The following is a 72,089-nucleotide window of genomic DNA, read 5'->3' as shown; positions in this document are numbered from 1 at the left end:
TTGGCCTTAGCCCAGACCAAGCAGTTTCTAAAGCTTCACTACTCGTTCATCCTGCTTCATTTGAGCCTGTCATCCATCTCCAACCTCACTGCACATCTCCCTCTGTAGCTCTCTTGGATCTATTTTGGACCTTGTCACTCTCATGCCCATAGTATCAAGCAAGACCTTTACATCCACTATTTCCATCACTGTCAAATCTTCGGGCCTGATGTACAAGGATATTTTGCGGTCACAAAGCTTCCATTTTGTAAAATAACTGGTTTTGTGACTACAAAATACTATTTTACTATTTACAAAAGATATTTTGTGAGTCTTAAAAATCTTTTTGACTCATAGAACGTCTATTGCAACCCTGTGAGAATCTCAGACATGAAGAAACGTGAATGGGGCGTCCCTCTCCTTTTTGTGATTTGTTATGCAATGTATTATTAATGGTCTATTATCACATTTATGGTCATAAACCATTGATCAGATACCAAAGCCTCAAAGGATGTGGTATTTGTTTCACAAAGGTGAATTGTGTTGGCGGCCTAGTTGGACCACTGCCACCTCCTCCTGATATTTTCATAAAAGAAGACATCTACTTTAAGGATCAGGGCTGCTAGAAAAACATTTTCAATTTGGGAATGAAAACACAGGGGTAGGGTCCTGCTGTCCTTTGCAAGCCTCCATCCTTCTGTTTGTAGCCAATATCAGAAGGTCAGAAACCGTGACCTGCCTAATTACTATTCAACAGACAGGGTGTTCTGTGACCTCCTGGATATTTTGCAACATGACCAATGAGTACATATGTTGCTTTGTAAAATCAGGGCATGTTCGCAAAAACTCAGTGCACAATTTGTGACCACGTTTTGTGAATGGAGTTATAGTACACCAGGCTCTTTATTAATACATGTTACAGGACATACATGACATTCATATTATGTAACATTGAAATACAACAACTTGTCAAGTCCTGTTTTATGCCTTTTACATTTTAAAATCTCCACTGGTCTCACATAACTGAGGATGGACCAAGCCACATAAATTCTTTCATTAAAATACAGGGGCAATAGGCTGCAATCCTTAGAGTGAATCAACAGGAGTCGGAAGGCAGAGACGATGCCACATTTCATTCATTATCTCAGCTCTTTCCCCTCACCTTTGTACTAATACCACTGCCTGATCAATGTTGCACCACACATCTGAGCTTCCCTTCTGTGTAATAAAACCATCGCTGATTCATTTTCTGGGTTCAGCAGGTGACCCACTGAACAGTACTAACCCACGCAAGCAGTTTAGGTACTAATTACACTTGTGGCACAATCAGATCCTTAAAAGACCAGTAGTAAGTAGATTCTGTCATATTTCCTTCGGGTATCCCCTTCCTTATTTTCTTTCCTGCTCCCTCTGGAAGATGCTTAGAAATGTTTAAGTTGTCCCCTTATCTCCGTATTTTATACTATGTGTAACATAATTGAAAACCATGCCCGAATTTCTACCCACCTTCCTACCTACATCTATGTCCGAGGAACACTCAAACTACACCTTTGTCTCCTCTGCTTAAATGTAAACTGAGCATTTCCTACAATTCCTTCTTTTACCATCCAATCCCTTAATTTTGTTACAGCTTTCCACGTGCTGCATGCATTCACATGATAAGGTGTCTTCACCTACAATTTGAACACTTTTGTCTTAAATGAGACTATTCACCTTGATAAGAGCCAAAACGGTACTTTCCTTCTCTAGCTGTGCTTTGTCTGTTGCTCCAGTCACAAACTAAGTACTGTGCCATAGAGAGTACTTATTTGGGAGGATGGCGCCAGCTCCTGGATCCCACTCACTACAGGTGAAGAATGACATTCAGCTTACCCCAGGTCACTAATGTGCCAATGATAAGCATCAAACTGCTCCTTCAGATTCCACATCATGTGTTTATCTATCATATCACGTCACTCTGGTTAGAATTCTTAGTATGTATCCACAAGTCTTAATTCTCAGTAGTACTTATGCCTCCTAACCAGTAATCCTAGCGGATTGTCAATGTCCTTGCCTAGTCTTGTTTCAAATCCTTCTCCACTGTAAATCCACAAATGCTCTTCAGTTCTCCCAATATTGCCTCTGTCATTTACACTCCCTTCTCTTTTTACTAATGTATCCCTTTCCTTGGATGTCCTTATTCTCTTCCCTGCTTATTTCACACTGCCCAATTGGTCCAGCATGCCTGCCTGGTTCTCTTCCTATACCCTTGTCCTACCTCCCTATTCCTGGTCCTTCAGTTAGCATCTGAAGATGCTCATACGTACCAATCCTAATCCCCATGCGATATCGTACCTTAAAATGGTGCTATAGATGAGGAGCATTTATACAGTTTAGAGTTTTTGTCTTGGACCCGAATGTCTTTTAAAAAAGCATCCATCTGCAATTAAGATCCTCTTTACCCCACTCACGTGCATATTGTGAGGAACAGGCTATATCTATTTTGTGATTAACAACATTGTTTGGGGAGGGTGTTGCAATGTGCACCACCATGATTCCAAAAACATAGAGCTACTAAAGAAAGCAGTCAAATAGGCAGTTGAAACCATGAAATCAAAGACACTGTGGTACTGCCTTGATTATGTTTTACAGAGCCTCACATGCTAGATTGTGGAGATCAAATCATACAAAACAGCCTGTCGTGCACCAGGCCTGATTTACATAAATGGGAAGTTGTCTATCTTTAAAGACCTGAGATGTACCTTCAGAAACATCACTGCTGCCATGAGCTGAACAGAAGAGAAAAAGAGCCCCGCTATATAATCACTGTACATAGGCCTTTCGCCAGGCACTCACTTCTGAGTCTTGCTCACTGTGTTCTACATGGTAGGGCCAAAATGTCAGGGCTGGGGCACTTTCCTTTGATAGATGACATTTCTTTTGATTTTACACACTTTCAGCCTGATTTAGATCTTGGCGATATTACCACCAATCTGCCACCATGGCAGGTTCAAAAACACTGTCAAGTCAAGACAGTTTTCCACCAGCCGTATTTAGATGAATTGCGGCTGAACTGCCAACTGTCATGACTGAGTACTGAGCCGTCAGGCCGGTGGGCTCCCGCTGACCGTATTTAGATGTATGGTTCTGCAGGCGTTGGGCTGGCGGTGGATTGCTGATGGCAGGAGACAATTGCAAAGCAATTGGGCATTGTACTATGGCAGTGGTTATCGCATAGAGGTAAGTGACACACACACACTGTGCCTTTGCTGTATGTGTCCACCTGCACAACACACAACATGAACACTATAATCCATTGCCATTCCATCACAACACAACATCTACATGCTGAAAACGCACATTGCCATACATCCATGACACAACATACACACACCATGGATACTATACACAAATACAGCACAACCACAACAACCAACACAATTATACACTCATCTACACAAACACATTCACACAAAGCACAATTACATACATCACAACAACGTCCAACACACAACAACAACATACACCTGCGTGTTACAGGTACAGGTTCACTTGCAATGTCAACATGTAGACATGGTGACAAGTGTGAAGTCATTGTTATTGTGATGCCAGCATTCATTTGGCAATGAATATTGACACCACAACAATTGAGTATGTGTGCGATGTGTCTTGCACCACAGTGTGCCCATCAATCTATGGTACAAATGTGTTTCCGACATATGCATGTCAGAGGTATTTTAAGAAAAAACCTCTGGGATGTATATTGCGGCAGAGGTCCAAGCTCAAGTGCAGTGCCCACACAAAGTACAAAGTTTATGCAGAATCCCTACCTCCAAGTTCGGTGATGGTGGGGTTGTGTGTCATCCGTGGTCCAGTGCAGCAGCGATGGTAGGTGATGTCCAGTCAGGTCCTATCCAAAATGGAAGAGGAAGCATGGAAAAAGGTATGTTTTGTGCCCTTCAATTCGCCAATTCATGCATCTACATCACACTGCCACAGTTGGCTTAGCAGGAAGGCACATCATAATCTGCTCAGCTGGAAAGATGGCTGGAGTCCCACTGCCAGCCCCTATCTCCAATCCCAGCATCGACGTGGCTGAAAATTCCTGGTGGACTCGGCGGGACTCAGGTGCTTTTTCATCTATGTAACCTTCAACATCTAAATCAAAAAACTGATGGCTGGATTATTACTGCCAAGATCTAAATCAGGCCCTAGTTTCCTAGATATTCTTTTTTTAATTCTGCTGTAATTCTTCCCAGGACTGTTCACATTTCCCATTACTCTACTATTGGTTGTTGAAAGGTCACTTGTAAGCACTGCCCTCCGTTTTGATCTTCATTGGATTTAATCCCAAAGACCAAACAAGGAGACCCCTATCTTGCATAAAGAGCTGAACTCACATGGACAGCAGATGCAAGGTTTATTTGGTAACCACAATATGAAGAACACCTCTACGTCTAGACTGCAAGAGGAGCTCTTCTCAAAACAGGTAGAGTTACAGGCAGCTGTAGCAATGTGCATTTGGGTCAATGAGCCAGAATGCCTTGGGTACCACAGATTCCTTGCCTGCACAAACCACTTCTTTTAAAGCCTACAGTAGCACTTCTTGGTACCATATTATGTTGCCTTGCAAATCCCAGAACGTAGTCTGATCTAACTGATAATACACTGTCTCTCGTCCATCAATCTTCCATCATCAAAAATGCCATTGATATTACTGAATAAACTCTTCAGATTGTGATAAAATTATTCTATAGCCCCTATTCCTCCCCTTTGGGTCTTGTAACTCCTGGAGCTACAGGTGATATTAAAGTAGTTGCGCTGAATAGTAGGTGAGCAGGTGCCATGTCTTGATTTTTTGTGTAGACACAATTACATGCTCATGGGTCACCCTTATTTATTTGTGCATCAGACATAAATGTCTCAAATCATTCAATTAAACTACAACGCTCCTTATTACAGTCCAGCGTCACAGCTCATGTATATCATAAAATCTAAATTCCACACTCAAGTCTTCATTCCCAAAAAAGGAAAATTACTGATACAGGGGACACACATTAGCTGTCTTGATGACTGTTGGGAAAACTGATCCAATGTAGCCACACCATTGCAGTCAATCGACTAGAAGAGTCCTGCATAAAATGCATAACTCTGTTTAAGGAAACCATATCAGACTTCACCCTCTATGGCACTTGTGGCCACCTGACACTGATGGACAATGAGGTATAATTACCCTCAAGGGTATTTCTTTCTTATGATTCGATTTCTACAGCATTGGATATTTTGTCCCATATTTGAACCATGAAGAGCACTGTAAGACAAAGATGTCTTTCCATTTTTTTACTAAATGGCATTTCCTCTTGTGTTAAGCATCTCTTTGAAAATCCAAATTATTTTCCCATGTGACCAAAATGTTTTCTCCTTTCTCTATACTACTACATTGTATTTGAATTCCCTTGGGATAACAATACGATATGGTAACAATTATAGTTGTTTTTATAGGTGTGGGGTTACCCCTTTAGCCACAAGAAAGACATTGTTTTGGAATATACAACCGACCCCATCAAAAAAGTTAATTGTGTTTGTGGGCATCGTTGCTTCACACATATTTTCACCACATTCCAGCCAGTCATGAAGCCAGAAATTGTTTTTAGAAAAAAATCGGAGGTGACTTTTAAACGTGTCATTATACCAATCTAAAAGTATTTCAAAAGCACGTTCGAAAAAATGTAACTTGCATTTGGTGAAGAGGAATGTCTGATGTAGATTCTAGATATCTTGAACATAATGTTACCTCACTACGAATGCGAGACAGGTTGTTACATTTTGAGCATCAAGTATTCTGATTATTGTGTTTATGAGGTACCTACCACTGACTAGGGAAATCATGTAACAGAAAATGGCAATATGTTTGTAGAAGAACAGCCCGTTCTGCTCACATTACTCAGATGTAAGCCAGAACAAGTATTTGCACTGCTGTGGAGTCTCATAGTGCAACAGTGTATTAACTAAAGAAAGTATAGAAAAGCTGAGTTCTGGAAGTGTGGGAAACTGGCACTTTGTTGCAGTAACCCACACACACACATTTTGCCTGGTTTCTGATACAACTTGCTGGAGTGCACTGGGATCCTGCTAAACAGGATTAGCAGGATCCCAGTGCACTAAAAATTGCAAAGGTAATTGGCATCACCTTTAGCTGCCACTATAAGTCCCTGGTACTTAGGTACCCAGGGGATGGGGTACAAAGGATAGGCCCCTGAGGGCAGCAGCACTGATTTTTCCACCCTATAAGGCCATGCATCCCGATGCAACCAGCACTGCCATTGCAGGCTGGGTGTACTGGTGCAATCCTAAAATTCAAACTCAACATGGCACACTGTCCATGTGCCCTGTCTACTACAAACTGCATGCAATATAGATAAGTTCCCCCTGTGGCAGGCCTTCCAGCTCTAAGGCAGGGTGCACTGTACTGTATGTGAGGGCATAGCTGCATGGACAATGTGCCCTCACTGTGTCCTTGCCAAACCTGGGACATAGTGAGTGACCAGAGAAGCCATTTTTTAAATGCATGTGCTGTACACTGGTCAGTACGAGTTTCACAGCTACATGATGCCACTCTGAACCCTAGGCTGTTTGGTATCAAACAACTCAAAATGATAAATCCAAACTGCTACCAGTGTTGAATTTATTTATAAAATGTACCCAGGGGTCACCTTAGAGATGCCCGCTGCAAAAGCTAACTACCCTGGGATGGTTTCTAGCCGGTCCCATCCAGCCTGCCACCTCCAGAAACAAATCTGCACCCCTGGGGTGAGGGCCTCTGCCCTCTGGGATGTAGAACAAAGCCTTTCCTGGGTGCACTTGCCTGTTGGTGAGATTCATAGGGCTTACTGCCTTTGAAACTCGACCTTCAGGCCAGCTGCTACCAGCAGATGGCCTCCCTCATTGCAAACCCCAACTTTTGGTGAGAGCAGTGGTGGAAAGCACACAAAGGACAGGAGGAGGTACCCTACCTAGCATGCACCACACCTAAGTTGTTACATGCGTGGTGGACTCTCCATTTCATTTTCCTCCATCTTGAATGGAAGCAAAATAGCCAATCAGGTGTAGGTAAGTGACATCTGCCCACAGGAGGTGGTCACTAGTTGGGTGTAGCCACCCTAAGGTAGATGATCCATTAATTACTACCAGATTTCCCCTAAATCGCCCACTAAATACAGTATTTAGTGGGCATTCCTAGACCAAGAAATCAGATTCAATTAACAGAATAAGCCTAGCACCAAGAGGATCCATGGCACGAGAACTGAGGACCTGCTGCAACAAAGAAAAGGCACCAAACCCTGCCTGCTGCACCCAGGACACAAAAATTGCCGCTGAGGAGCTGCTGGATAACTGGAAACACTGTAAGAAACCCCAGAGGACCTCCAGTCTTTGCAAATTGTCTTAGGACTCCCTCCAGAGTGGAGGTGCCACTCTAAGTCCACAAGGCACCAACAAGCCAGTGAGGTCACTTCACTCCCGGATGGTATGATAACTCCAGAACTGGATGTCACAGCTGGACCAAACTTCACACCAATCACTGTGAGGACAAACCCAGTCAGTTTCCTAAGTGTAGTGGCACCGCATCCCCTAGTGGCTGAACCATACCAATACTCTTAGTATTGGTCACTTAACTTTGGACACCAAGAAAAACAGTCTGCCCGGACTGTAAAAGGACCAGAAGGAAGCCCCAGTCAAGGGTCTTTAGAAACAACCCAGACTTCCAGCCAGAGTGCCCCGTTGCAATCAACCCTCAAACCGACCTACCTCCTGCTTCTGAGGGCATATTTGGGCACAGCTCCTGGCTCACCAACTCGTTCTGCACCCGGCAGTCCTGTGCCCTAAACCGAGGATCCAGCTGTGTTCTAATGGTCCCCCATCCCCTTGGACTTCGACACTCCAAGGGGACACCCAAGATTCACCTTTAACCTTACCTGTGTAGTGTTTTTCCAAGTGGTCCCCCGCAGTAGCCATGCACCAGCTCCAGAGACCTTTCCCTGCTGCTCCCGCCGGAACCAGGAGCTGCCCAAACATCTCCAGCTGGCACAGCATGCCCACCGATGGCCTCGACCAACCTGCAAAAGAAGAACTTGGTAAACCAACTGTATGATTTTATATGTATTTTTAAAGGTGGTCCTCTTTTGATTCCTAGGGTGCATAAATACGCACAAATAGATTTTTTTAAATTAAACCTCAAAAATTCATATTTCGAAAAGTACTTAACCAATTTTGATGATCTTGGTCTTAAAAAATACATAGAAATGTGAAGTATTCTTATAAATTGGTCTCGAGGTATTTCGTTGAGTGTGTGAGTTGCAAAATTGATGCTGTGCGTACAACAAATGCTTTGCACTTCTTCAAGATTGGCCTAACGGCTCGACCAAGCTACCTTAGAAATTAGAGCATTGATGATCTAGTTTTACACCTGTAAACCAATGTGTGGTTGCCTGGACCCCCTGCACAGTGTGCCTAGCTTTGAACACTACATAGAGGGCCAGCCTCCTACATGAAAGAGGCGAAGAAGTGAAACATGGACTGACATATTTTCATAGGTGTTACTATTTCACCCTTTTGTCCAACAGTGCCCAACACCATAAGCTAACTGCATTCAAAGGGCATGGTAACTGGAGAAAATAGAATGATCCTAAACAGTATAGGAATACAGCCAAGGTAATGTGCAGTGGATATGAAAGGTTTTGGCAGCACAGAGAGTCAAACAGAATAGAAAATAAAAAGATAAGAGGTAGAAAAAAGATGGAAGAATGAAGTCCAAAAATGAAGAAACAGTGAATGTCAAGAAAGTTAGGAAACATGCAAAAATTGTCATAACTGAGGGAAGAGAAAGACTACGGGCATATAAGGAAATAAACCTAACCATGTACCACTCAATATATTGTGTTCCAGTCTGAAGTTTTCTATCCTCCTCCAAAAGTACAAGATCGGTGAAGGAGCATAAAGTCCAACGGTTTCAGGAACATTAGGCCAAGGTGGATGGAGCCTCATTGCTAATACCAGCTACCACAAAAAACTAAACAAAGCTGAGGATTTGAGCGCAGGTCTTACATTTACTGTCTGTTTTGTTTTCAATGTTTAATGCACGAAGCTTCAGAAAATGTTGAGCTTTCACCATCCTTCTACATGCAGTGTGATATATATGCAGGAGGATGCAGGTCTATTCACCTTTTGGATTAGGATAAGGAGCAATAAAGGGTGGACCTTGGAACAAAAAGTAGAGATGGATTTCAATCCCTGCCATTTCTGCATGACTGAACAGTTACTGGCAGTTTACCTGCTGCTCTCCTTTGTGAGCCTCCTTCAGCAGGGTAAAGCCCAGCCTCCGAGAGCTGCAGAAAAAGTGATTTCATTACAAGACTGGAGTCTACAATTATGCATAATATCTTTTTAATGCTACTCCTGTAGCACCACCCTTAAAGAGTTATTACAACTTAACAATGTGACAATTTAGAACTAGAACTCAACAATCCAAAAACAGTCCCCAACTAGAATGTTCCTCCTTTCAGTAGCTGCTCCTGAACAAATAAATTGAACTTTTGATTATACTGAATGTGGATAAAGGATAAGGAATGAGAGTCTATGAGAGAGGGTGCTTCTAATTTACCAAAGCAGGGAGAGTGATGATTAACAGCTTTCGGTTTATTGAGCGTGATAGTTTTGTTTGCTTTATGTGGGGTAATCCGTCAATCAGTATTTGTGAAGTGCGGCTACTCACCCCTGAGGGTCTCAAGGCACTGGGGTAGGCAAACAATATAGATTCAGTTGGTCCAAAACATTAGAGTGAATGGCAAAATGTAAAGGAAGTCTTAAAAGTGATTTTTGATGGAGTGCAGGCCTTTTGTGCGAGGAGGGCTTTCTGGAGCCCTTAGGACCAAATGCACGTAGTAACATGGAGTGAATTCAAGGCTGGAGAGCTGAGTCCATGTACTAACAGCTTAAGAAGGTGTAAGCGCTTGCAGTTGAACGACTTAGGGCATACAGATTTACTGCTTGGGTCAGTGATTACTTTCTCATTGAGGGATGCAAATCATGCCACTGACCCAGGTATCAGAGGAATTAGTAGACATTTTGAAATGGGGAGATCTATGTAACAAAAAACTGCTGATGTACTACTGCTTAGTCAATTAAAAGAAAGTTGGTTAGCAATGAAAAAAAATGGCACATGAAAGGAAATTGGCAATAGGCGAAGCAGACAGAGATTGACAGATTAATTATGTGAGAAAGAAAATACAAGTTTGTGAGCAATGTGGCATGGGATAAAGGAAATAGTGTGTAAGATATTTCAGATGGAAAAATTTGTTTAAATTATAAGGAAACTGGTTCAATAGGAGATTAAGGTTACAGTTCGCGAGGCTATTGAATCAGTAATGAAAAGAAACAGGAAATACCCAGGATCAGGGGAGGAATATTGGTCTTTAACAGACGAGGAAGTAGGAAACAGAAATAGTAAAAAAACAGGTAAAAAGACTTAGGAAAATGAAGCATTTAGAAAAATGTCCAATAAGTAAAACAAGAAAGGATGGCTTAAACTCCATCACTAAGAATGGTGTCCATAGCCGTACAAAGACTAAAGGAGTCCCTAGTTGCACCCAAGATAATTCAGATGAGGATTTTAGTAACGTGAAAGGAGAAATTAGACAAAATGTGAGTAAGGTGAGTGATGAATGTTTACTAGATTTACAACAGGATAATGATTTCAACGAGGAGTTGGAAGGTAAGTAATTTAGAAACTACTTCTAAGGCGGTAATAGAAAATCCTTTAGAATAGGAATTATTTTCTAGTTATGATTTAAGCCATGAAAGAAATACTGATTGGTGGCCAATGGAGCATGTTGGAAGTTTATTAAACAATGGATTAGAGAACCTTTAGAAAAGGATGTGTAAAGTGTACTAAGAGCAGAACGTTCTAGACCTGTGACAGAGGATAAGGTCTGTAATACACCTTTTTGGGATCCAGAAATGATACCATTCATGTTTAAAAAGGGAAAAGTTCCATGTAAGGGCCTTAAAAGGTAATTGAAACAGTGCCACGACAGACTATTAGGTGTGTTGTGCCCCCTGGCAGGGATTATGGATATGGTAGAGGAGGCTCATTTAAATGATGAGCTGGTAGATTTGAAATTATTAAAAGGATGGAGTCAAGGAGCAATAGTTTTCCTGGGTTATGCAAATGCACGATTGTTGGCAGAAAGAAGAAAGACTATCTTGATGAGAATAAGTCCAAAGTTAGGGAAAATAGCAGAAAAAGCTACAAGCGAAAATGCCTAGAGGCTGCTTGTTGGAGAAGAATTGGTAAAGGTTTAGGAAAGTACATTTCAACGGCTTTGTACAAAGCACAATTGAACATAAGAAGCGTGTTTGGAGGTGTTTTGGATGGGTCAGCAGACGATGACTAGCTGTTGGCTGAGGAGTTCAGAGGTCCCAGTATAATTACCAAAACAGAGGCCTTGGACGAGGATTCCCGAGCGCAGCAGATCTTCCCTCAAAGAGGAAGAACTGGGGAGAAGCCAAGGTAGCCGTGGATGAGGTCAGTCCTCTTCAGGATTCCATGTTGAATTCAGAGATTACTACTGTTTTTTCGTCAGTAAAAGTAAGTTTATGACTAAGGATTTTTTAAGTGCATGGGAGAGAACAGCAAGAGATCCATGGGTGTTAAAAACTGTCCAATAGTCCACAATAGAGTTTATGGAGTAACCAGAGGAAGCAAGGGAACCAAAAGAATTACATTTGTCAAAAGAACAAAAAATATAGTGGATGAAGAAATAAATTCAATGTTAAGAAAGGTTGCGATACGACCAGTAGAGGAGAATGCCAAAGGGTTTGCAAGCACACTCTTTCTAGTGGAGAAGAAGGACAAAGGATGTATACCTGTGAAACATTTAAGAGAATTGAACAAATTCTTGGTGTACAGGCATTTCAAGATGGAAGGCATCCTTCTTTTAATGGATATGCTATTGGCGAAATATAGGTTGGATGAAATTGGACCTGAGGGACACATATTTCACAGTGAGGATGGAGGACAAAAGTCAAAAGTATTCGCAGTTGGAGATGGAGAAATCAGTTGTAACAGATTCTGAGCCTACCTTTTGGCCTATCTTCCGTACCTTGGTGCTTAACTGACGGTAATGCGAACAGAGATAGCTAATTTGAGAGTGAGGGGATTACAACCTATTGTTTATTTAGATAACATATTGATAATGTCAGAAGATATGGAGGAGCTGAAAATGCAGTTAAGGGAGGTGAAGAAAAGAGTGTTTAGGATTCCTGATCAACAAGGAGAAATTGATAATGATACCTTCTCAGAAGTTAGAGGTTTTAGGATTCCAAATTGGTACGATCGAAGTAATGTTGCTTTAGCCATGAAGGGAAGTGAATATTTTAAGGAAGGAGGTGATTCCTGTGTTGTGGAAGGTAAATTTGAAACTAAGGCCCATATTTAAGTGGCCCTTGAGCCATTCTAACACCACATTAGTTTCATTTTTAGGACGTTAATGTGGCATTAAAAGGCCAAAAGCACTGCACCATAATTACAAAGCGGTGCAATGCATGCATTCCATTGGTTTTAATTGGCCTCTGGGTGCTTTGCAGGATTTGCGCCACAACTTGTGACACTAATCCTGTAAAGAGTCGTATTAGCATTAGAAATTGTGACACTAGTACCCCTAACTACTGCCATGGTGCGCCATATTTTAAATACACGGCACGCATGGTGGTGTTAGGGGGACGCTAAGGGGCACAAGTAAAGTGAACCTGCAATAGGTGCAGCACCAGTTTTCATAAATCTGCCCCTAAGAGACTGGGCAACAATGATGCGATTGCTTACATCCTCAATTTCTTCTATAGCCCTTGCTTTTTCGGACATTGCAGAGAGTAAAGCAGAGGCGCTGAGGAAAGGACTGTTGTATAGAGACAAAATAACGTTAAATCAGGAGGGGTAAGAGGAGTTATGTTGGTGGTTGCACTATCTGGAACCATGGAATGGTGGGGCAATTTTTGGATGTGCTACTATTTTCTCCTGGAAACAGATGCCAGCATGAAAGGGTGGGATGCTCAGCTGGGAGAGCAAGAGACTGGTGGAACATGGTCAGGTCTGGAGAGGAAGAGGCACATAAATTGCTTGAATTCGACTGCTGGTTTGTATACATTAAAGAAATTTAAGGAAATGTTCCAGGGTCACAATACACTGATGAGAATGGACAATGTGTCTGCAGTGACATATATAAATCGCTTAGGGGGCAACAGGTCCCATTGTCCATCAGATGTTGCCAGGGAGTTGTGGATTTTTTGTTCAGAACACAAGATAAATTTGAGAGCGGAGTACTTGCCAGGACAAATGAATTTTTTAGCATCCTGGAATTCAAGTAATGCACAGGATTATATCTATTGGAAGCTGGATCAAGGATGTTTCAGGAGAATAGATATGACTTGGGGTCCATTAGAGGTAGAACATTTTGCAAGCAGGTTGACTTTTCAAATACACAGATATTACAGGTGGTTACCAGATCCAGGGGCATCTGCTGTGGATGTGTTTCTACAGGATTGGTCAAGGATACGAGCATATGCTTTTCCATGCTTTGCAATGATTCAGATGGTAATTCTAAAAGTGAGAAGAAAGAAATGTTTCCTCATATTGGTGACTCCTTTTTGGGTGTCATGGGCATGGTTTCCAATGGTAATGCAATTGACTTGCGGAATAACTTCCCTCTATTTTTCTGATCTCATTTTTGCTGGTTTTAGGACTCGGCGCACTTTACCACTGCTGACCAGTGCTAAAGTGCTTGTGCTCTCTCCCCTAAACATAGTAATATTGGCTCCTACCAAATTGCCATATTTAGTTTACCTATAAGTATATAGTAAAGTGCACTCTATGCGCCCAGGGCCTGTAAATTAAATACTACCAGTGGGCCTGCAGCACTGATTATGCCACCCACATAAGTAGTTGCTTAACCATGTCTCAGGCCTGCCATTGCAAGGCCTGAGTGTGTGGTTTCACTGCCACTTCACTGGGCATTTGAAACTACTTGCCAAGCTTTAAACTCTCCTTTTATTTCATATACATCACCCCTAAGATAGTTCCTAGGTAGTCCACAGGGCAGGAGCTATGTAAGTAAAAGGCAGGACATGTACTTCTAAGTTTTACATGTCCTGTTAGTGAAAAACAGAGAAAGTCGTTTTTCACTACTGTCAAGCCAGCTCCTCTCATAGGCCAGCATTGCCAATTCCCTTATATACGTTTAAGAGGTAACTTCTGATCTCGAAGGAGTGGCATTGTTATGTTTGGTATGTTTGGAGTGGTAGTGAGAAATCCTGCTTACTGGTGAAGTTGGATTTAACATTACTGTTTTAGAAATGCCACTTTTAGAAAGTAGGCATTTTTCTGCACTTACTGCTCTCTGTGCCTTATAGTCTCCAATCGATATCTGGTCTGTGGTGGTTGGCAGCTCCCTTTGTGCATTTCATCCAGACAGTCATAAACACAAAGGACTGATAACCCCCCACAGACCTCCTAGCAGACAGAACTGCTTGAAAGGGGAACTGGTGCACTTCAAAACCATTCTTTGAAGTTTCCTACAATTCAAAGGCACATTTGGGTATATATACTGGGTCTGTGACTCCCTAAAATCAGACACTTCTGGAACTACAACTGGACACTGTCAGAAGGAATGCCTTGCTGCCCAAAGGACTCATCTGGACTGCTTTTCTGGAAGGACTGCTCTCCTGCTCATTGACCTGCTGCTCCCTGACTCTGCTGGAAAGACTTTGTGTTCCCCCGCAAATTATCTCCTAGGGCTTGGACTGACCTTGCCTCCTGTTGAGAAGTCTCAGGGCCATCAATGACTTCACCTGAGAAAGAAAATCCATTGTGCCTGAAAAATCAATGCAACGCCTGCAAAATTGACACAACACCTGAAGAATCATCGCAGCACCTGGATTGCACCTGAAAAATTGTAGCAGCTCCTGCTGAATCCATACAGTGTCTGTCTCATCATTGCAGCAAGTTTGGATTGTCCACGCATCATCCTTGGGAATAAAATTTTCCCTGCACCGAAGGAAGGAACCAAGGCTGAGCGACCAAAAATCGATGCATCACCTTGCCTGCGAGGAAAGAATTGATGCATCGCCTCCGCAGCACCAGAAAAAATCAATGCATCAATTTGCATTCTGACGCATCACCTCCTCTGCTGCCCTCCCAGTTTTTATTTTTGACGCGTCCCAGGTACTTTGTGCTGAAGAGACACATTCATTGATTCCTGTGGATTAAGATCTACTTTAATCTAAAAACAGTGACATCTTGACTTGTGCATATTGGATTTTTGTTGCTTTGGTCTTATTTTATGCAGATAAATATTACCTATTTTTCTAAACAGGTGTGGAGTACTTTTTGTGGTGTTTTCACTGTGTTACTGCATGAGTTATTGCCCAAATACTTCTACACATTGCCTTCTAAGATAAGCCTGCCTACTCTGTGCCAAGCTAGCGGAGGGTGAGCACAGGATAATTTGATGTTGTGTTGTGACATACCCTGATTAGGATTGTGTTGTGATCCATACTTGGACAGGGTGCATACATTTGCCAACTAGAGACACAATTTTAACAAGAGCGATACATTGAACCTTCTTTTTTGGAAACTGTCAAAAGATCAGCAGATTTCCAATGACTTTCACAAAAGGCTGTTAGGTTGCTCAAGGAATCTTGGGCATCAGGCACTCGACGGAGGTATAGGAGAATTTGGAAGATTTGGGTTTGTTGGTACATGGAAAGGAATCTGGATCCCATGGAAGCTCCTGTTGTATAGATAGTGAATTATTTAGTAGAACACTTTGAGAGAGATGTTAGTTATCGAACAATGAATTGTTATAGACAGTAGGAAGTAATGTAATGAAATGCATGACCATGAAGAGTATGAGACTAAAGAGACATCCTAAAGCTAGATATCATGTTGTATCAGATTCCAACTTGTTGTTGAGATTATTGGAGCCTTGGCCAGCTAATAGGTATTTGGATTTGAAAAACTTACAATCATATTAGCCACATTGTTAAGCTTAATATCTTGTAAAAGCGTTTCTGATGTTAAGGTATTGGAGCTTATGACATGGATGAAGTATCTACTTCCATTTTTTATCGAAAATTTGAAGATATCAGTAAGCTATGTGTGATGGATTGTTTGAAAGTGCATGAGAACAGAGTTCAAGAATACAGGCGAGATGATGCTTTTATCATATGTTAAACCCTATGGAGCAGTGACTAGTGCTACAAGCAGGTGTAAATGTAGGAACATTCAAAGCAGAATAATTGAGGAGCACTGTGGCAAGTGACGTTTATTGGTCCGAAGTAAGATTAGAAGGAATATTGAGACAGCTGATTAGTCTAATGTGAGTACATTTGCAAAGCATTACTTTGGAACAATAGAGCATATGTCAACTGTGGTGCCGAAGGGCCTTCAACATGTGCAATGGTAGCCTCTGGTCTTGTAACAAAATGGCGATTCTCAAATTAGTTTGAGTAGAGATTCCAGATTGAATCAAAGATATGGAGGCTAACATTATCCCTCCCACTTTACCCTAAGGGGGAGGGTGTTTTCAGTAGAAAAAAGAAATTATGATGCGTTAGGTAAAAGAAATATAACCAAGGTTGCACAGTGGTATTTCAGATTTTATAACAATTGTGTTTCTTTTCAGATGTTCAGACTTAGAGAAGCGAGAGAAGATGCTTATGGAAGCTTATTGGAGTAGATAATGACGACAAAAATATTACAGTTTCACACTCATTTAAAAGAGTAGGGACATTCTAGTTGAGGACTATATATGGATTGTTAAATCCTGTAAAATCTTGATTCTCTACTCATAATAATCTGAGAATTGCCATTCTTGCACTTCAGGAACTCTGAAAGTCAAATGTGAAGGCATGGTAGTCAAATGGAATGGACATGTATATGTGAATTTGTGCATCTATAGGTGTATTTCTATGTGTGTGTGTGTGTGCGTCTGTGCGAGTGTGTGTGTGTGTGTGTACGCAAAGTAGGGCGTAATATTAGAATTTTAAAACTATCATTATCTGGCTGAAGAGGGTAAGAATATCAGACATCATGAGGCAAAAAAAGGATCACGATAAATTAGAACCTGTAGATGAGACATTCAACTGGGAGAAAGTAATCTAAAGTAATCTACTCGCTGCCATTAGAATTGAACTAGTTTTCACTCTGGTGATAGAACTAACAAACTGTGCATCAACAAATTGGCTCAACATAGTTGCAATGCAAAGGTGGATCTTTACAGTATTTTTTATAATCCATAATTTTCTTAAAAAGAAACAGCCTGTGAATGAGTGTTGGGGCTACAGCTGATTCTGGGTTGGCAAATTAAATATGAGCATGTTTAAAATGGGGTGGGTCAAGAGACTTGACTTTAAAGGGTTTGTGGATGAACAAAGACAGTGAACAATTTCTTTGCAGAGATTTTAAGCTTTTTTCAGAAGAACCCTGTAACAAAACTTGACTCTTTGCAGATGCACCACTTTGTGCCCCCATTTGACTACTAGATGTTGGTGTTCTACTCTGACAGTGCACTGGATTCTGCTAACCAGGTCCCAGTTCCAGTGTTGGAACCCAAGGCATAGGTGCTAAAGGGGTCCCCAGGGCTGCAGCACAAGCTTGTGCCAACATAATAGACCCATGCAAACCACTGATAGGCTATTGCAAACAGCATGAACAGTGAAAACTGCTCGAGTTCGACTGAGCCCTCACCATGAGTGGTGCAGTCCAATCCACTGCCTTTCTATATAAGTCAGACACCCCTAAGGAAGGCCTCTGCAGTCCAAGAGACTGGATGCATTATGTTTAAGGTGCAGGCATGTAAGCATGAGCTTACATGTCTCTTTTGTGTCTTTGCCATTAAAGTACACTAAAAGGGATAGCCGGTCAATTGGACAGCATGGGACTTTCATCCGCGCAGACTCAGATTGGTAGCTCCATTATGGGACCTCCTAAATATGCTGAGTTTGGTGTCAAACAACATGCCTTCACTCTCCTGACATGAATCTGGTGTTGAGAGACGGCTGGCATGTGCCCATGTGGCACCTTAGACGTTACCTACCTGTTTGCCCCAACTACTTTGTGCTCTGGCCAGTCAGTCTGCACTTTTCCAGCACTTGCTACCAAGACAGTGTGGGAGTCAGGGACAAAGGCTGAAGCTGGAAGGAGGTCACACCTCCCGCCCCCCAACCAGGCTAGTGAATAAGCATGTCAGGGCAGTGAGCATAAAAGGCTTCACTGCCCCTGACAGCCATCTGTGCTGTCCCCAGAGGAGGAAAAAGCCCTCCCCTAGGCAATTTGCTTGTGGTCAGGCAGGAAATTAGATATGCAGGATAGTGAACACCCCCAGTAGACTGACCACACATCCAGGGTGCGCAGCCCAGTCTGTACACTAAATTTTGATTTCTGCCATCTTAGGAGTGGCAGAATCGAGGGTTCTGGGTAGCAAAAGGTGACCCACCCCACCAGATATGGTCACCATAGGGGTGGATTTGCTGTAGGAGCTCACTGCCTTTTGACCACTATCCTCCACACACCTATCTCCTGTAAATCCAGGATTTAAGGGACACCCCTGACACCAGAACCTCAGATCTGATTGACCAACTTCAAAGAAGGACCAAAAGGAGCCCTGTGTCACTGACAACCGGACTTTGCCCACTGCAACAAATCAAAAGAGGGATACTCTGTCTCTGAGGCAACAGACTGGGAACTGTGTGAACAACCCTCATCCTTGGCTCAAACTCAGCATTCCCAAAGGGACCCCCTATGGATGCCAGAAGCACCCTCAGTCCCCCTTGGCCTAGTGTCACTAGTCCCCTGCAAAGTGCAGGTAAAAACACTCACAGGATCTGAAGATTCACCAGCCACCGGGCCCTCCATGGGATTGCCCAAATCCAGGTGGTACAGTGTCTGCTGAGAGTTATAGTCTCACCTACCCCAACGTTTCAGGCTGCAACATCACTTTCCCCGACCCCGTGAAGTTCTCAAAGCTTTTTGTCACCTTTACCACTGCCAAGGCTTGTTCATTGGCAGCCTGGTAACTGATCCCCACACTCAACTCTGCACCTTTTAAAGAGCACCGTGCAGCCTGCATCCTACATTGTCAACCCAGCCCCATCTGAGTTTTTGCATCTTGTCTCTTGCATCGTCGTGTAAGCTATTAAATCAGCACCAGTGCGAGTCTCGCTCAGCATCATGGACAGCCAGGACAATTCTGCATCTGGATGCCACGATCCAGGAAAAACTGAACTCACTGTCATGGCCTGGTCCTAGGTCCCGCACAACCTTAACCCTGCATGGGTTCTCCATAACGTGACCTCTAGGTGATCTTTTGTCACTAGTGGTTTTTCTCAATTGACTTAAACGTAACGTTTAAAAGCCATTTTTACTGTGATTCCATTTTGCTTCTAAAATCTATAACTCCAGTTGTAATGATACATTTGGTTTCATTTTGGTGTCTAAATTAAGATAAAAATAAGCTGAACTTGTGTTTCACAGTACCACTTTGAAATACCCCAATTCACAAATTTATTGCACACCAAAGTGAAAATTAGGCCCACATTTATACTTTTTTAGCGCCGCATTTGCGTCATTTTTTTACTCAAAAGCGGCGCAAACATGCAAAATACAATTGTATTTTGTAAGTGTGCGCCATTTTGGCGTCACAAAGCGGTGCAAATGCGGCGCAAAAAAAGTATAAATATGGACCTTAGGTTCTCTAAAAGTGTTCTCAGTTAAATCAAATGGTGGATCTTAGGGTGTGGAGTTGGAATGTGTTTTTCCTCAGGGAAGGAAGAAACTTTGGTAGCAAACCCCACAAATTTCTAATTTTGCCCACAGTCATAAATCCAGCTAATGATATTCATGCATAATTTGGTAACCTGCTTTGTTGTAAAAGGCAGCTCTAGTAAGATGGCTGATTGGTTGTAAAAAAACACCAGAGAAACTCAAAATTTCTGTGAGCTTGAGGGAGACTATTTTGAATGTGGCGAAGAAAGAGAAAGAAGTTAAGGCACTTTTGCACCTTATCTCAAACTAAATCGGCCTATTTTCTTATTTTTAATGGTTAAACATACACATATAAATATATGATTCAGGTAGAATCCATTGGTAAGCTTTGAAACTTTTGTGAAAAAGCAATATTATGTTTATTTCTATGAATACCCAAGTTACTCTTTTCTTTGTAAAGGTGCCCTTAGTTGGCCACAGATGAAGTCAGAGTTTTGTATCAGAGTCTTCCCTACTGTGCCTCAAAATGGAGGTCCAATGGTCTTTCAGTTGAGTCTTCTGTTAGGTATCTTGTACTTGTGAACTCTGACATTAAAATGGCAAAACTATTTGCTCAGTGAATAATTAGACTATTCTATTGGATTGGGTGGAAGAAGTTGAAAGTTCAAAGGCCCTGAATTAAAAAGGTAAATTAACAGTTATGTGTAAGTTCACAATTTTTTCCTGTTCACAAAGGTATTTTACAAGTAGTATCCTTGCATCTGCAGGTTCTCCACCCTCATGACGGAGACTCCGCACATAAAGTATCAAGACTGTCCTATTACACACAAAAACTGTAAGTTTACCTTTGTGAATCAGCCCCTTAATGTCTAGGAAGAACAACACGCCAAACATATGAGGAACTGTATATGTTTCTTTGGAGTAAAAATGCACTATGGTGTCATTTGACAACAAGCTTAAAAATAATCCCAGCAACATTTTTAAAATATCCAATTATTGTTACAACTTTAATAAGTAAGTACGTAAGTAATTGCAAAGCTATGTTTCTTCATTTATTATATACAAATGATGAGTGTGCATTGTCTTTGTCCACGTGCACCCCAAAGGGCACCTCAAGATAACTTGTTCAAAATTCAACTTGAATTCTCCTGATGAAAATCTTCATCTGTACTTGGAAACAAGGACAGCAGACACTGCAGCCAGATACTTGTCCCAGGCGGCGTGGGTCTCAGCGGTGAATTCTTCCGGGAAGTGGGCTGCCAGTACAGTCTGGATGGAGTGAGACAGCAACTGCCCAAGAACAGAATGATCACTTGTTAGGGATACACATGTTAAGTCTGGATAAGAATCAAATACACATTTTTGAAAACAGTGCAAGATGGACTTTATTACACTCATTTAACCCCAATCTCTAGAAAGCTTTGTCCCTCAAATAAAGTGCCTTTTGTCACACAATGTGATTCTGATGATAAATGTTTTTCTTTTGTGTGCTTTTCATCCTTGAATCAGGAAAAAAAAAGTAAACAGAGTGTCCGTAACACATTAATAAAAAAAATAGCCCACTTGAGGTGGTGCAAAGACTTTCTGGGGCATATTTATACTCCGTTTGCACCGAATTAGCGTCGTTTTTTTCGACGCAAATTCGGCGCAAAACTAACGCCATATTTATACTTTGGCGTTAGACGCGTCTAGTGCCAAAGTATGAGGAATGAGCGTCATTTTTTTGCGTGAACGCCTTCCTTGCGTTAATGAGATGCAAGGTAGGCGTTCCCGTCTAAAAAAATGACTGCGACGCAAATGCGTCGTATTTATACTCCCGGGCAAAAATCACGCCCGGGAGTGGGCGGGGCAAAAAACCCCGCATTTGCGCCTCTTTTTAACGCCTGGGTCAGGGCAGGCGTTAAGGGACCTGTGGGCTCAAAATGAGCCCACAGCTGCCCTCCCATGCCCCCAGGGACCCCCCCTGCCACCCTTGCCCACCCCAGGAGGACACCCAAGGATGGAGGGACCCATCCCAGGGACATTCAGGTAAGTTCAGGTAAGTATAATTTTTTTTTTATATATATATTTTTTGGGCATTGGGGGGCCTGATTTGTGCCCCCCTACATGCCACAATGCCCAATGACCATGCCCAGGGGACATAAGTCCCCTGGGCATGGCCATTGGGCAAGGGGGCATGACTCCTGTCTTTACTAAGATAGGAGTCATGTAAATGGCGTCTGGGCGTCGTTAAAAATGGCGCAAATCGGGTGGAGGCGATTTTTTTGCCTCAACCTGACTTGCCCCATTTTAAGACGCCCTAACGCCATTTTTCCCAACGCCGGCGCTGCCTGGTGTACGTGGTATTTTTCCACGCACACCAGGCAGCGCCGGTCTGCTAGCGCCGGCTAACGCCATTCAATAAATACGGCGCCCGCATGGCGCTTCAGAATGGCGTTAGCCGGCGCTAAACTTTTTGACGCTAAACTGCGTTAGCGCAGTTTAGCGTCAAAAAGTATAAATACGGGCCTCTGTCTCTGTGCAGCAGTAAACTGTAGAATGAAGTCTTTCTACTGTCTCTAGTGATGATCTGCAGACCCATGAAGAAACTGTAGTGCATGCAGATGCAAGCAGGAGGAGCACCACAATTCAGCGCTGCACTGGAAGCTGGACGGCTTTGTGAACCAGAACCAAGTCGAGTGCATATTCAAATTGGGCAGGTGAGGGAAAGAAGATGTGTCATGAGGAATAATGCAAGTGCCAGTAGTGGGAGAATCGGATAAAGGCGAGGCCACAACCGTCTGAAAAGAAGTGCGAAAGACACACAATTTACAGAGCAGATTTTGCTGCGTGAAGTAGGGTAGGCCCGCAAAAATAGCACAGTGAAATCTACAGGATTTCACTGCACCATTTCTGGTGTCATCTTTAAGGCCTGCTCAAAGCAGGCATTAAAGTGACACACCCGTTTTAAACAATGTGTCTCCTCGCACTTTACCGCACTAGGGTCAAAATGTTTGACGCTAGTGCAGCAAGGTGCCACAATAGGGTCAAAAATGTTGACGCTACTGGCCTAATGTGTGCCATGGTGTGGTGTATTGTAAATATGGCACACCCATGGTGTTGTGAAGTGGGGCAGGGGTGATGCAAGAAAACGGGTGCATTAGCACTGATACACCAGTTTCTTGAATATATGCCCCCTGGTTTTCCAAATAACCAACCTAGACAGGGCTAAGCACACACACCTGCTCGGCGACAGGATATCCTTGCGGTTAATAGTGCACTTTACAAATGAACACACCGAGACATAAAAATCATGCCCTAAACATTGTTCAGAAAAATATTGCCTCGGTTGTAGGTGTTCTTGTAATAACGCAAAAACAACAAGTGATGGACGGAATGCTGAACATTGTCAAACACTCGCCCCCAGTCATAGATCTGGGTTTAATCCATCGTTCTTTTGCTCACCATGCCACCCCAGTTTGGACCCAGCCATATGCAAATCAGTCTTGACCCTGTTCCTCATGGGAACAGTCCAGACCGAACTGCCAAGCCAGGTCCTCACTGGACCGGAAACAAGCATCCTGGGACCGGTTTCGGGGTTTCACCCCTCATCAGCCAGGCTAGCTTGAATCCAGTGGCATGGGAAGCATGGGACCCACGTCTGGGCATACCCTTCCCACTTAGGGCGACAAAGCAAAAACAACAAGTGATGGACGGAATGCTGAACATTGTCAAACACTCGCCCCCAGTCATAGATCTGGGTTTAATCCATCGTTCTTTTGCTCACCATGCCACCCCACTTTGGACCCAGCCATATGCAAATCAGTCTTGACCCTGTTCCTCATGGGAACAGTCCAGACCGAACTGCCAAGCCAGGTCCTCACTGGACCGGAAACAAGCAGCCTGGGACCGGTTTCGGGGTTTCACCCCTCATCAGCCAGGCTAGCTTGAATCCAGTGGCATGGGAAGCACGGGACCCACGTCTGGGCATACCCTTCCCACTTAGGGCGACAAAGCAAAAACAGCAAGTGATGGACGGAATGCTGAACATTGTCAAACACTCGCCCCCAGTCATAGATCTGGGTTTAATCCATCGTTCTTTAGCTCACCATGCCACCCCAGTTTGGACCCAGCCATATGCAAATCAGTCTTGACCCTGTTCCTCATGGGAACAGTCCAGACCGAACTGCCAAGCCAGGTCCTCACTGGACCGGAAACAAGCATCCTGGGACCGGTTTCGGGGTTTCACCCCTCATCAGCCAGGCTAGCTTGAATCCAGTGGCATGGGAAGCACGGGACCCACGTCTGGGCATACCCTTCCCACTTAGGGCGACAAAGCAAAAACAACAAGTGATGGACGGAATGCTGAACATTGTCAAACACTCGCCCCGTCATAGATCTGGGTTTAATCCATCGTTCTTTTGCTCACCATGCCACCCCAGTTTGGACCCAGCCATATGCAAATCAGTCTTGACCCTGTTCCTCATGGGAACAGTCCAGACCGAACTGCCAAGCCAGGTCCTCACTGGACCGGAAACAAGCATCCTGGGACCGGTTTCGGGGTTTCACCCCTCATCAGCCAGGCTAGCTTGAATCCAGTGGCATGGGAAGCACGGGACCCACGTCTGGGCATACCCTTCCCACTTAGGGCGACAAAGCAAAAACAACAAGTGATGGACGGAATGCTGAACATTGTCAAACACTCGCCCCCAGTCATAGATCTGGGTTTAATCCATCGTTCTTTTGCTCACCATGCCACCCCAGTTTGGACCCAGCCATATGCAAATCAGTCTTGACCCTGTTCCTCATGGGAACAGTCCAGACCGAACTGCCAAGCCAGGTCCTCACTGGACCGGAAACAAGCATCCTGGGACCGGTTTCGGGGTTTCACCCCTCATCAGCCAGGCTAGCTTGAATCCAGTGGCATGGGAAGCACGGGACCCACGTCTGGGCATACCCTTCCCACTTAGGGCGACAAAGCAAAAACAACAAGTGATGGACGGAATGCTGAACATTGTCAAACACTCGCCCCCAGTCATAGATCTGGGTTTAATCCATCGTTCTTTTGCTCACCATGCCACCCCAGTTTGGACCCAGCCATATGCAAATCAGTCTTGACCCTGTTCCTCATGGGAACTGTCCAGACCGAACTGCCAAGCCAGGTCCTCACTGGACCGGAAACAAGCATCCTGGGACCGGTTTCGGGGTTTCACCCCTCATCAGCCAGGCTAGCTTAAATCCAGTGGCATGGGAAGCAGTGGGACCCACGTCTGGGCATACCCTTCCCACTTAGGGCGACAAAGCAAAAACAACAAGTGATGGACGGAATGCTGAACATTGTCAAACACTCGCCCCCAGTCATAGATCTGGGTTTAATCCATTGTTCTATTGCTCACCATGCCACCCCAGTTTGGACCCAGCCATATGCAAATCAGTCTTGACACTGTTCCTCATGGGAACAGTCCAGACCGAACTGCCAAGCCAGGTCCTCACTGGACCGGAAACAAGCAACCTGGGACTGGTTTCGGGGTTTCACCCCTCATCAGCCAGGCTAGCTTGAATCCAGTGGCATGGGAAGCACGGGACCCACGTCTGGGCATACCCTTCCCACTTAGGGCGACAAAGCAAAAACAACAAGTGATGGACGGAATGCTGAACATTGTCAAACACTCGCCCCCAGTCATAGATCTGGGTTTAATCCATCGTTCTTTTGCTCACCATGCCACCCCAGTTTGGACCCAGCCATATGCAAATCAGTCTTGACACTGTTCCTCATGGGAACAGTCCAGACCGAACTGCCAAGCCAGGTCCTCACTGGACCGGAAACAAGCATCCTGGGACCGGTTTCGGGGTTTCACCCCTCATCAGCCAGGCTAGCTTGAATCCAGTGGCATGGGAAGCACAGGACCAACGTCTGGGCATACCCTTCCCACTTAGGGCGACAAAGCAAAAACAACAAGTGATGGACGGAATGCTGAACATTGTCAAACACTCGCCCCCAGTCATAGATCTGGGTTTAATCCATTGTTCTTTTGCTCACCATGCCACCCCAGTTTGGACCCAGCCATATGCAAATCAGTCTTGACCCTGTTCCCCATGGGAACAGTCCAGACCAAACTGCCAAGCCAGGTCCTCACTGGACCGGAAACAAGCATCCTGGGACCGGTTTCGGGGTTTCACCCCTCATCAGCCAGGCTAGCTTGAATCCAGTGGCATGGGAAGCACGGGACCCACGTCTGGGCATACCCTTCCCACTTAGGGCGACAAAGCAAAAACAACAAGTGATGGACGGAATGCTGAACATTGTCAAACACTCGCCCCCAGTCATAGATCTGGGTTTAATCCCCCCAGTCATAGATCTGGGTTTAATCCATCGTTCTTTTGCTCACCATGCCACCCCAGTTTGGACCGAGCCATATGCAAATCAGTCTTGACCCTGTTCTTCATGGGAACAGTCCAGACCAAACTGCCAAGCCAGGTCCTCACTGGACCGGAAACAAGCATCCTGGGACCGGTTTCGGGGTTTCACCCCTCATCAGCCAGGCTAGCTTGAATCCAGTGGCATGGGAAGCACGGGACCCACGTCTGGGCATACCCTTCCCACTTAGGGCGACAAAGCAAAAACAACAACTGATGGACGGAATGCTGAACATTGTCAAACACTCACCCCCAGTCATAGATCTGGGTTTAATCCATTGTTCTTTTGCTCACCATGCCACCCCAGTTTGGACCCAGCCATATGCAAATCAGTCTTGACCCTGTTCCTCATGGGAACAGTCCAGACCGAACTGCCAAGCCAGGTCCTCACTGGACCGGAAACAAGCATCCTGGGACCGGTTTCGGGGTTTCACCCCTCATCAGCCAGGCTAGCTTGAATCCAGTGGCATGGGAAGCACAGGACTTTTTGCATTTTTCGCCCTAAGTGGGAAGGGTATGCCCAGACGTGGGTCCCGTGCTTCCCATGCCACTGGATTCAAGCTAGCCTGGCTGATGAGGGGTGAAACCCCGAAACCGGTCCCTGGATGCTTGTTTCCAGTCCAGGGAAGACCTGGCCTAGCAGTTCGGGCTGGACTGTTGCCATGGAGAACAGGGTCAAGACTGATTTGCATATGGCTGGGTCCAAACTGGAATGGCATGGGCAGCAAAAAAACGATGGATTAAACCCAGATCTGTGACTGGGGGTGAATGTTTGACAATGTTCAGCATTCTGTCCATCACTTGTTGTTTTTGCATTTTTCGCCCTAAGTGGGAAGGGTATGCCCAGACGTGGGTCCCGTGCTTCCCATGCCACTGGATTCAAGCTAGCCTGGCTGATGAGGGGTGAAACCCCGAAACCGGTCCCAGAATGCTTGTTTCCAGTCCAGGGAAGACCTGGCCTAGCAGTTCGGGCTGGACTGTTCCCATGGGGAACAGGGTCAAGACTGATTTGCATATGGCTGGGTTCAAACTGGAATGGCATGGGCAGCAAAAAAACGATGGATTAAACCCAGATCTGTAAGTGGGGGTGAATGTTTGACAATGTTCAGCATTCCGTCCATCACTTGTTGTTTTTGCATTTTTTGCCCTAAGTGGGAAGGGTATGCCCAGACGTGGGTCCCGTGCTTCCCATGCCACTGGATTCAAGCTAGCCTGGCTGATGAGGGGTGAAACCCCGAAACCGGTCCCAGGATGCTTGTTTCCAGTCCAGGGAAGACCTGGCCTAGCGGTTCGGGCTGGACTGTTCCCATGGGGAACAGGGTCAAGACTGATTTGCATATGGCTGGGTCCAAACTGGAATGGCATGGGCAGCAAAAAAACGATGGATTAAACCCAGATCTGTGACTGGGGGTGAATGTTTGACAATGTTCAGCATTCCGTCCATCACTTGTTGTTTTTGCATTTTTCGCCCTAAGTGGGAAGGGTATGCCCAGACGTGGGTCCTGTGCTTCCCATGCCACTGGATTCAAGCTAGCCTGGCTGATGAGGGGTGAAACCCTGAAACCGGTCCCAGGATGCTTGTTTCCAGTCCAGGGAAGACCTGGCCTAGCAGTTCGGGCTGGACTGTTCCCATGGGGAACAGGGTCAAGACTGATTTGCATATGGCTGGGTCCAAACTGGAATGGCATGGGCAGCAAAAAAAACGATGGATTAAACCCAGATCTGTGACTGGGGGTTAATGTTTGACAATGTTCAGCATTCCGTCCATCACTTGTTGTTTTTGCATTTTTTGCCCTAAGTGGGAAGGGTATGCCCAGACGTGGGTCCCGTGCTTCCCATGCCACTGGATTCAAGCTAGCCTGGCTGATGAGGGGTGAAACCCCGAAACCGGTCCCAGGATGCTTGTTTCCAGTCCAGGGAAGACCTGGCCTAGCAGTTCGGGCTGGACTGTTCCCATGGGGAACAGGGTCAAGACTGATTTGCATATGGCTGGGTCCAAACTGGAATGGCATGGGCAGCAAAAAAACGATGGATTAAACACAGATCTGTGACTGGGGGTGAATGTTTGACAATGTTCAGCATTCCGTCCATCACTTGTTGTTTTTGCATTTTTCGCCCTAAGTGGGAAGGGTATGCCCAGACGTGGGTCCCGTGCTTCCCATGCCACTGGATTCAAGCTAGCCTGGCTGATGAGGGGTGAAACCATGAAAACCGGTCCCAGGATGCTTGTTTCCAGTCCAGGGAAGACCTGGCCTAGCAGTTCGGGCTGGACTGTTCCCATGGGGAACAGGGTCAAGACTGATTTACATATGGCTGGGTCCAAACTGGAATGGCATGGGCAGCAAAAAAACGATGGATTAAACCCAGATCTGTGACTGGGGGTGAATGTTTGACAATGTTCAGCATTCCGTCCATCACTTGTTGTTTTTGCGTTCTTGTAATAACTCCACTGTGATGATAACATTCAAAATGATCTTTAGTACACAATATATATGTCAGATGAAATTCTGACAACAATATTCTAGTTCCAAACCTTTCAAGTAACATTGTGGAATAAAGATGTTTAATGCAATTTTAAGATCATAGGCCAGATATACTAAGCTATTGCAATAGCAGACCCAATGATTTGCAAAATCACAGGCTTTGCAACTGCAAAATGGATACATTTTCTGATTTGTAAAACTGGCTAAGCGTCCGACACTAAACTGCAATTTGAAGGCAGCATAAAAAGAACTTTTTTCCAAATTGTGATGTTGTATGATATGTTTAAAAAATACGCCACAGCATTTTCTGTCACAAACCTTGACAAATTACTTATTCCTCAAGGGAGGTGGTAATTCGCTAAGAGGAAGGGGTCCCTTGCAACTCTTCCCCTCTAGAATTGTGTTGGCACCTGAGACAGTCTGGTGTCCCTGAAGTGTAAGCAAATGAAATGTTTTTATATTTTTAAAGTAGCTGCTTTAGAAATGATATCCCATTTGGGAATTCAAATCCAGGGATGGTGGCCTGTTGTCCCTTGCAGGCTCTAACCAGGTTTTTATAGCCAATCATCTGTTGGGGGGAGATCGCAAATTATGCCCTGCCTAAATATTATTCATTAGGCAGGTCATTCTGCAACCACCCGCAAATGGTGATTTTGCAAACCGATCTAATAGTACTTAGGTCAGTGCAAAATCATAATCCATTCACAAACATTGAGTGCATGATTTGAGTCCACTTTTTGCAAATGATCTCTTAGTGCATCTGCCCATTAGATTATCATGCAATGTACTGTTTTCTTGACATGAGGTCTGTCTTCTAATAAATCCCTCACCAGTCCCTCCTTCCCTTTTAATGAATTGACCCAGATCAAGACTGACTACATTTAGAAGCACGTAGGCCACCTTTTGAATGGGTATCCTTTTGCCATTTCTCTGAATCTGCCTTGTGCTAATGACAGTAGCCGACTCTGACCTTCTCCTATTGTTATTGTTAGGTTCACTTACTGAGTCTATATTGCACGTTGATGCAGTAGTATAATAAAGTACTTTCCTGAAAATAGGAGCATTTTAGGTTTGGAAAGGTGATAAGTGATAACACATTGTGTTTAATACTATCTAAAATGTGTTACAATAGCTTAAACCAGTGTGCACTCTGAACATTAACCCCAAAATATCGATGGGACACAGTATAGAGGGAAAAACATTGACGAAACAAAATCAACAGAGAAATAATTATAGATTTTCTTTATATAACTTCACATATATGTACCTATTCTGTACATGTATCTTCGAGGTGTGTAGATGTGGAGTAAGAAATGGTAAATCTAATCTCCCCTTATATTCATTTACCTCAATATTCTCGTCTCATGATATTCTGGGAAACAATCTTCAGTTATACAAATGCTCAGGCCTTTTTGTTTTTTTGCTTGATCCTTAAATTGAGGTGAGCAAATACCTTCATTTACAAATGTAAAACGTAAATCCATCTTTTGTGTTCACAAAACAATAATTTACATTCAGAAATGAGTTTCTTCACACATAAATTAGCACAGATATTTGTGTGAGAAAATGTGGGCAGATTGTGGTTGTTCCAAACTGGCAGGGCATGCATTATAAAGTTGATGAAATCCCCAAACTAACAGGTTTGTGAACATTTACACACTATTGTAAGACACGTTCCTAGCTTGATATGGTTGGATATTTACTCCTGATAATGGAAAGAATAAATCCCTACTCAGGAAAGGGAAGAGGGCTTATCTTGAACAAAATTGGTGGGGACCTAGGAGAAGAAGAATAGTTAACCTTGGAGTAAAAATGTGGGAAGTGCATTTATGCATGCACAAACGTACACCGACTAAATTTACAGATCTGGATTGAGTTTGCAATCGATAAACTGGGAATACACAAAGAAACACACAACACTACTCCCAAAAAAGCATAAGCATTTCCAGAGCAGCATGAATTATCTGTGAATTCCAAAAAGCCAAAGGTTTACTCAAAATGTGTGCCCTTGTCCAAAATCTTAGTTTTCTGTTGTTTTTTATTGAACAATAGTGCCTTGTGATATGTCTAATTCATATTTTATACAACGAGGAACTGACTTTGTTGACTTCTCAATTGCGGGATTCCCTGTGAAATATTGTCATTTTGAAAGAACACTTTCTCCTAAACAGAGCAGGTAAGGGGTATTATTATTTTATTTATTTTTTAAACTCTCTTTATTGTGCAATTTCAATATACATTACATTCTACAACACAGTGCGCAACACAGAAACAGAGTATTTACAATTTTGGACAAATCACTGTATTTATGGATCTGCTCCATCTCAAACCATTGTATTACCGTAGGGGTTGTAGGCTAATACGTCAGGGTTGGAATAATTTTTTGATTCATTGCACGTTCCTGAAAGTGAAAAAACTAATACATGTTTTTCCACTTTGAAATAATTGCACTATATTTTCACAATTCTTTGGAGAACACTCCACTGTCTGCCAGAGAACTGTGAAAACCTTGTCTTACCTTGAAGTTTCCTGGATCGACTCTTAGGTTGTAGGCGTGCAGGTCGCTGAGCTTAGACAGGGCATACTCAAAGTTATCCAGATGTTTAGCCGCTTCTCCAATGGCGCCCAGGACTTTGGCTCCATGTCTCCGAAGATCAGCCGAGTCATGATGGACATCAAAATGGGTGAAATATGTTCTGCTCCGGGGGTGGCTCATAAAAAGCCTAAAAATAGTGGTGTAGCATTAGAAACAGTGATGAGAGGCCAAATAAAAATATGGATGTAACTTCGACAGCATATGTACAATTATGAAGTTAATTTACGTTACGTTGGAGGGATGGTGTGATTGGCTCGGTGAAGGTAAATCTAGGGATCTTTTTTCCCATTTTTTTTTTATTCTGATTAGTTTACATTTGCTGATGACAGTTCCAAATATATATAGTCCTATGAAAATCCCATTTCTCTTTAGCCAGTGATTTATTTGTATACATAATAATATGATACAGGTCATGGAAAAGCCTTCCCTCAATATGAATGCTGATACTGATGAATTGCTGCCAACATCAGATTGGTCTTCACACAGGGACAAACTTTTTTTTAATTGGCCACTCTTTCAGCTAACCAAAGAGTGCAAAAAGGCTAGGATTGGTTACCGAAGTCCATCTTGGGTGACCAAGCAAAAAGGTCCATAATCATTAAGCACATTTTCTCAAATGCTGCTGCGTTTTTTTTTCTCTGGAGAACGGGATGGTCTTGATTTACTAACCCCCCAAAGGTGCAGTGCTAAATGATCTGGCCTCACTGCCAAATTTGAGAAGGACACCTCCCACATAAACAAGCAAATTCTGCGGGAAGGTCGCTGTAGAAGTGGGGTTTCTCGCAGCAGATGAGTTAGATTGTCTAAAGGGGCGAGGTACACACCCACCAGCAAATAAGACAGCTCGAGGCTTGCGTTACATATATATTTATGGCTACAAAGTATCCCTGTGAAATACTAGACAAAAACATTTGGACATCATTGAAGAAACGGCAACTCCAATAATCTCCAGTATTCGAGTATCTCTGCCCTCTATCAAGCATCCTCCCCCAAATATTTGTATCACATGACCAGAGTAATTGACCATCAGTCCTGTTGTTGCAGTTTCCATCCTTTTGAATTTACCTCTCGTCCTTAAACACACAACCCTTTGGGGACAGCTGTAGAGGGTGTTTTTTGTTTGGAGAGGTGGGAGTGGAGACGGGTCACCAAGATGTGGAGGATATGACACTCAGTGACATGAAAAGACCTTAAAGGAGAGAGTGATGTGCCCTGGAAAGGTTTGGGAGCACCAAACCCCTCCATCAGAGAATTATTAAACTCGGTTCACAGTGACAGGTATACTGAGTGTGGCAAACACATATCAAATGCAGAGGATTCACAGCCATAGCAGACAAAACACAAAGGCTTCAGAAAAACCCAAGAAAAATACATGTCAAAGGCAAAGAAACAGACACAGGGTCAGAGTAATAATTTGGTGGCATCACCTGCCAAATGCCATTTGTTCTCTCTCTCTGTCCCTTGCCTTTTCCACCATTCTCTTTGCTGGGCTCCTGAAATCTGGGAGGAAGGGGTTGCGAGAAAAGGTACCTACCCTCCTAGTAAGGCCTCAATGGCTCTTGCTGTTAGACTGGGTAATGGACTCTGAGGCAGTTGGGCACTCTTTCTCTAAAGGCCACAGCTGGTGACGCGAATCAGAACTGAAGGTCAAGGAAACTGGTTTCTAAGCGGGCTGCAGAGATTATGTGGTGTCTAGTCACAGAGAAGCCACCTGTTGGAAAGAGCCTGAAGGAGTCATGGCTCCAGCTCCTTTACCAAGATAATCATTGCATCAATTCCAGTAAAGGCAATATTTACATATTGCATAATGGATCCCCTCTGCTTACAAAAATGGTCAACGTGGTGCACTCTTCTGCCTCTTTATGGAGGCAATAATTGTGATAGATCCTGAGGCCCATCTCTAGATACAGTAGCATGGCAAGGTTGCCATGGGTCCAGTGCAAGCAAGGAAAATAGCACCTTTAACTGATGATCGGATGCTAAATACAGCAAATATTAGGTGTCAAAGGGCTTCTCAGGGCTCTCGGCACTGGTATCACTGCACCTGCTGGACCAATGGTAGCTCCGCCCTTGTCTAGATACACTTCCCGCATTTCCTTAGGTACATCATGCAGATCTCACCTTGATGCCTAGGGCTGCTCCTCCATAAAGGTGGAGGAGAATCACCCTCCCCCCCCACCCCCCTCCGACAGCAGCAGAAGCTGCAACGTTTTCACCATGAAGGAGTAATAAACTAGGTTTATTATCCCATTATGGTGAAAGGGGTGGGGCAAAGGGGATGACAGCCTCAGAGGGGAGTGCATTAGAGCACTCCCCTCAGAGCGCATGTGTCTTTGGCCCGCCGTCTGGGGCCTGCCAAACACACATGCGTTGCAGGCTCTCTCCAGCCCGGCAACTGGGCTGGAGAGAGCCTGCACAGGCTCCCAGTTTGCCTAGGAACGCCCTGGCTGGGCACTCCCAGCCAATCTTGATGCTGCTCTGAGCAGCGTCAAGATTGGCGCAGGGCAGGCTGGGAACCTGTGCCTGCAGCACCAGCGATGAGGGACAGAGGAGCGGGGGCAACGGTGGAGGTACGTTTTTTCTTTATTTTTTATTATTAAATGTCCCTTCCCGGTGCGCCGCACCCTCCCCTCCCTTTTACATTGAAGCGAGCCGCGACTGCTCGACGCTATGATTTAATTGTCAAGCAAATAAGCATTATCTATTTAAAACAAAAAAGGTTTTTAGTGGGACAAGAATCTGAACAAGGATCGGAATTCCAAGTAGTGAGGTAATTATCGCACCCCCGAAATCTTACCCTGACAGATTTCTTCAAAAAAAAAACTGGCCAAATGGAGGTGGGGCCGCTGGAAAATAAGCCTAACCTGCAGAATTTGGTGAATTACACAGTGAATTCAATGTTTACGCTTCAGTCCCACCACGAAAACTAGGTATAGGAATAATTGTTGCTTGTCCTAAATATGCAACGCTGAGGTAACGATATTGCAATATATACTAACCCCCTTTCCAGGAATTATAGAGATGGGGCCCTGCACTTTATGCAGTGTAAATAATGAACTTGAGCTTCTGAGGAGGGGGCTCTTTTCCTTGTCGCTGGGCTTTTCTTAATCTAATAAAATAAATCATCTACTGTTAGGGCTTCCTTGTTTTTTTCAGGCTCCATGTCTGCTCGTTTCATAATGAACACATAAATGAAATAATAAATAAATATTGAACACTATTTTTTCCATATCTTTTATCTCGCGACTGCAGCTGCCCCGCCCCTGCGTTGAGTTGCTAACTGTTATTGCTCTATCATTTGTAGGTGTGGATTTTTGTACGAGATGCAGCAAGCTAGAAGGGGCATAAATTGATGAAAGAGCAGCAACAAGGCAGTCTCTTCACACCAAAGATACGGGGAACTGTGAAGTACTTACTTTTAGGTACAGTTTATAAAACGTGCATATGAAATGTGTGCCAAAGACCTATTGGTGTGAGTTTTACGCCACCCAGATGTAAGAAGCCAGACTTTTAAACATCAAAGCTATCATTGAGGACAAAATGTCACCCTTATCTACTTTTGTTTAGCGTATTTAAAGTAATAATTTATCAGTTAATTTTGGCAAACTTTGAATTTGCTAATTATTTTTTTAATGCATTTCATCAAGGCCCTTATTCTAAGTTGGTTGCTGTTTTCTGACCCCTACCTCTATCCTTGTTTGCACAGGGGTCAGAATTCGTAGATTGGTGGTTTTTAACCACATCCAATAATTACTGGGTTCATGAAATACCTCTCTAGTAATTACATTTTTAGCAGGTCAAACCTGACCAAATTTAACAGCACAAAAATTCATGTCATTCCCCAAAAAACACAGCGTAAGTGCCATTAATCGCACCCAGTAGATTCTGAAACCTGCGGTCTTGTATTTTATTGGGTTTGATAAATAGCACCGATACCTTAGAAACACTTAGGCCCTCATTACAAGTTCCGGATTAAATTCCAATGCACAACCCTTGTATTTTTCCACTGATAAATTCCGACAACTCAAATCTACCAAACTACATGAATAAAAAGCCCTAAGTTATTCTCCAAAAACCTGTAATAAAGTGATATTTATCGCACCGGATAAATTCTGACTCTGCCGAGTTGGATTTTTATCAGATGCGATATCACATGGGTAATGAGGGCCTGAGAACCAGGGCCCAAGCTTCTTGTTGCTTTCACATAGGTAGTTGGCTTCATACTATGTTCCTCACAAGTCACTTTTATAATGTTTAAACATTAACATTAGTGATTTTCTCACAAAAACTTAGCGTGTTACCTCTCCAAGGCCTCGGCTCCCAGGCCCTCCAGGTTGCCAGACACTTTTGACCAGAGGGAGACTACCGCGGCCTTCTCAGCATCGCTCAGCATCATCCTCGGGTCTGTTGGGCGCCGGACCAAGTTCAGGTGAAAATTAGAAGCAAGTCAGTGTTCCTAGTTGGCCTGTCCCCAGTTTTAAAGAAGAAATCGAAACATAATAAGGCTGAAAGGGACCTCTGCTGGTCGGTGCTGGACCCACCCTTCCTGCTAATCTTATCTGGCCAGAAACAACGCCTTGCTACCGGGGGTCTCCACGTCATGGCGTCTTCACCGGCGTTTATCTCTAAGCACAGGCAATTCAAAAGACATACGTGTGTGGGTGCCGATGTGCTCACAAGTTTTGGTTTTCACAAACGATTTAGTAATTTGTGGGTATTAAAATTCCCAAATGTCTCTTCATAGCCAGCACTTCTGTAAACATGGTGGTCAATGATGCAAATTAAAGTGCAGGTTTCATCAACAGGGTTTACCTCTTGGATGCAGGCTGTGGACAAGTGAAGCAGTGACGCTTCTCCAGGAACCACACATCAGAAAGATTCCATGGGGGTTTACTAATAATTGGCACTGGGGCCATTTTAAGGCACAGAAACTGTAAAATCGTCCACCAGTTTACCAAGTGGGTAAAATCAGCCCAGTACCATGCAGCTCGTAATTAAGTTCATACTGTTCACTCAGGCCTAATTCACAAAAGGTATACAACAAACCCTTTTGTGTAAGTTTATGTTTGTTTTGGAATTCACAAAACTGCATTTTAATCGCAAATTTACAAGTGCGGAGAGTACCAGAAGAGAACTCCGCACATACAAATATAATAGGATGCTTATCTTTTATGTGATGAGTTCTCCGCCTCACTACAAAGTCTCCACACTGTCAAATTTACTATTAAAATGCCGCTGTGTGAAATCCAAAATAAAAGTACACTTATACAAAAGTTTAAATTCAATGGAACACACACAAACACAGAATGCACCATACCTTGTTGGTATTCAGTCCTGGCACCCACAAGCTCACACACTGAGGAATTGGGGGTCAAGAGATATAACAGTTTCCAAACGAATCTGAATAATTCTGAAAGAAACCAGGAAAGTCTTGAAAGCCAAGAAAACGAAATACTGCTGGCAGAGGCTCAAGGCCGCATTTAGAGAAGCCAGAAGAATTTTGCATCATGCATTGGATAAATAGAACCGCTGTCTTCATAGCTGCCAAGAGGCACCCTGTCATGTGCAACACCTTCGTCCCCTCCATCATCTTGCCAAATTCACTTCTGGTGCTGGCGCTGTTAGTTTCTCCATTGCTCACAGAAGTTTAGGCCTTTAAATCATTTACACAAAGCGTGAGTTGATCAAATGCCTGGAGGTGGAACACATAACATGGGGCCACTTGGCAGCTCTTTGTCTAAATCTCGTAGGTCCAGTGGTGGACTGGGATCTAAAAGTAACCTGGGAAAATGTGTGTATACCAGCCCTAATTTTCAGAGAGTGCGTGTAGCAAGCGAGTCAAGCCACCTGCAGGACAATTTGTGAGGTCGGTGGGGGGGTGGGCGAATATTACGTGTTTGTTTACAAGAAAGCTGTGTGCGTGGAGGGGAATTGCATGTATGTCTACAAGAAAACTGTGTGCGTTCATTCCCAATGGCTATTTGCCAGGCTGTATAGACAAAGACGTCCTTGTACTTCCACCCCTAAAATCAGTCCCCTGCTCAACGAGGTCCCATGGAATTCCTGTATCCAATATGGCATGTCCATCACTGAATGAATCATCTCACAAAGTGTACGCTTCTTTTTTTCACCAGTTATTTCATCAGCGCATGCCAGTTATATTCATTAAGCACGTGAAACAAGGGGTATCTTTTTTACACCAAAATGGTGTTCACCTTGGGTGCCCTTCGCTAAAACAATGAGTGCCAGTTCCCAAATCTCTAGGTAGAATCCCGTCGACCTGATAAATGTCAGTGTGTGGAACATCAAGGCAGTGTAGTCCTAAATCTGCCTCAGGCACTTTAATCCACTACCAGACAATCCCTTCCCCTTTATCTCACTGGTACCGGTCCAGCTTCTTCCCTTTGTGACGTCTTTTCCATCTTTCACTTCCTCTGTCTTCCTGCTTTGTTTGATTTCCCTCTCTTGCTCTTGGTAAATGTCTGATGTAGAGATATAAGTGCTGCTACCCAAAAATGAGTGCCAGTGATCACCACGGGCCACCATTATCTCATATTACGCACATCCCTTTGTGTATAATGAAGCAATCATATGATAGATAGATAGATAGATAGATAGATAGATAGATAGATAGATAGATAGATAGATAGATATAGATAGATAGATAGATAGATAGATAGATAGATAGATAGATAGATAGATAGATTAGCCTGAAGAAGGCCACATGTGATTCAGTGTAATGATGCCATACGCAACTTGCACTAATTTACACACTGTGGGCCAGATGTAGTAAAAAGATGCACAACACAGCAATCAAAGTTGCTGCCTTGTGTTGCATTAGGGGAGAGAGTTGCAAAGCCATATTGACTCATCTGTGGTGCTGCTTCTCTGTTCCACAACGGTGGTTCACAACCACGCTGCTTAGTGCCACGCACACACTTTTGCATCATAATGTAAAGGTATGTGTATGATGTCTACCATACTTTGAGGGTACCCTTTCAGTACAAAATATGCCTAGACTAACATTAACACTTTTCACACATTGTTTGTTTGCTGTATATAGCAGCACACATGTAACTAAAGAAATTTAGGAGAAATGAAAACAAAAGTTTTGAAGTGGCTTTGTGCTGCTGTCAGTCACTAATTGTGTCTTTGCACTGGTGCAAAGTCTTGGTGAATCTGCCTTTGTGTGTTTTATCTGTAGTGTAATTGTTGATATTCATGTGCTACAAATGTGTGAAGTTTTTTTAATGTGTGAATTTTCTGACATTTGTTACGATTTGTTAAAATGAGTAGGTGGAAAAAATCAAATGGGTCAAGGATTTTGCAGGAGGAAACCCAAGCAAAAGCTACGTTTATGGAAAGAATAGTCACACCGCAGTTTTTTTTTCTTCCGAAATTATTCAACATCTTTTAAACTGAAAAATCTACACCCTTGCTGAAGTTGGGCTCAATGCACACACTTTGCCACTTAGTACGGAGCAGCGGCATTTTTTCGCAGCTGAAATTACAAAACTGCATTCTTCTTTTTTCACGATAGCAGATTGTACGACCATCACATACGGGTCTCAATGCTGGCTTATGGCAGCTCAGGGGATAGGAGTGAATGCCAAGGAGAGCCACCACGGGCACTATAATAGCAGTGTGACAAAGGTGTTCAGGGGTATGGGTGGGGAAATACATTTCTTGGTTATGGAGCCGCCAAGGTACCTACGAGGGCCACTGGCGAGAGTGATGGACCCAGTCACAATAAAACGAGCGCTACTGCAAGATGGAAGCCTAAATGTGCCAATGTTTACGCATTTCTGAGTAAAATAATAATGGAAGACCCAGCCTGTGTGGTATTGAGAATGTAATATTAAGTGGAGACACGTTTCACATAAAGCGGCATCCCGCCCCCCTTGCTGAGTTTGTTTTACTGGCCTGACAGGCATTCACACGTCATCGCCAGGTCTTCGGTGGCGTCCGGTTACTCATACATGCACCAGATGCTCTAAGCTGCAGATAACAGCAAAGTCTGGCCGCACACATGAACAAGATGCTACGTTCTGCACTGTAGATGATAGCCCCACACAGAGTCTCGTCGGGGTCTTGTCACGCACGTGCACCAAAGCGTGACCCTGCATCCTGCCAGGTTTAGCACAAAAGCGAATTGGGTCCGGTCGAATGTGCACTATATTCCGAGTCTGTGTAGAGGAAAGGCTTTCACTCAAAAGGATGTTGGAATCTTGTCACACATGTGGACCGAAGGGCGAGTCCGCACCATGTAGTGTGACTGCACATGGAAGAATATTGGACAGTGGGCACTTGTACACAAGGGGCCAAATTTATCAATGCTTTGCATCGCTCTTGCGACACACAAGATGATGCAAAGGGACGCAAAACCTAGATTCAGATTTACCAAGCTACACAAAGCCACCCTGTGGACAAGACAGCGCAAGACTCTGCCTTGAGCTACACTCCATGGTGGGGGCGTTATGTGGGTGGAGCATCGGTGTTCCCACGCATCCACTAATGCAATCTAATGCATTCCCATATTTACCAACACTGGTAGACCTGGGAATGTGTCAGAATTGTGTACCTTCCCACCAGAGGCGCAATGAGGAGAAATAGATTTATTTCTCCTCGTTGTTTCCTCTTTCTATGTGTGCTGAATTCTACAGCATGCTTAGAAAGAGGAAATTGCTACTGATTTTTTTGTTTGTTCAGGAAGGTGTCTGTTCCTGCAAAACAATCCAGCCAACAACACAGGAGCCCTTGCCCCACAGCTCAAGGCAGCACATTGTGCGCTATCACAAGGAGAGGCCAGGAATGTGCCATATAATGTTAAATATAGTGCATTCCTGCCCTCTATCTTTCATGCATTGCAGTGCAGCAAGGCATCTTGTTGTGTTGATTTGCATGAAATCTTGATAAATCAACCTCTAGATTTCAAGCCTGAAGCTTGCAGAGGGCTGCATGCAGTGTGTTGTATAAACCTTATCAGGCATGTCCACCAAAACGTGAGCCTCGACCTTGGAGGTGACTACAGAAATAGGAATATGGAACTCTGGCCACATGTGCACTATTAATTGGATTAGTATCTTGGAGAGTGTTGCACACAGTGGCTTTTGACATCTTGTCACACATGTGCACAGATGGTGAACAGGCTTCTTTAGGGAGCTTCACATGTAGGTGGAAGTTAACTGACCCTTTGTGCCCTTCCCCACATAAACCCTGCGCAAAGTATTGCAATGAGATTTTCATTCCAAACCAAATCATGATTTGTGCTGGAAAGTCCCCTAAAATAACTCAACGTTGTGCTATGTTGTGTTCAGTGGACCTGCAGTGGGTGGTACATGGATGTTCCAATGCAACCACCCATGACTTTTGATGCACATCTCCATCTACTAACACTTGTATACAGGAACTTGTGTCAACCAAGGATGCCTCATTGAGGCGGGCATAACAGTGTTGCAATTTTTAAGTCTACACATTCTATGTATGTTGCATTGTACACCACTCATACAAAGTGGGAAAAGTTTTAAACTATGCTAAAGCATAGTTTTTGTGTGGAAAGGTAACCTAGTGCAGAAACATAGCTTGATATCACACACACACCTTTGCTCTAAGATAAATGGTCTGTGCGTTGGTGCAAGGCTGCCTGAAGAGCACCAGTGCTTGGCGAGAGAAAGACAGCACCAAGATGTGACATTGTTTTTCTGTCTCTCATTTCATACAATGCAGCCCAACAGCTTTGGTTACTGCACTGCATTTTGACAAGGTTAGTAAATTTGGTCCATAGTTTGGTCATGTATGCAGTATGCACCGGAGACCGAGCTCACATCCTAGAAATATCTGTGCACTGGGTTTATCGGGCTGTGGCCATACATGCAGCACAAATACAAAGTGGGAAAAGTTTTAAACTGTGCCAAAGTATAGCTTTTGGATGGAAAGGTAACCTTCTAGTGCAAAAACATAAGCTTGCTATTACACACACACCTTTGCACTACGGTACAATGGTTTGTGCGTTGGTGCAAGGCTGCCTAAACAGCACCAGCGCTAGGCGAGAAAAACAGCACATGTGACATTGTTTTTCTGTCTCTCATTTCATATAATGCAGCACAACAGCTTTGGCTACTGCACTGTGTTTTGACAAGGTTAGTAAACTTGACCCAGAGTTTGGTCAAGTATGCAGTATGCACCCGAGGCCCAGCCTACATCCTAGAAATATCGGTGCACTGGGTTCATCGGGCTCTGGCAACACATGCATCAAATTGTTGAAGCCACAGGAGCTACACTTAAACCTCCAAAGGACAGGGTACGTAATATAGAACAACAACAAAAGTCCAACAAGGTATTACTAAAAAAACAAAAGGTTTACCCGGTATCTAGATAGTATTGATTCCTGTCTAATAGCATACACACTTTCTTGGACAATTCTAAATACTATTTTGCAGAGACACATTGTTTTCACTGTTTTGTATGCAGAGATGCATGGTTAATAAACAAAGACTATACACATACTAGGTATATACATAAGTTGTACAGAAATGTGGTGCTCTATGGTGTGAGTGATCACACGGGGAAAGTGAAGGAAATAACAACCAAAATATAGCCCGGTATTGTGATCATAACTGAAACTGTGGTAGACAAAAAATGGTCACAATTAATATATGAATTCATTACTGTAGGAGGCTGGACTGGCTTGTAGTGAGTACCAAGGGGTACTTGCACCTTGCACCAGGCCCAGTTATCCCTTATTAGTGTATAGGGTGTCTAGCAGCTTAGGCTGATAGATAATGGTAGCTTAGCAGAGCAGCTTAGGCTGAACTAGGAGACGTGTGAAGCTACTACAGTACCACTTAGTGTCATATGCACAATATCATAAGAAAACACAATACACAGTTATACTAAAAATAAAGGTACTTTATTTTTATGACAATATGCCAAAGTATCTTAGAGTGTACCCTCAGTGAAAGGATAGGAAATATACACAAGATATATATACACAATAGCAAAAATATGCAGTATAGTCTTAGAAAACAGTGCAAACAATGTATAGTTACAATAGGATGCAATGGGGAAACATAGGGATAGGGGCAACACAAACCATATACTCCAAAAGTGGAATGCGAACCACGAATGGACCCCAAACCTATGTGACCTTGTAGAGGGTCGCTGGGACTATTAGAAAATAGTGAGAGTTAGAAAAATAACCCTCCCCAAGACCCTGAAAAGTGAGTGCAAAGTGCACTAAAGTTCCCCTAAGGACAAAGTAGTCGTGTTAGAGAAATAATGCAGGAAAGACACAAACCAGCAATGCAACAACCGTGGATTTCCAATCTAGGGTACCTGTGGAACAAGGGGACCAAGTCCAAAAGTCACAAGCAAGTCGGAGATGGGCAGATGCCCAGGAAATGCCAGCTGCGGGTGCAAAGAAGCTTCTACTGGACAGAAGAAGCTGAGGTTTCTGCAGGAACGAAAAGGGCTAGAGACTTCCCCTTTGGTGGACGGATCCCGCTCGCCTTGGAGAGTCGTGCAGAAGTGTTTTCCCGCCGGAAGGATGCCAACAAGCCTTGCTAGTCGCAAATCGTGCGTTTGGCGTTTTTGGACGCTGCTGGGGCCCAGGAGGGACCAGGAGGTCGCAAATTGGACCTGAAGAGAGAAGGGACGTCGAGCAAGACAGAGAGCCCTCAGTGAAGCAGGTAGCATCTGGAGAAGTGCCAGAAACAGGCACTACAAGGATGCGTGAAATGGTGCTCGCCGAAGTTGCACAAAGGAGTCCCACGTCGCCGGAGACCAACTTAGAAAGTCGTGCAATGCAGGTTAGAGTGCCGTGGACCCAGGCTTGGCTGTGCACAAAGGATTTCTGCCGGAAGTGCACAGGGGCCGGAGTAGCTGCAAAGTCGCGGTTCCCAGCAATGCAGCCCAGCGAGGTGAGGCAAGGACTTACCTCCACCAAACTTGGGCTGAAGAGTCACTGGACTGTGGGGGTCACTTGGACAGAGTCGCTGGATTCAAGGGACCTCGCTCGTTGTGCTGAGAGGAGACCCAAGGGACCGGTGATGCAGCTTTTTGGTGCCTGCGGTTGCAGGGGGAAGATTCCGTCGACCCACGGGAGATTTCTTCGGAGCTTCTGGTGCAGAGAGGAGGCAGGCTACCCCCACAGCATGCACAAGCAGGAAAACAGTCGAGAAGGCGGCAGGATCAGCGTTACAGAGTTGCAGTAGTCGTCTTTGCTACTATGTTGCAGGTTTGCAGGCTTCCAGCGCGGTCAGCAGTCGTTTCCTTATCAGAAGGTGAAGAGAGAGATGCAGAGGAACTCGGATGAGCTCTTGCATTCGTTATCTAAAGTTTCCCCAGAGAGAGAGGCCCTAAATAGCCTGAAAAGAGGGTTTGGCTACTTAGGAGAGAGGATAGGCTACTAACACCTGAAGGAGCCTATCAGCAGGAGTCTCTGACGTCACCTGGTGGCACTGGCCACTCAGAGCAGTCCAGTGTGCCAGCAGCACCTCTGTTTCCAAGATGGCAGAGGTCTGGAGCACACTGGAGGAGCTCTGGACACCTCCCAGGGGAGGTGCAGGTCAGGGGAGTGGTCACTCCCCTTTCCTTTGTCCAGTTTCGCGCCAGAGCCGGGGCTAAGGGGTCCCTGAACCGGTGTAGACTGGCTTATGCAGAATTGGGCACATCTGTGCCCAAGAAAGCATTTCCAGAGGCTGGGGGAGGCTACTCCTCCCCTGCCTTCACACCATTTTCCAAAGGGAGAGGGTGTCACACCCTCTCTCAGAGGAAGTTCTTTGTTCTGCCATCCTGGGCCAGGCCTGGCTGGACCCCAGGAGGGCAGCTGCCTGTCTGAGAGGTTGGCAGCAGCAGCAGCTGCAGTGAAACCCCAGGAAGGGCAGTTTGGCAGTACCAGTGTCTGTGCTACAGACCACTGGGATCATGGGATTGTGCCAACTATGCCAGGATGGCATAGAGGGGGCAATTCCATGATCATAGACATGTTACATGGCCATATTCGGAGTTACCATTGTGAAGCTACATATAGGTAGTGACCTATATGTAGTGCACGCGTGTAATGGTGTCCCCGCACTCACAAAGTTCAGGGAATTGGCTCTGAACAATGTGGGGGCACCTTGGCTCGTGCCAGGGTGCCCTCACACTAAGTAACTTTGCACCTAACCTTTACCAGGTAAAGGTTAGACATATAGGTGACTTATAAGTTACTTAAGTGCAGTGTAAAATGGCTGTGAAATAACGTGGACGTTATTTCACTCAGGCTGCAGTGGCAGGCCTGTGTAAGAATTGTCAGAGCTCCCTATGGGTGGCAAAAGAAATGCTGCAGCCCATAGGGATCTCCTGGAACCCCAATACCCTGGGTACCTCAGTACCATATACTAGGGAATTATAAGGGTGTTCCAGTAAGCCAATGTAAATTGGTAAAATTGGTCACTAGCCTGTTAGTGACAATTTGAAAGTAATGAGAGAGCATAACCACTGAGGTTCTGGTTAGCAGAGCCTCAGTGAGACAGTTAGGCACCACACAGGGAACACATACATGCACACCTATGAGCACTGGGGCCCTGTGTGACAGGGTCCCAGTGACACATACATATAGGCCACAACCTTATGAGCACTGGGGTCCTGACTAGCAGGGTCCCAGTGACACATAACAAACATACTGAAAACATAGTGTTTTCACTATGAGCACTGGGGCCTAGCCATCAGGATCCCAGTGAGACAGTGAAAACAGTGACAAACATCCTGACATACACTCACAAACAGGCCAAAAGTGGGGGTAACAAGGCTAGAAAGAGGCTACTTTCTCACACAACCCCCCCCAAAACGAAGGACAATAAGGCTAACCGAGGCCAGTTGAGACTTTATTGTCTAAGTGGTGATAAGTAGAGAGTAGCTCTGCAATAGACTGGTTACTCCCTTTATCATCCACTATATGGTTACTTCCCTGTGGGGATGTAAACCACCCTGTTTGAAGTTTTTTAGCTAAGCAACAATGTGAAGATGTATTTTCAGAGTTTCTATCAGTAAGTTTTAGTTTAGAGCAGTGGGAATTGTCCACTGAACCTATTTGTAGTGATGGAAATGCCAGACAGGGATGCTGTCTCAGAAAAGCCATAGCTGGGCAAAAACTTTGTCCATCTGGCTGGAAGAGAGAACAGGGATGCTGTTTCTCTTGAGTTGGAGCAGGGCAGGGATGCTGTCCTATGAGCTCCACACTAGGGCAGGGATGCTGTCCTAAGTGTTGTGAGGTAGTGCAGGGTTTCTGCACTAAAGTTTCTCTGGGAGGGTTGGAGGGATACTCCATGTTAACTAAAATGGTGCTGTTTTTCTCACCAATGTTAGTTATCCCACAGAGAGGTACTTCCACCTCAGGGAGTCCAGCTTTGCCAGCTGATGATTCCCTTGGAACAGGTGCCACCCCAGGAGAGGTTTCTCCCACCACAGGAATAGTATCCTGAATGGTAGGGTGGTTAGGGGATTCTGTGATACCCTTTTTACCTGTTGATGGAGAGGGATCCTGAGTTTTCAGGCCTTCTCTCCTTTGCTTTTTCATTTCACTTGAAATGAGAGGGAACAATTCCTCAGGGATGCCCAGCATGGCTGCATGGGCATAAAACTCTACATCAGCCCAACCTGAGGCCTCTAGGTCATTACCTAAGAGACAGTCTACAGGTAAGCTAGGTGATACCACCACCTGCTTAGGGCCAGTAACTCCACCCCAACTAAACTGAATTATAGCTAAGGGAAGAAACTTAGTGGAGTTATGGACATCAATAATCTTATACTGTTGTCCAATGATGTGTTGTTCAGGAGGCACTAGGTTTTCAGTCACCAAAGTGAAACTGGCACCTGTGTCCCTGTAGGCCAAGGCCTCAACACCATTTATTGAAACTGTCTGCCTGTACTTATCCATTGTAAGGGGACAAGCAGCCAGTGTGGCAAGGCCAGTGCCACTAGGTGTGACAGAAACTGTCTTGGGACTGATTACATCAGTTTCCACTATGGACCCATAAGTGAACCCAACTACACCCTTTGCTTGACTGTTGCCAGCAGTCCCACCACTAGTACCACTACTGCTAGGGGCACTAGAGCTTGATGTATTAGTGGTGGTAGGCTCAGGGGGTTTACCTGGACAGGACTTATCCCCTGGCCTATGGCCTCTATTTTTACACACAAAGCACCAAGGCTTTTTAATGTGTGCAGGTTGGGAAGAAGAGGAAGAATTTGTTTTATCCCCACCCTCTGAAGAGTGTTTAAGATTTGAAGTGGGATCTTTGGTTTTACCCTTATCCCCATGCTTATCTTGAGTTTTTTCACCATCTTTCTTCTTATTGCCATCTTTGTCACCCCCTGTATGAACTTTTCTGTTCACCCTTGTTCTGACCCATTTGTCTGCCTTATTTCCCAATTCTTGGGGAGAGGTCAGATCAGAGTCTACCAGGTACTGGTGCAACAAATCAGACACACAATTATTAAGTATATGCTCTCTCAGGATTGTGTTATACAGGCTTTCATAATCAGTAACTTTACTGCCACGTAACCACCCCTCCAAGGCCTTCACTGAATGGTCAATGAAATCAACCCAGTCTTGTGAAGACTCCTTTTTGGTCTCTCTGAACTTTATCCTGTACTGTTCAGTGGTTAAGCCATAACCATCCAGGAGTGCATTCTTAAGAACTTGGAAATTATTGGCATCATTTTCTTTCACAGTAAGGAGCCTATCCCTACCTTTTCCACTAAATGATAGCCATAGGATAGCAGCCCACTGCCTTTGAGGGACATCCTGTACAACACAGGCCCTCTCAAGTGCAGCAAACCACTTGTTAATGTCATCCCCCTCCTTATAAGGGGGAACTATCTTGTGCAGATTCCTGGAATCATGCTCTTTTGCAGGATGACTATGGGGAATACTGCTGCTGCCACCATGGGTATCTAAACCCAACTTCTGTCTTTCCTTCTCTAATTCAAAAGACTGTCTATCCAAATCCAGCTGTTGCTTTTTAAGCTTCAGTCTGGTTTGTTCCACCCTAAACTTATTGAGTTCCCTCTCTAACATTCTGTCATCAGGGTTGGTGGGAGGGACATTTCTAGAAACAGAGCTATGATGGGAATGAACAGAAGGAGACCTGTCCCTTACAGAAGCCACCCTAACAGCTTGGTTTACAGAAACATTACTACCAGTATGGTGAGAATATATGCTTTTGCTATGATGTGAGACAACACTATTTATTTGGTGTGGCTCATCATCATTACCATCTATGCTAGATTGTCTAGTAATGGGCAGGCTAGGAAGTTTCTTTCCTGAATCTTTTCCTGGGGGAGTCCCTGAATCAGATTGGGAACTATTAGGTACTTTTTCAACAGATGGGGCACCTATGGCCTTATCCTGTTCTCTAAGCATGTTTAGTAACAGTTCCAAGGAAGGATTCTTCCCTACACTCAAACCTCTCTCTATACAGAGACGCCTTGCTCTTTTCCAGCTAAGGTTGTCATATGCAAGTTTGGACAGATCAACACTTTGGCCTGTGCCAGACATTTTTTAGAGAGAGTTAAAGTGATAGAAAAAGAGAAAAAAGTTTTCAGAACTTTTTGGAAAGACAGAAAAAAACTTTTTTAACTTTTAAGAACTTTTTGAAAGTTTAGGAGTACTTTTCAGCACTTAGAAAAGAGTGAAAAAAGGAAATGCAAAACTTTTTGGCTATGTGTATATACACTGACCTTGTTTTGTATATTTTTCTCTTATGAAAAGTACAATGACAAGAGTGGTAAGTAGTCTCAAGCACTTATCCCACCACTGCACAACCAATGTAGGAGGCTGGACTGGCTTGTAGTGAGTACCAAGGGGTACTTGCACCTTGCACCAGGCCCAGTTATCCCTTATTAGTGTATAGGGTGTCTAGCAGCTTAGGCTGATAGATAATGGTAGCTTAGCAGAGCAGCTTCGGCTGAACTAGGAGACGTGTGAAGCTACTACAGTACCACTTAGTGTCATATGCACAATATCATAAGAAAACACAATACACAGTTATACTAAAAATAAAGGTACTTTATTTTTATGACAATATGCCAAAGTATCTTAGAGTGTACCCTCAGTGAGAGGATGGGAAATATACACAAGATATATATACACAATAGCAAAAATATGCAGTATAGTCTTAGAAAACAGTGCAAACAATGTATAGTTACAATAGGATGCAATGGGGAAACATAGGGATAGGGGCAACACAAACCATATACTCCAAAAGTGGAATGCGAACCACGAATGGACCCCAAACCTATGTGACCTTGTAGAGGGTCGCTGGGACTATTAGAAAATAGTGAGAGTTAGAAAAATAACCCTCCCCAAGACCCTGAAAAGTGAGTGCAAAGTGCACTAAAGTTCCCCTAAGGACAAAGTAGTCGTGTTAGAGGAATAATGCAGGAAAGACACAAACCAGCAATGCAACAACTGTGGATTTCCAATCTAGGGTACCTGTGGAACAAGGGGACCAAGTCCAAAAGTCACAAGCAAGTCGGAGATGGGCAGATGCCCAGGAAATGCCAGCTGCGGGTGCAAAGAAGCTTCTACTGGACAGAAGAAGCTGAGGTTTCTGCAAGAACGAAAAGGGCTAGAGACTTCCCCTTTGGTGGACGGATCCCTCTCGCCTTGGAAAGTCGTGCAGAAGTGTTTTCCCGCCGGAAGGACGCCAACAAGCCTTGCTAGGCGCAAATCGTGCGTTTGGCGTTTTTGGACGCTGCTGGGGCCCAGGAGGGACCAGGAGGTCGCAAATTGGACCTGAAGAGAGAGGGGACGTCGAGCAAGACAGAGAGCTCTCACTGAAGCAGGTAGCACCCGGAGAAGTGCCAGAAACAGGCACTACGAGGATGCGTGAAACGGTGCTCGCCGAAGTTGCACAAAGGAGTCCCACGTCACCGGAGACCAACTTAGAAAGTTGTGCAATGCAGGTTAGAGTGCCGTGGACCCAGGCTTGGCTGTGCACAAAGGATTTCCACCGGAAGTGCACAGGGGCCGGAGTAGCTGCAAAGTCGCGGTTCCCAGCAATGCAGCCCAGCGAGGGGAGGCAAGGACTTACCTCCACCAAACTTGGGCTGAAGAGTCACTGGACTGTGGGGGTCACTTGGACAGAGTCGCTGGATTCGAGGGACCTCGCTCGTCGTGCTGAGAGGAGACCCAAGGGACCGGTGATGCAGCTTTTTGGTGCCTGCGGTTGCAGGGGGAAGATTCCGTCGACCTACGGGAGATTTCTTCGGAGCTTCTGGTGCAGAGAGGAGGCAGGCTACCCCCACAGCATGCACAAGCAGGAAAACAGTCGAGAAGGCGGCAGGATCAGCGTTACAGAGTTGCAGTAGTCGTCTTTGCTACTATGTTGCAGGTTTGCAGGCTTCCAGCGCGGTCAGCAGTCGTTTCCTTATCAGAAGGTGAAGAGAGAGATGCAGAGGAACTCGGATGAGCTCTTGCATTCGTTATCTAAAGTTTCCCCAGAGACAGAGACCCTAAATAGCCAGAAAAGAGGGTTTGGCTACTTAGGAGAGAGGATAGGCTACTAATACCTGAAGGAGCCTATCAGCAGGAGTCTCTGACGTCACCTGGTGGCACTGGCCACTCAGAGCAGTCCAGTGTGCCAGCAGCACCTCTGTTTCCAAGATGGCAGAGGTCTGGAGCACACTGGAGGAGCTCTGGACACCTCCCAGGGGAGGTGCAGGTCAGGGGAGTGGTCACTCCCCTTTCCTTTGTCCAGTTTCGCGCCAGAGCAGGGGCTAAGGGGTCCCTGAACCGGTGTAGACTGGCTTATGCAGAATTGGGCACATCTGTGCCCAAGAAAGCATTTCCAGAGGCTGGGGGAGGCTACTCCTCCCCTGCCTTCACACCATTTTCCAAAGGGAGAGGGTGTCACACCCTCTCTCAGAGGAAGTTCTTTGTTCTGCCATCCTGGGCCAGGCCTGGCTGGACCCCAGGAGGGCAGCTGCCTGTCTGAGAGGTTGGCAGCAGCAGCAGCTGCAGTGAAACCCCAGGAAGGGCAGTTTGGCAGTACCAGTGTCTGTGCTACAGACCACTAGGATCATGGGATTGTGCCAACTATGCCAGGATGGCATAGAGGGGGCAATTCCATGATCATAGACATGTTACATGGCCATATTCGGAGTTACCATTGTGAAGCTACATATAGGTAGTGACCTATATGTAGTGCACGCGTGTAATGGTGTCCCCGCACTCACAAAGTTCAGGGAATTGGCTCTGAACTATGTGGGGGCAGCTTTGATAGTGCAAGGGTGCCCTCACACTAAGTAACTTTGCACCTAACCTTTACCAGGTAAAGGTTAGACATATAGGTGACTTATAAGTTACTTAAGTGCAGTGTAAAATGGCTGTGAAATAACGTGGACGTTATTTCACTCAGGCTGCAGTGGCAGGCCTGTGTAAGAATTGTCAGAGCTCCCTATGGGTGGCAAAAGAAATGCTGCAGCCCATAGGGATCTCCTGGAACCCCAATACCCTGGGTACCTCAGTACCATATACTAGGGAATTATAAGGGTGTTCCAGTAAGCCAATGTAAATTGGTAAAATTGGTCACTAGCCTGTTAGTGACAATTTGAAAGTAATGAGAGAGCATAACCACTGAGGTTCTGGTTAGCAGAGCCTCAGTGAGACAGTTAGGCACCACACAGGGAACACATACATGCACACCTATGAGCACTGGGGCCCTGTGTGACAGGGTCCCAGTGACACATACATATAGGCCACAACCTTATGAGCACTGGGGTCCTGACTAGCAGGGTCCCAGTGACACATAACAAACATACTGAAAACATAGTGTTTTCACTATGAGCACTGGGGCCTAGCCATCAGGATCCCAGTGAGACAGTGAAAACAGTGACAAACATCCTGACATACACTCACAAACAGGCCAAAAGTGGGGGTAACAAGGCTAGAAAGAGGCTACTTTCTCACAATTACATGGAGTGCATATAGAATAATGCAGTGACCAAATAGAAAGCTCCATGATGACCAACACAGTTCTCGAAGGTCTTGCGCCATGTAATCTTGACAAAGTTTCGACCGCAACAAGGTTCTAGGGTCATTATCAGAATTGGACAGAGCAGATACCAAGCATCCAGCAAGGACACAACTCAATGTAAAAACTTTAGTCGGATGTATAACTAATCTAGATGTGGCCAACGTTATCCACATGTATCAGAAAGAGACAAAGAGGTAAGTTTCTCCAAGGAGTGAAGCACTCAAAAATTCAGGGTGTAGGTCAAATGGCCACCGTTTAAATTACATAGTTGCCAAGGTGCCTAGATATGCCTCAGAAAATGCATATATATCAATGTCACACTGGCTTCAAACTGTGCCAACTTAATGAGCACAATAATTAGGGCCCCGTAATGTCACACATGGTCGATAAAAGGTTCGATCGGTGAGAGAAATTATGTTGACCAAACAAATGCTTGATCAGTGGGCCGAGTGCTTAGGCCCAGATTAAAAGCTACCCAAGACAAATGGTTTGGCAGTTTGAATTCTCACATGTCTCAACTGCCTGGAGCTGGTCTAGGGAATGTGCCTCCCTTTCATCTCGAGTAGCTTCCCCATAACACAGAATACCTCAGTTTAGGAGGATTTGCATATCTAAGCTCCTTCATCAACCTGAACAAACAAAGGGAGTTCGCAAACCTGCTTCCCAGCCAGCTTATTTTTGTCCTCTTGATATCACGGACCAGTATCCATTAAAAATCCCATTGGATTCCAGGCCAGCTGCTAAAGAGGCCAAGAAATGTGAAATTCCTGTGACATTTGATAAAACAGGATCCAAATACCATTCCATGCAGTAGACATTCCAAAACTGCCATGCTGAGCTATATGCGTTATTTGTACTTTGCGCCCATGAGGCCTGGATATGCCCGAAGCAGACTCTGAAAGTCCTGGCATGTCTGCAAGAAACCTACGAGGTTCCATGCTACCGGTGTGAGGTTGCACCCCAGAGCAGGCTTCTAATATTGCCCTTGAGGACCCCTCAACCTTTGTGGCAATGCTGGCAGACGAACTGGGTAAACTGCTCTGAGCTCCAAGTGGGATGTTTTCCAACGCTGCTCTGTTCGCAGTGGTACTACCAACACCATCCTTGCCAATTGCCTGCACAAACTGCACCGCACACCTGAGCAGCATGGGAAGAGTTGGGAAAGTGTACTGAATTCCAATAGACCAATCCTGCAAAAAAAGAATCTATCGCTAATGCTTTCGGCACTGGTATCAGGTTGTAATATCTCTGAAGTTGAACTATTAACCTGTAGCCAAACAGATCTGCGCTGAATGGTTCCAAAACCATGTTTAGAGTCATGAAAATATGCCCATTTAGATACCAATAGCTGGCATCACAGAGGTTCCTCAAATACCAGTCTGCTACCCAATTTCGTGGCCCTGGAAGATAGTCTGCTTTTAGATTGCCAAAACATTCCATCCCATCCCATAATATACCAAAATAGTATCGCATCATAGGAAAACATATCATGACATCCAGTGACCTTTCTTAGCATAATAACATAAAAACATAATGTACCGCAGCTCGGTGTTCTCAGTACACCGTTGCATGACATACTATTACATCACGGAAGATAACATAATAGTAACCAAGCATTACATAACGGAACACCCTTTCACATCATATAACAGGACGTAATGTTACATGACATGACAATGGTGCCACATTCCAACAAATACTATACCCAGACTTCTCTCCTTAACATCTTTCTATCACTGCTCTTGCTGTCACACTAATTACTAAGCCCAAACAAGTCTTCACGTCACATTCTGCCTTCCCAAACCTAGGCCAAATCCCACTTACTGCCTACTTGCTTGTCATTAACACTCGGTTATCTGGACGTGGTCACCCACCTTCATTCGAATGAGAGAGACCAGTTCAGGGCAGTTTCCCCTTGCTTTCCCTAACTCAATGAAAGGTGTGCACAAACATGGTCGGGCCTAGACAAATACTGACCCAGTGGAGCACCAACATTGGCATTTTACGATCTTGGCAAGACGTCTAGCATCCTAGCATTGCTACATCTGGGCCAGAGAACACCAGCACCCATCCCCAGGAACCTAAGACCTGACTGTGCCTAGACCTCTAATGTCAAATGGTAAAATGAGTGACTGGCACTCCCTTGGCTCCTTCTCCTATTAATGCTCTCCTCAACTCTGGGCTGTACAGATAAATATTTCTATAGTTGGAGAGAGCAAGAAGGCCTCTTAGTGTCTGTGGGTAAAAACACAACAGTACTGTCATGACCTGCTCGTCACTCAATACAGACAGCAGCACTATCTCTCACAGGTCACAAGCAGCAGAATGAGATCACCTATGTCACAGTCAGCACAGTTATTCCTAAGACAGCTGAACTATCTCTCACTTTTGGCAGAGTAATCTCTTGCCCTGGTGACTGATCTCTTGCTCAGTACAGACAGTAGTGTTATAACTCTCTAGTCCAGAGATCTTCAAACTGGGGGGCCTCAAGTGATCCCAGGGGGGGGGCAGACTCTGACCAAAATAAATATTATATCGATAACAGGCCTTTGTTTTAAGCAGAAGCATGTTATTGCAGTTTTAAAAAGGTAACAGTACCTAACTGCAATGTTTAAATAGGTTTAGACATATTTAAACATTGTCATGTTTATAAAATAATTGTGAAAAATTCTGAGGGGGGCCCAATGATTTTTATTTTTCAACTGGGGGGGGGGGGTGCCATTAAAAAGTTTGGAGACCTCTGCTCTAGTCATACACAGCAGAGTTACTACTCCCCATTTGAAGGCAGTAGAGCTATCCCCAGTGGTTTATGCCCAGTGACCTGTGCATTGATCCTTTGATCTCTTCCTGGAATGGTGTGAACCTGTCTGTTTGTACATCTGTCTATTGGTCCACATCAATCAATCAGTCAAGAATTTATAAAGCACTGCAATTCACAAGTGAAGGTCTCAAGGCACTGGCACACAAAAAGTGGGGAGAGCAAACAGAAACTGTGAAAACAAGGAAAAAGCAAGGAGAAGGCACATAAAAAATGAGGGAAAGCAAGGAGAAAGCAGTGAAAATGAGGGAAAAGCAAGGAGAAGGCACAAGAAACATGGGGAAAAAAACAAGGAGAAAGCAGTGACAATGAGGGAAAAGCAAGGAGAAGGCACTCAAAAAATGGGGATAAAAGCAAGGAGAAGACAGTTGCAAGAGCGATGCAGTAGCACAGGCGAGCTGGGCCTGGTACCTGCTCAATGGGGTTGTGCTTTAGCCTCCATTAAGTAGGTCCTGGGAGGAGGGTGTGATGCTGGGAGGCGGTGGGTGGGGCAAGGCAGGGTTCTCCTCGATAAAGTTGTGCTTCTGCCTCCATTAAGTAGGTCCTGGGAGAAGGGATGCTGAGAAGTGGTGGGCTTGGATAGGCAGGAAGCGGGAAATAACAGGTGGCATGTGCGAGTGGCAATAAAGGAAAAAGCAAGGAGAAAGCAGTGAAATCGAGGAAAAGGCATGGAGAAGACATACAAAAAATAGGAAAACAGGAAGGAGAAAGCAGTGAAAATGAGGGAAAAGCTGGGAGGAGGCGCACAAAAAATAGGAAAAAGCAAGGAGAAAGCAGTGACAATAGGGGAAAAGCAAGGAGAAGGCACCAAAAAAAAGGGGAAAAAGCAAGGAGAAAGCACTGACAATAAGGGAAACGAAAGGAGAAGGTATTCAAAAAATGGGAATGAAAGCAAGGAGAAGACAGGAGCAAGAGCAATGCAGTAGCACAGGAGAGCTGGGCCTGGTACCTGTTCAATGGGGTTGTGCTTTAGCCTCCACTAAGTAGGTCCTGGGAGGAGGGAGGGGTGCTGGGAGGTGGTGGGAGGGACAATGCAGGGATCTGCTCAATGAAGTTGTGCTTCTGCCTCCATTAAGTATGTCCAGGGAGGCGGGAGAGATGCTGAGAAGCAGTGAGCTTGGCTTGGCGGGATGCAGGAAATAACAGGCGGCATGCGGGAGTGGCAATAAAGGAATAAGCAAGGGGAAAGCAGTGAAATTGAGGAAAAGCAAGGAGAAGGCACACAAAAAATAGGGGAACAGCAAGGAGAAAGGAGTGAAAATGAGGGAAAGGCAAGGAGGAGACACACAAAAAAATGGAGAAAGCAAGGACAAAGCAGTGAAAACGAGGGAAAGCAAGTAGAAGGCACACCAAAAATGGGGAAAAAACAGGAGAATGCAGTGAAAATGTGTGAAAAGTAAGGAAAAGGCACAAAAAACTGGAAAAAAACAAGGAGAAAGCAGTGAAAACAAGGGAAAATCAAAGAGAAGGCACACAAAAACAGGAGACAAAAGGAAAAAGTAGTGAAAACAACAGAAAAGCTAGGAGAAAGCACACAAAAACAGGAAAAAAGCATCAAGGAAACAGTGAAAACGAGGGAATAACAAGGAGAAGGCACACAAAAAAGTGGGCAAAAAGCAAGGCAAAGCAGTGACAATGAGGGAAAAACAAGGAGAAGGAATTCTCAAAACAGGGGAAACGCAATGAGAAGACAGGAGCAAGAGCAATGTAGCAGCACAGGGAGATCTGGGCCTGGGTCTAAATGCCTATTCCGCCCTCCTATCTGTTGGTTCATCCACATCATCGCTCCCACAGGTGACCTACTATCAAATAATGCAACTATTGTTGACACAGGATTGGCGTAGGCATGTGATAGCCAAACACCCCTTCAGAAAACCCCGCACAAAACCTTACAGACAAATCTGACCTACATGCAATTAGTAAATATAGTAGGGAACACCCTCATTTTATAATCAAGTCACCTTCCTTATTTGGGCCAGGGCAAGGTTGAAACGCCCCTCTACCAAAAGAAATCCCACATTTACTATTGTTAACTCCACATCTGGGTAAATTGCCACATGTGTACTGCATAAGTACGTAGAATTGGCGTTAAGTATAGCAAACTTATACTTTCTTGTCGATGTTTTGTTCATCAATATTTTTGCTATGGTATTTCTGCAGCAAATTATTTAGTACTCATATTCTGCTATACCTCATGCAGCCTCAACCATACATCACACATTCTGATGAGAGACAGTAAAGCACACTAGGTGTAAAGGAACTGAATTAATTTTTCTAACGGGAAAAAAGACAACTCTTCTAGGGTACAGGAAAAAAATGCCTTTCCACCTCATGGACCAGTCATTTGGTAACAATGGTTAGTCTCCCTGCTATAGACAGTGTACAGTAACCAATGTCTTCCATGGAAGGTAGATGGATTTTGGTTGCACCTCCTGTTACGAATGGTTTTGTGCTCTGCTAATGAAGCACAAAAACACCTTTAATGCACTCATGTGGACCGTGGCCACTTGGAAAAAACACATGGTCAGTCCAAAAAGTCAACATGGGTAGAATTACATCGCTGTCTACATTGTGCAAAGACTTTCATCCCTGCCTGGACCACTGAAAGGTCATATTGTGAGTTGGATATCTCGGAGTATTTTTAACACCTGCTGTGCTGGTATTTTGAATGTGGGGGGGGTGAGCCACATGACGATGCAGTTTGGCTATAGCACCCTGGGCCTCATCCTCACCAGAGAGTTTATCCCATTCACCAGCACCTTCTAATGCTTGTAGCTGGACCATTTTCTAGTCAAGGTCACCACTTGTACCCATCAAAAGGGTACTTAGGTCCATATTTATACTTTTTTAGTGCCGCATATGCGTCGTTTTGTGACACAAAATCGGTGCAAACTTACAAAATACAATTGTATGTTGAAAGTTTGCGCTGCTTTTTCGTCAAAAAATGACACAAATGCGGGCGCTAAAAAAATATAAATATGGGCCTTAGTTTGCCAATGAGTTGAGCACGTGTATTAGTGTCAAAATAATTTTCTAAATCCAAAAAGACTACATTCATCAATATCTACCTGATACCACAGTAAAAAAAAACAGTTTTTATTGCCTGACATTCTACGGCTGAAAACATGCTGCTGTGGGTGGTGTAATGCAGTGTTCCCCAACCCCCGGGCCGCGGACCGGTGCCGGTCCGTGGATCAATCGGCACCGGGCCGCCCGAGGTCTTCAAATCTTGAAGGCATGTTTAAATACAATTAAATTAAAATTATTAAATGAAAACAAGCGGGCCACGGAAAAATTATCAAACATTTACCGGTCCACGGCGATAAAAAGGTGGGATTCACTGGTGTAATGGATCGTGTTCAGATTTTCTGGCAAACTATCTTTAAATATTTTTTCCAACAGTTTCTTAAGTAAGAAAATCTCAGAATTGGCCCTCATTTTCAAGCCCCTTTCCTGCTTCCCTCTGTGCTGAGTGAGATTCTGGTCCTCATTTCGAGTAATATAGTTATCTCCAGTACACCCCCATGCCATAAGAGAAAACTCATAATTCCGAGTTAATTTTGCATCCTTTAACTACTAATCCCTACAGGATCAGTACATTTGTGTGGAAAAAATTATGCAATATGAAGTCCTGGTCACCAAGAAATGAGGGTCCAATGTCCCTTTTCATGTTTTTCTCGCCCTTACTCACTCACCATTACACCATAAAAAACACCAGTACCCCCCAATTTACCGCCATAGACTTATCTTTCTGCTTTGAACTTAATTACATCATCACCTCTACTTCCAATGATGAGGTTGTCCTTAAAGAGAAGGTTGTATTTCTTTCACATTACATCACCTTCAAGAAGGGTTTGTGTAAAGCAAGACATATATAAAAATAAGACGAATAAAGAAAACAAATTACGAGTTGTAAGACGAAAGAATTGGGTTTTCTATACAGGTAGATTTTATTACAAAAAAACAGCTGTGGACTCTATGACCACATAAAATAAAATCCTGGAAATCAGCTTTTTCCCCTCACATTTGCAGCAGTTATTGTGTGATATCAGCAGCATTATTTTCTCTGTACTGTATACATCCTTCTTGAAGTAAGACCAGAGTTTATCTGTACTTGGAGGTCAGGACGGCAGACACTGCGGCCAGGAACTTGTCCCAGGCAGCCTGGCACTGAGGGGTGAAGTCTTCAGGGAAGTGTGCAGCCAGCACAGCCTGGATGCAGTGAGACAGTACCCGAAGGAGAAGGAACAAAGAAAAGCTTGAAGCCCACCAGCAATATAGCCTGCCAAAGAAACTGCAGCCTGGGCCTCAATAGGGGTGTAACCCAGGAGAGCAACTGCAAACCAAGGCTCTGCTTCAGAATAGCCACGATAACGGAATCCTGGTATCGTGTGGAGTTTATTATTATAGTTCCACTTTTTCAGAATCAAATTCCTGGGAAACAGTGTGGGCCCCTGAGTGTCAACTGCAGCGCAGCGGACTATTTTTTCTTTAAGGATTAATACACTTTTTAGTAATAAATAGAAAGCAAAACACTCAACGCTGCCTCATGTATGGAGTATCACCCTTCATGAGCTCATCTTTACTGTCTGAAGGAAACATTCTTACAATACGGTCTTTCCCACGCACTACCTTTTACACGCATCTTTTACCACGCGATGTTTTTATATGTGGTAAAGACATATGCGTGGTAAAGACTTCCATGGTAAAGGCCATGCGTTGCAAAGGCATTGCAGGGTAAAGGATGTCTGGTAAAAGCATGCATGGTAATGGCATTCGTTGTAATGTCATACAACCAGCGCTTAATTTTTAAATAAAAAGGTGCCGGTGCCCTTAGCCCTCTTAAACAAGCAGCTGCTGCAATTAAATGTGAAAACACAGAATACCAAGGCAGAGTAATCCTGAAGCCATCCTGCAGCTTTCTACTTTCTTCCTTTGTGCCCTTTTTCGTTTTTCCCTTCCTCCGCCTTTCCCATATATGTCTTTTGCTCGCAGCAAACGCTTGAGGCAGAGGAATAAGCTCCGGCCCCTCAAAATAAGTGCCGGTGCTCAGCACCGGAAGCAACAAGCACAAATTAAGCACTGCATACAACCCTGTCTAACTAAGTCAGATCCCACCATTACAGTTCATTGGGCTCAGCGGCTCTGAATGCCTTCCTCACCCTCCAAATAAGATTCGCTTTTATTGACTTCAGAAGGACTTCCGACCAAACACACCTAACTTGACCTGCTTTGGAAACTTATGACATCATTTAGACCCTAGAGCAGGGTCTTTCATCCCACCCGGTCAGCAGAGGTATAGCCCCTGCTTCCCTGGTGGAGGTGAGTGCATCTTATTTAGAGAATCCACTTGCCTCACAGACATCTCTAAACCTTCACAGAAATCGTGGCTACAGCCATTGCCCTCGAGGCTAAAGAGCGGGGGCCGTGTTTGCTGTGCACACTCGGTAAACGTTTTTGATGTTCTAAAAACAAACTCGGGTACTTCCAATTTTGCTATTGAAAAACAAAATATAAATGCCCCAGATGCAGAGGAGGCTAAATAGAGCAGGAGGAGAGTCAGTTTAACTTAAGGGCCACATGGTCAGAGGTTTGTGTTAGTAAAGTCAGCTGATGTTTTGGAGCTACAAACTCAGCACCTCACCCAACTCTCAATAAAGCAGGGCTATTGCGAGTCTGGCCAGCAGGATCAAAGCTGATGTACTGGGGAGCTCCCACTCCGCCAAACTCCACATTGTGCCACTTCTGTTATTCCTTACTATTACTTTTATCTTCGGACAAATTTAACTATCAAGCGTGTACTTTTCTGTACGGAATTAACTTCACTAGATCGTCCTCTATTTTCAGAATTGCCAATTCCTTTTGCTATAGTAAGGGGCAGGACGTGCAGTGTACAGGTTAAAAAAAGTCCTGAGAATATAATGAAATAGATGCAGTTTCTTTTATTTTCCCCATCACTAAATTGCAGCTTATTACTTTGTATCTTTACTGTTGTAAAAGCCCTTTCACCTCCTAAGGTCACGTCCTGTACCTGAAGAGCCAAAGGTGGCATAGGCCTACTTCCAGCAAGCACTCAGCTGGGAAGTAACAGGCAGCTGTAAGTGGTGTGAAATGGGGCATCCACCAGTCAGGATCCCTGCTGCCACTGAATCTCTTGCATTAGTATTAACCTTCTCACTGTTTCTTGTTCTAGTTATTGAATGCAAATTACAAAATTTAGTACAGACTAAGGGTCATATTTATAATCCCCTAGCGCCACTTTGTGCCACATTAGCATCATTGTTTTTTACGCTAATGTGGCCCAACGAGGCCAAAACCCTTGCGTCATATTTACAAAGTGGCGCAATGCACGTATTGCACCACTTAGTAACCCTTTGCGCTACATTATGCCTGCACCGAGCATAATGTATGCAAAGGGGGCGTTCCCCCATTAGGTGGTGAAAAAGTGGTGCAAGGAAATCTAACAGATGTCTTTGTGTCATTTTTTACAGCACTTTTAATGCCTGCTCAGAGCAGGCGTTAAAACGGGGCTTCCATTATTTATAATGGGCCCCTATTTACTCTGCAGGAGTGACGCCAATATTTTGGCGCTACTCCTGCAGAGTGCATCAATAGCGTCATGAAAAATTACGCTATTGCCCCCTACGCTGCGCCATGGTGCGCCATATCTTAGATACGACGCACACATGGTGGTTGTAGGGGGACGTTAAGGGGCGCAGGGAAAGTGGAGCTGCACTAGGTGCAGCACACTTTTCTTAAATATGCCCCTAAGTAAATACACACTACAGTTAATAATAAGATATAAGGAAAGAGTTTTTGATGGTGAAATACAGAAGATGTTAAAACATTAATAGTGCTCGTTAAGTAAACTACAGTAATGCAAATTTTCTGTTTCAGGTAAGGCCTCCGAGTTGATTAAATTAAAGATTTGGCATTGATGACATTTATTGTGACAGTGGGAGAACATACCCCACCCTGGTCCAGTGGAAACAAATTATAATATTTATACATGGTCAATTGGCATTTTTACGAGGGCAATAATTGGTCATCTGCTTGGCTTCTTTTTAAACCCCCCCGCCCAATGCAGTTTACTTGGGGAGTAAGGAGCTGTAAGTGTCTTATATTAAATAATAATGTGCCTTTCTCAAAGTTTAGCTGTAGGAGCCCATTACCTGGTCCTTTAATAAATATATGGGCCTTAGCGGTGTGTTTTTATACCATAGATGGAGTAAAAGTGTGCACTATTATGAGAGGTGAAAACGTAATGTATTTCAGCTTAGTTATCACACTCACTGCAGGGCTTAATGAAAACAGAAGGGGATCGCCTATTACTACAAGAAGTAGCAGCCCAGTAAAATATTCTCTTTAAGTGAATTTAATTTGCCTTGTGAATAACATGCTTTTTCTTGTATACTTTGCCTCTTAAGATTTATTCAGAATTGTACTATACATTTTCAGAAATTATGTTATATATTGTTTACTTCCAGATGTTTGGCATTCAAGTAGTTCTAAATTTACTTTAACAAACTACATCATTAAATAATTTTGACTCATTAAATTAATTTAAAGGCAATGCATCCCATCTACTTTCCTTGACAAAAAGTCACTCCCAGGTTGTAGGTTGTAACATATAGGGGGTCATTTACAGATTGACAGTTTCCCAGCGATAATAAAACAATTTGGCAATTCAGCCAGTGCAAACTGGTCATCTTTCTATTAAATTATTGCATATATAGTGTTACATGTGAAACAACATATGGCAATTAGCAAATATACCTGTTGAGTAGCATTAAAGCGTCTTTTAAAGATGTTTGATTATCATTATGTGAACAAATGTTACAGAATCATGACATCAACAAAATCCACTTGTGAATTTCAGGGAATACCATGGATGGGAGAATGTTTTTCATTGTAGTGCCACAAGACTTTAAGGGCCATATTTATACTTTTCGACGCACAACTGCGCCAACGCTGTTGTGCGTCAAAAAATCTAACGCCGGCTAACGTCATTCTGAAGCTCCATGCGGGCGCCGTATTTATTCAATGACGTTAGCCGGCGTAGCTGCCTGGTGTGCGTAAAAAAAAATGACTTACACCAGGCAGCGCCGGCGTAGGGGAATATGGAGCTTGGGCGTCAAAAAATGGGGCAAGTCAGGCTGAGGCAAAATTTTCGCCTCAACCCGATTTGCGCCATTTTTTTGACTCCCAACCCCCATTGAAATGACTCCTGTCTTAGCAAAGACAGGTTTCATGCCCCCTTGCCCAATGGCCATGCCCAGGGGACTTATGTCCCCTGGGCATGGTCATTGGGCAAAGTGGCATGTAGGGGGGCACAAATCAGGCCCCCCTATGCCACAAAAAATAAATAAAATACTTTCCTGAACTTACCTTAAGTTCCCTGGGATGGGTCCCTCCATCCTTGGGCGTCCTCCTGGGGTGGGCAAGGGTGGCAGGGGGTGTCCCTGGGGGCATGGGAGGGCACCTCTGGGCTCCTTCCGAGCCCACAGGTCCCTTAACGCCTGCCCTGACCAGATGTTAAAAAACGACGCAAAAGCGGCTGGACATAATTTTTTTTGACCCGCCCACTCCCGGGCTTCATTTTTGCCGGGAGTGTAAATACGGCGCACATGCCTCTGAGTAATTTTTTAGACGGGAACGCCTATCTTGCATATCATTAACGCAAAGTAGGTGTCCACGCTAAAAAATGATGCAAACTCCATGAACTTTGGCGCTAGACGCATCTAACGCCAATGTATAAATATGGAGTTCGTTTTGCGTCGGATTTGCGTAAAAAAAAATGACGCAATTCCAGCGCAAACAGAGTATAAATATGCCCCTAAATACCACAATTGTGCCAGATGCACTACTATTCACTTATGCACATTTAATACATGTTTTACTGCTTCCAACCCTTCTCAAAATTAGGGCCTTAAGTAGTAACAAATGCACTAAATATTTTGTGGTCAGGAAGGTCCAACGTGTGTGGAGAGGTTTGCTTAGGTTCCAAACAGGAAGTATAGGATCTCCCTCTTTTACCTTTGAATACTTTTTTAATTTAAATATTTATAAAGTGCAATGCTATCAAGAGACTTCATGAAGCTAATAAAAATTAAAGAGTGCTCTTGTTTGTTACAGCTTTGAAATTCTGATCTACAGAACAAAATACTCACTGCAGCATTTGACCATGCAAGCAGAGCAACAGTTAAGTTCCTCTGTTTGGTATACTTTGTAGTCTTGTCTCACCTTGAAGTTCCCGGGGTCAACGCGGAGGTTGTAGGCGTGCAGGTCGCTCAGTTTCGAAAGGGCCTGGTCAAGGTTGTCCATATTTTTAGCCGCTTCTCCCAGGGCGCCGAGCACTTTGGCACCATGATTACGCAGATCAGCAGATCCCGAGCTGGTGTCAAAATGGCTGAAGTACGTCTTGCTGTGGCCGAAGCTTTTGAAAAGCCTAAAATAAAAAATAAAAAACACGTTTCTTGAAGGCTCAAACAGTTAGCAGCTCACTTCACTTCGGTGTTGCATCTTACATCAAATGTGTACGTCTGATGTGAGTTTGTGAGCGATATTTCATTCCCTATTTTTTAATACTGAAATTTCAACCCTATACGAAAGTACAAAAGGTATAGAGCCTAGGTGCCCTATTCTAAAAATGATAGACACGTTTGAATTTGTATACATTGCCTATAATAAAAACAAACTGCAGTCTGGGTCGCTTTACATGTCCCAAAGGATTACCCATGGTACCATAAACTGGTACAGTTCAACTTTCTCTAAATGAATGAGTGGGTAATCCCTGTTTATGTATGCAGGTTGTGAAAACACGAGTAGAATAGCACAAAAACCTCTAGACCTCCAGGCAAGGTTAGATCTATTAACGTAGTGTGACTTGGCTTTGGCCAACACCTAGCCCAAATGAATGCAAGCACAAATAATGGGCCAAAGGGAAAATACGTTAATTTCCAACACATAGCCCGCCCAATTTCCACTAAAAAGTAGCCACGAGCAGATGTCTGCATGTAGGAATTTGAACTGAAGAGACTCACTTGAGAACAAGTCGCTTGCAAGAGTGATCAACTTGCCTTGCTAAAAAGTACTTTTCTGTTTTGATGCTATCATGGGCGCATAATTTTTAGATGGCTCTGTGCTGATTTGGCCTTCCCGCATTGCAGCTCTGCAGATATTCAAGCAGTATGTGTCCTGAGTGAATTTTAGTGCACCTAAAATGATTCCTACAGTAGATATTATAATACCGTGTCCACAAATTATAGTCTAAAAGATGGTGCCATATAAAACAGTTTCCAGTGCTGTTCTCAGTGCTTTAAATTGGTAGTTATTGTGAGGAACCTGCACTTCTCTCCCTTGTTGCAATACATTTTGGCGGGGGTTTACTTCTAAGAAGCAAACACGGGTACTCTAAATAGAGGGCACCTGCAATTTTATATTTCGATTTAAAGGACTGGTGGTTCTTTTATTTCCAATAAGCTCCTAACCCTAGTCTATTGTCAATTGCGTCCGTTTTTGAGGCAGAACACTTCATGCGCAGCCCGCCCGGGTGTTACCTGTCCAGAGCTTCGGCTCCCAGGGCCTCGAGGTCGCCGGAGGCCTTTCCCCACAGGGAGAGCACTGCGGCCTTCTCTGCGTCGGTCAGGGTCATCTTGGTGGCTTCGGTGCGGGCGGCTCACGGTCAGCACGAGGTGGACGGTGGAGAGGAGTCGGTGCTGTCCCCAGCTGTGTCCACTTATAAAGAGGAGGTGGGCAGGAGGGACGTGACCGACCCCCACGACCGTTGGTCATTCTTGGTACCCACCCAAACTGCTTATCTTATCGCCTTGGAACAAGGGGGCTCCCTGCATGACAGCAACGAACAACAATATTTTCACCCTCATATTTAAAATTGAAATTACAGCAATATTGTGCAGAAAGTTTTATTGACACCGCACTGAGTTTAATTTTATTTTAACACGCGCACAATATATCTTTGTGAAGGCAATTTAGTCTTAGCATTTATTTTTTGGGAATCACAGCATACTGGCCACGTCAGTCGTAGGGGAAAACGTTCCCCATTTTATTGTCTATCATAGAACAGTTTATTGTGATCATTTAACGAGACCACCTGAGGCAGACAGAGTTAGATCGAAGTAGCAATGGAACATCTTCGTATTCTAAAGGAAATCCTAAATGTAAAGGAAAGTCATCTATATAACACGCACCATCACATATATATTTCAGAATACGTTTAATTTCACTACCTATATTGCAATTGTCTTATAGCTTTAGTACTTGAAATCAAAGGGCTCAGTGTAGTGGTATTTGTACATCGGATAATTGCGAATTACCAAGAACACACCCTCGTTGACCAGTATTTTAATTTAATTTCAGAGCATTTTGTACGTTTCAATACCTAGAAGGTCGAGGGTGTTCATTCTTGATCGAAACATGTGTCACGGCGTGCCTTCAGGGACAGTGGCTGAGCAGGTTTCAAGTGGGCAAGCCCTTTACCAGATACATCACCTTTTTTCTTTGATCACTAGCCATCCTGCTGTGACAGTTTCGTCTTTTACAACCACTCTGCTTTGTAAATGCTGAAGTGCATATCTTGTCAGAACAACAGCTGTCAGCAGGTTCAACTTGATTTTTCTTGCAGTGGAATAAAGAGGATCAGAGTATTTGACACCGTCAAACGTCTTGGAATGCGTTGTTTAACTGACACACTGAAGTGTGTTCCATGTTTTTACCTTTCATGTATCTTAATTGGATTTAATTTACCTTTGACCACAGGGCATGAAACCCATGAAAATATTAATCTTTCATTTTTGATGGTACCTCTTCCAAGACATGTTTGTTCAGTGACGACTCTAGTCATAAAGCCCACGCGTATGAAAAATATTCGCCCCAAGGCCCAACTATTGTTTTCTTAGTTTTTAAAACCAAAGGACTCAGAAGTGTTATCCCAATGCCACCAATGACAGCACGCTTACAGAACATTGTAACTATTTGAAATGACATATATGACATATATTTAATTTTTGACCTAACATCAACAAAATGTATATTTGTGTAGAACATACCAGGCCTCATTTACAAGCTTTTGGCGCAGGGCTGTGGCGCAAGCCTTCTTGCCGGGCTGCCCTACGTCAAAAGAAAAGGGCAGGAATGTGCCGTACCTACAAGATATGGTGCATTCCTGGCCGTGTCCCCTGCGCTGGTGCACAGATTGCTGGCATTCGCCAACGCTGGCACTCTTGCACCATCGTTCAAGGATGCCTTGGTTGCAGGAATGATTGTTTTTGTGCAAGAAGGGACACCTTCTTGCAGAAAAACAATCAGGAGAGGCATTTTCCTCCTTTTCCTCATTTTGCAGCACAAATACAAAGAGGAAAACAGGGAAAATAATGTGATTTCTCCCCGTTATATCACCCTTACGCCACCCTTGGGGAGGCAGAGGCTTTTGACGCATTCCCAAGTTAACAAAACCCTGTAAATCTGTGGGTGTTGCATGGGAACACCCACTGCAACACCCATGAAAAGCCTCCCTGATGCAAAGTAAAGCAACACAGTGACTTGCCTTGTGTTGCCTTACTCCATATCTACAAGACCATGTAAAGCAATGCAAAGTGGCAAAAACAGTGACGCACCGGTGGGGCAAGCAGTGTGTAAATAAGCCCATACGTTTCCTATAATGTGAAACAGATGACAAGGAGTGAACAATGACTATCAATTTACATTTCTCAGGTGTTATACCTTAATGTATCATGTTCTATTACATTATGTCTTCTAATTTATATTCATCATCAATATACTTTATTCAATTTTAGAAATAAAATAACAAAAGTCATACACAATAAAATGCGTTAATTACAAATTAGCAACATACAGAGTTAAAAAAGGCAGAATTGATCTTGCTTCAATACTTCATAAAGAAACCATTATAAAAAATAACATACTGTCAGTGTTGATAAAAACTGTACAAATAATAATGCTGGTCCTACTTGATAAAAATTCATTGATAACAAAAGGGTTGTATATATTTGTGGCGCAAATCACTCTACCTAGGGCAAATCATGACTATATGCAAGGTGTCAGAGATGGCCGCATTGTCACACAAACACACAGGCAAATCAGAATCATTACCACAATTACCACTAAAGGGCAGGAGCCATAGGAAAAAAATAATCCTAAAAAGTGTCAACAGCCTTTGGTGGTAGCTAGACATATCTAAGATCAAATACAGCTCTATGCCACTACAGTTTTCACCAATGTCAAATAGCGTACTGACTACTTGTTCAGGGCAAGTGTTCGAAATTGGGTCTCTAGCTGGCAGTGGTATGCATCCTGTCCAAGTAGGGACCACAATCCTAGTCAGGATAAGTCAAAATACACAACCTAAATTAACCTGTGCTCGACCTCTGGTATCTTGGAGCACAGCAGATAAGTGCATCTTAGAAGGCAATGTGTAAAGTATTTGTGTAACAAACTCACAATAATCACAGGAGGTACACCACAAAAAGACTCCACACAGATGTAGAAAAATAAAGCTTGTTTATCTGCATAAGTCAAGATCAGAACAATAAAAATCCAATTAGTCAGTGACTAAATATTCCCTTTGTAGGATTAAGTAAAATAAGATTGATAACTGATGATAGGATAGAAGAGGTGGTGGTGCCGTTGTTTCCACAGGTTGCGGTAATGTCCGGGGTGCACTCCTCTCGGGGGTTGTCTGGGTGCTTCCCGGGCGCAGTCACCAGGAAAGCAGGTGGAGACCGCGGGTAAACTGTGATGCAGCCAAGTTCAGCAAATCAGCTCAGAGTATTTGGAGAAAGTGGGCAGCGAACGTTAGCAGAGCCACTCTGGGCGATTGAAGAAAGTAAGCATCAACGTCCAGCAAGGCCGCTAATGGTGTTTGAAAAAATTTGGCGGCAAGGGTTAGCAGAGCTGTATCGGGTAACTGAAGAAAGCAAGTGGCAAGTTCTAGCAAAGCCGCTCAGGGTGATTGATGAGAGCAGGTGGCAAAGGTTAGCAGAGCCGCTCCAGATGATTGAAGAAAGAAAGCGGGAAAGTCCAGCAATGCCACTCAGGTCGATTGACGAAAGTGGGCAGCGAAGGTTAGCAGGGCTGCTCTGAGTGATTAAAGAAAGCAAGCAGCAAAGTCCAGCAAAGCCGCTCGGGTGATTGATGAAAGTGGGTAGCGAAGGTTAGCAGAGCCGCTCCAGATGACTGATCAAAGCAAGTGGTAAAGTCCTGCAAAGTTGCTCAGGGTGTTCGGAGAAAGCCAGTGGAAAATTAAAGCAAAAGCCGCTCTGAGTCACTCTGGGTTTGATGGATGAGTCTTGGGCTGCTGGACAGAGGTCAGCAGGCAGCAGGGAAGCATAGCAAGGCAGGGCAGCAGTTCCTGGGAGAAGTCAGTCCTGGCAGAGTGGCTATCCTGGCACACAGCAGATTTTACTTCAGCACTGTTTTCTTGAGTCCAGAAGTGTCCCGATTTGAATGGGTCAGAGACCCAGTACTTATACTAGAAAGTGCCTTTAGTGGGGGGGATGACTACAAAGAGTTCTTGTGAAGTGCACAGGTCCCCTTTTAAGGTCAGCCTCGCCTCCAGCCTATCAGTGGGAGGTAATCAGCCCCTTTGTATGGACTTTGGTCACTACCCCTTGAGGTGTAAGTACGAGCCCTTCCCAACCTCCTCTCCAGGAAGACCCATCAGTATGCAGATGCATGCAGATGCAGTTGAATGTCCTGTGTTGTGGGTGTCTGGAGGACATGCACAAGTGTAGCTGTCACCCAGCCCAGGGTGACGTACATTGGAGATAGGCTGTAGGCACACATCGCAGTGAGTGCAGAGAAATGCCCACTTTCTAAAAGTGGCATTTCTAAAATAGTGATAATAAATCTGACTTACCAGTAAAGAGGATTTATTATTATCATTCCAATGGTACTAAACATGATGCAGCTGCTATCTCAGCTCATGAATTACAGCTTAAGCGTATTATAAGGAAATTCACACTGCTGGCCTATGAGTGGGGCGGGCATCACAGTAATGGAAAATGACTTTGGGGATTTTTCATTATTAGGACATGAAAATCTGAAAAGTACATGTCCTGCATTTTGCTATGCTATGAGCTACCTAGGGCCTACCTTAGGGGTAACTTATATGTAAGAAAAGGAGAGTTCTGGGCTTGGAAAGAGGTTTTAGATACCAAGTTGGGGTGGCAGTGAGTCTGTACACACAGGCTCTGCAGTGGCAGGCCTGAGACATGTTTACAGAGCCACTTAAGTGGGTGGTATAATCAGTGCTGCAGGCTAACTAGTAGCATTTAATTTTAAAGGGCCTGGGTGTATGGTATAGCACGTTAGTAGGGACATACAGGTGAATTAAATATGCCAATAGTGGATACACCAATATACCATGTTTAGGGGAGAGGCATATGCAGTTTAGCACAGGTTACAGTGGTAAAGTGATCAGAGTCTTAAGGCCAACAAAACAATGGTCAGAAAAAATAGGGGGAGAAAGTCAAAAAGTTTGGGGATAGCCCTACAGGAAGGGCCATTTCCAACAGCAAGTGTCTCATGTTCTGCCACAACATTCTCTCTGAATGCCTGTTTCACCCAAATATGATTACTTTTCAAAATGCTGTCCAGTTCCAAAAAGGAACGTGAGTATCCCTAAGGTTTTCAGGCTTTTTAAAACCTAACCAGGGATATTTAACAAGTTATCCAAACCTATGCAGTCACGAATGATTGATCTATTGAACTCTAGCTCACCCTCTGCCCATACTGAAAGCAAGAGAAGCAAGGGTGAAGGCACATTAAATCGGGAACATAACCCATACCAAATTCTTTGTGGGCAATCTCAAGGGGTATGCTATGTGGAATCCTTAGAAGCCTTCTGAAGAACTTGTTTTCTGCATTTGGATATATGCAACAGACTCATAGTACCAAATCCCACATCTACAGCTGACTATAGGGGCACATTTGGCCTTAAAAATAACAAAAAATGAGTGTGCCCTAGCCGGCAAGAAACGTCACCTATGCTGTAGATAGCTCTATTAAAAAACATTATGTTGTGTTTAATCAACGAGTGCCTGTTGAGATGAGAATCCATTTGAACTCCCAAATTTTGAAAGTTCTCAACCTGGGTTATGTGGTGACCATGTACCACAAATTTCAGGGTGTTAGTCTTTTTTGGGACCAACACCATTGCATGGAAGATAGAAGAATTGGTGGAGAGATCAAAGCTGTCAATAAAACCAATAAAAATATCTGAAAGACACTGTGGGCCACTGGCTGTACTTGCAATTGAAAATGTGTCCTCTGCATAATGCAGAGCAGGGATTGTGCGGCCTCTGACCCTTGGAACATCCAAAGATGATTCTGTTAAGACAGATTCCAGCTGATTAACATAAAAAATAAATAAAAAAGGTGCAAGAATACAGCCCAGATTTAATTTGAAATGTGATGTGCATTTCCCATTGGGGCCATATCTAACTGATGCTGAGAGATCCTCGTGCAAATCATGAAAAAGAAGACCAATGCGGGCTCAACCCACATCTGTGCCATCATGTACCACAGCTTCGGGTGACTGACTTTATCACAAGCTGAGCTGAGGTCCACGAAGGCCAGATGAATTGCACCCCTCTAGGCTTTGGTATATTTACAAAATCAGTAGATGAAAATGTAAATTTTGTTCAATTGTACCCTTTCCAGGCCTAAACCCATAATAATAAGATACTATGTTCATTGGCCCAGGATGAAAGCAGGTCCAGCAAAACCCGACCTATGAATTTAACCTCTGAATCAACATGGGGAATGGACCTAAAGCATGCTGGATATGATCTACAGTCCTTTTAATAAATTGGTACAATTACTGACTGGTGGCAAGTCAGAGACAAAGAACCTCTGGCAGCTGCAGTTAGATGCAGGGCTAATAAAGGGTCCACATATCAACAACGGACTAGGAGAAATCACCCAAAACACCATCTGGCCCAGGGGCCTCACCTGAAGAGTGACAGGAGCTGATTTTACTTCGTCCAATTGAATAGAATTTTATGATCCTCTCCACTACAGGTTAACAGGGTATGCAGTTCCTCTTGATCATAAATGGTAGCTTGTAATGTCAGGGTAGGGGTATTCCTCATGGGTTATTATTTGAGGGGGCTGGAGGACAACAGGAGTAGGAACTCGTAGACCATTGGGGTGTGCAATAGTGTCATCTCATCATGCCTGGAGCCCATCTGAGGGGCTGAGCAACCACTGCATGTGGCAGGAGCCTGTGAAATTGCAGAAACCAAAGTTGGACGACAAGGTCACTGAAGTCTTCTTTATTGCAGGTCGATTAAAAACATAGGTGGTCATTTTGACCCTGGCTGTCCGAGACCGCCAGGGCTAATAGGACGGAAGCACCGCCAACAGGCTGGCGGCGCTTCCAGCCCTATTACGACCGCGGCGGAAGAGCCGCGGTCGCACCGCCGGGGCCGGCGGTTTACTGCTGTTTTAGCCCTGGCGGTGATAATCCACCAGGGCAGCGCTGCAAGCAGCGCTGCCCTGGGGATTATGACACCCCTACCGCCAGCCTGTTTCTGGGCCCCGGCCAGCTTTTTACTGTCTGCATAGCAGACAGTGAAAAGCGCGACGGGTGCAACTGCACCCGTCGCACGACCGCAACACCGCCGGCTCCATTAGGAGCTGGCTCCTATGTTGCGGCCTCATCCCCGCTGGGCCGGCGGGCGCAAACTTGGTTTGCGCCCGCCGGCCCAGCGGGAATGTCATAATGGGGGCCCCGTGAGTGCGGCCGCATTGGCGGCCGCACGGCGGTTACCACCGCCGCCCGCCAAGGTCGTAATGACCCCCATAATCATTACCAATAGGAGCACAAAGCACACGAGATCTCATCTGTGAGTAACCCTACTGTATGACTCAGAAAGGGCAATATCAATTTAATTGGCCTTGGCCTCTTATCCGTGGCATTAATAAAGTCCACTTTCTTTTTCCCAATGACCTCCTTAGTTTA

At 44.3% G+C, this 72,089-nt stretch overlaps 1 protein-coding gene across 2 annotated transcripts; it reads right to left on the bottom strand.

The window, feature by feature from the left end:
* Positions 1-20,669: 20,669 nt before the first annotated feature.
* LOC138261445 (hemoglobin subunit alpha-3-like) lies at positions 20,670-64,788 on the bottom strand. Of its 2 annotated transcripts, none has more exons than XM_069210392.1 (3): positions 35,548-35,740; positions 31,169-31,373; positions 20,670-21,061 (listed from the first exon to the last, which is right to left on the bottom strand). In XM_069210392.1, the coding sequence occupies exons 1-3, from the start codon at positions 35,640-35,642 to the stop codon at positions 20,933-20,935; spliced, it is 429 nt and encodes a 142-aa protein (XP_069066493.1). In that variant the 5' UTR covers positions 35,643-35,740; the 3' UTR covers positions 20,670-20,932. The 2 variants fall into 2 exon arrangements, with proteins under 2 accessions (XP_069066493.1, XP_069066494.1); XM_069210393.1 differs by lacking the exons at positions 20,670-21,061; positions 35,548-35,740 and adding exons at positions 63,329-63,533; positions 64,645-64,788 and having other exon boundaries at positions 31,191-31,373.
* Between the last annotated feature and the right edge of the window lie 7,301 nt (positions 64,789-72,089).

Source organism: Pleurodeles waltl, chromosome 10, assembly GCF_031143425.1.
Source record: "Pleurodeles waltl isolate 20211129_DDA chromosome 10, aPleWal1.hap1.20221129, whole genome shotgun sequence".
Lineage (NCBI taxonomy): Eukaryota > Metazoa > Chordata > Amphibia > Caudata > Salamandridae > Pleurodeles > Pleurodeles waltl.
Note: the sequence above shows the minus strand (reverse complement) of the source record. Positions and strands in the feature narration are given on the sequence as shown.

Bases quoted from the DNA above. Each gene is read 5' to 3' on its own strand.
- LOC138261445 (XM_069210392.1), bottom strand. From the start codon at position 35,642: ATGATGCTGAGCGATGCTGAGAAGGCCGCGGTAGTCTCCCTCTGGTCA. The intron at 31,374-35,547 runs GTAACACGCTAA...CACTATTTTTAG, and splicing joins GGAGCCGAGGCCTTGGAGAG to GCTTTTTATGAGCCACCCCC. The intron at 21,062-31,168 runs GTAAGACAAGGT...GTTCTTGGGCAG, and splicing joins TCGATCCAGGAAACTTCAAG to TTGCTGTCTCACTCCATCCA.